At 39.8% G+C, this 72,089-nt stretch overlaps 1 pseudogene; it reads left to right on the top strand.

Annotated features, from left to right (window-relative positions):
- Positions 1–37,293: 37,293 nt before the first annotated feature.
- On the top strand, positions 37,294–50,623 carry LOC129655375 (nicotinamide/nicotinic acid mononucleotide adenylyltransferase 1-like; annotated as a pseudogene).
- Positions 50,624–72,089: the final 21,466 nt, after the last annotated feature.

The following is a 72,089-nucleotide window of genomic DNA, read 5'->3' as shown; positions in this document are numbered from 1 at the left end:
TTTCTTCTTTTCCCCAACACTGTTGGGCATGCTTTGTACTTAGTTTTATCTTTCCGTGCTTTTGCTTCTAAATGTCAGCATAATTTTTCTGCCTTATAATATTGGAGATGTTATAACCATCCATCAGCCCAATAGAAGAGCAGAAAAGATTAGATATCATTTATCTGTATTGGTTGTTCATTGTAATGACCCAGTGGACAACATGAACAGATAATCTGTTGCTTTGATGGAAACTAATTATTCTTAAGCATGACAGCATCGAAATAGCTTTTGTGACACTGTTTTTAAAAATGACGGCTACCTAGTCATTATTAGTGCAGAAGTTTCAGTCGTGTTCTCTGATGATTTCCCTACATAAGCAACAACACAGTTTGGATCTTTTATTACTGCTTTATGGGAAAATTCGACCTAAAATTTAAGAACTTTAAAATTTCCATTGACAGTCAAATACAAGCACCATTGTATAAAATTTTCTTAAAGTGAAGAAAATTCCTTAATGTGAAATAATTTAGTATTTCCTAGAGAAAAGTAAAAGTATGATTAGAAGATAATTTTGCTGGAAAAGGTTAATGTACTTGATTTTTAGTTTGTTGCTAATGATTGGACTAACCACGGAATTGGGGGAGTAAAGTTGTCATCAATTAAAATTCTTCTCTGATGGAATTTCTAAATAAAGAAAGCATAGTTTATGGTTAATTCTTAAAATAACAAAATTTATCTGCACAAATAGGAGAGGAGGTTTTTATGTTTATGTGCAAAGCTTAAAAAATCAGTATACTGATGGATTTATATTTTTATGAAGTCTCTAAAATGCTACAGAAACTTAATAAATATTCTAAGATAGTAGATATATTACTGGCACCACTAATAACCAAATTAAGATTGGTATATTATTACCGACCACCGCAGAGATGTACTTTCACTACAGCATGCCTTGGTTTGAGAACAGAAGCAAATTAAATAACTTCACAGGCCAGATGTTTCTTTTTCTTATAACAGGTTTTGCAAAAAGCTTAGGGGATGCTTTAGATGTTGATAGACCATGGCTAATACACCGAACACATTAAACAAGTTTATATTTATACAAGCTGTGCTGTGCTTAGTTGCCCCAGTCGTGTCTGACTCTTTACGACCCTGTCGACCGTAGCCCGCCAGGCTCCTCTATCCATGGGATTCTCCAGGCAAGAATACTGGAGTGAGTTGCCATTCCCTTCTCCAGGGGACCTTCCCAACCCAGGGATTGAACCCAGGTCTCCTGCATTGTAGGCGGATTCTTTACCGTCTGAGCCACCAGGGAAGCCCATTTATACAAGCTAACTTATTGTAAAAAAATTACTGCCGTAATAACAGTTCAACAATACTCAAGTAGGTAGAATAAAGAGTCCTTCTACCTTCTACTTATTTTACTTTCCTCAATCCCAATTCCTTTCTTCAGAGGATTGCTAATGATTTGGTGCATATCTTTCCAAGCTTTTTTTCTATGCATTTATGTACAAGTATGTACACACACACACCCCCTCAATGGACTGTTATGGATATTCCATAGAATGTTTTGAAACTTATTTTTTCGCTTAAAAATATGTTTTGAGTGTCTTTCCACGCATACATATATATGAATCTTTTTAAAAACCGGACATGCCTATTTGTAACTATTATATCACTCTGTGAAATAGGGTTTGCTCTTTCATACTAGGCTGTATTTCAGGAAGTCTCCTTCCGACACAGTAGATACACTGGAGGAAAACCTCAATTTGAGGCTCAGCTAGTTGAATGTCTGACTTGAGCTGACCCTTCTGACCATCTCCAAAGAGGAAACTCATCCCATGCTCAGAAACAACCTGAGCTCCTGATTCTGCCCAGATCAGGTAGGAATCTGGCTCTTACATAAATGAGCAGGTTGCCTCTCTGGGTGTCAGGTTTTCCATTTGAAAAATGGGAGCTTGGGTGGATTGGGCCTGATTTGGTCCCGTCCCTGTCCAAATTTTATATTCTCTATCTTTGTTTCCTGAGCTAAAAGCTGCATTTTTGACAGGGGGTAATTCTTCTGGGATTAGTTATAATTGTGTGCTAGTGACAGACATTCAAAATGTTAAGTATGAACATTCAGGTCTATTTTTACCCATAGTGGGCATATGCTTCTGTCCTTGAATACACTGCTTGGGATGACCTTTGTCAGCACCAAGGTGGGATAATGCTAACCAACAGGGAGAGAAATAGACAGCCTGCTCCTTTTGTAGCCAGCTAGGAAAGCTACATTGGAAGTCTTGTTATTACAACATGTTATTGAAATCCTGTAAAGATGATTCTAGTTAGACTCTTAACTATCATTTGAAAACCGTAGTTAATTTTAGAATCTACAATGTAGAGATGATGCTTATCAACAGATGTTGTTTTATCACATTTACTTTTAGAATGATGGGTTCAAATATCATAAAAATAATAATATAAGCAGCTAACATTAATGACCTCCCAACATATGTCAGGCACTGTTCTAAGCTCTTTAAGATTGGGAAACTGAGACCCAGAAAGGATAAGTAATTTGTTCAAAGGCACAGAGCTGCAACTATGTTATGCAAAGGGAATGTAAACTCCTATTCAGGGGAAGAAAGTGAGGAGTTAACTGAATAGTTACATAGTTATAAAATGACTTGCAGGCGGTGATGGATGTGGCCATTAGCAGATGGCAAATGCTGGTGCTGCTCCCTTCTTATTAAGCTGTGAGGAGTCTTGACATGAAAGTGGACCCCAAGTTTCTCAGGTACACTCATGGTGCTGCCTATTGCAGTCAGTCCTTTAAAAATATATAAAACAAAGCAATTCCTTATGTCCTTTCTGCAGCTACAGATCATTCAGGCTGACTTTGCAAAGCTCCTTCCTTGGTAGACAAGCCCTGGTGTTGGAATCTGCAAAGTTGATGATTAGTCGAAACCGTCTGGACTGCGGCCACAGGACATCTTGTAGCACAATCAAACATCACTTCATCATGCCTGGTGACAGGAGTTTTCCCACTAAGTTTCCACCAGGAGTGAGGAGCCAGGGCCCAGCTCAGCAGCTAATTAGACAAGGCAAGGTACAAGGCTAGTACATGCCAACTTCAATAGACTGGAGTGGTGGATCTGTCAAACGAATCTGTCTTGCCTTCTGTGCTTTATACCCATTACTGTACCTGGTTGAACATTAACACTCGGAAATCTGCTGATTTTCTCCAATATCCTGGCCCATGCAGAGAAGAAGCTGAAAAGGAACTGTATGTCTTTAAGGTAGTTCCATGCTTCATTATCTTGAAAAGCATCAATCTTCAACTAATTGTTAAAGAAGCACCACAAGATGTAGAAATGTTGAAAGGATGGGTGGAAATGCAGTGTATGGACTTTTTAGTGTCTCTGCTACAATTTCCTCTCTTTCCTGTGATGTTAGTTTTGAAAAAAAAAAAAATCAAAGATTCTTAAAAAATGAAAAAGGTTTCCCTCTTGAGACAAAAGTCAACAAATTGCAAGTGTTTCCTTCCCTCTTGCTTCTGTGTCTCCTAAAAGATTAAGGCTTAAACAAAAATCTTAATTTTGTGTGTGTGTTTAACAAATTGCCAAATTATGAAGGCAAAAAGTCTAGAAAGTTTATAAACACATATCTGGAATATAAAGATTATATAAAAAATATCTAAATATGCAGCAGTAGAAGCAGAAACACAACAAAAAGTCAAACATTTATATCAGGTTGGGCTATATACTTGACCACTGAAGCAAATAATACTATACAATATGTCAGCCCTAAAAGTGCCAATTATACGTGTGTTGTGTGTATGTGTTTCCATTAGAAAACCTCAAATAAGTCTCCACTTGCTGTGGTAAAAGCAGCATACGTTGAAACTTGGAGACTTGTGGAATCATCTTGTTCAATCCTGCCACTTTAAGGACAAGAAAACGGAATTCCAGAGTGGACAAACCTACTGCCAGTACTCGTTACTGCTGGGCCACTGCTTTTTCTACAATACTATGCTTTCATGCTACAGGAATCTTGGGGTAGAACCTCTTTTCATAAGCTGAGATACTTGGGGCCACATCTACCCTGGAATCTCAAGGGCTAGAAACAATGACTTCAAGCGACCACTCCAACCTTCCACTTACAGTCTGCCTGTAGAAAATATTTAATTGTGTATTTATGAAAGTGAGGTACTGTCGTCTTCTGATTGAGTAATTTCAGGGAAAAAAACATATTCCAAGCTGAGTCATAATGTGCTGAGTTCATTTGTACACTGCTCTTCGGTGTCAGAGAAGGCGATGGCACCCCACTCCAGTACTCTTGCCTGGAAACTCCCATGGATGGAGGAGCCTGGTGGGCTGCAGTCCACGGGGTCGCTAAAAGTCGGACGCGACTGAGCAACTTCCCTTTCACTTTTCACTTTCATGCAATGGAGAAGGAAATGGCAACCCGCTCCAGGGTTCTTGCCTGGAGAATCCCAGGGACGGGGAAGCCTGGTGGGCTGCCGTCTATGGGGTCGCACCGAGTTGGACACGACTGAAGCAACAGCAGCAGCAGCAGCTCTTCTGTGTAGCACAGTGGACCCTGCTAATCACAGAAAGAGTAGCAAAGTGGTTGAATAGGAAACCTTGATTTACTGCTAACTGAAAAGAAATTAAAAATAAAATAATATGATCATTTCCCACCTCTGGAGCTAAAGAGTGATGTGACATGCATCCAAAAGCAGATCCCCAAATCTCTGAGTGTGACTGACAAAGGCATGCTACTTTTTTGCTCATTTTCAACTTGGTGAATAAAATTTCCAGTCACATATAGTATTGTTAGAATTGCTAATAGATAGTAACAAAAAAAACATTGAATATGGAAACTGGAGACTTGGGTCCTAGATCCAGTTTCTTGACCAGGTAGCTAGGTTTCTGGCCACCCTTAAATATTGAGTCTCTCTGGGTCTCAGTTCTTTCTGGTGTAAAATGAATGGATTGAAGTGAGCTTATGGTTAGGGCTATTTCCACATTTGAATCATCCTCTGATTTTAAGAACTTCAGTATTACTGCTATGACATATTTTTTGCTCTCATTGTTTAATTAACTTGTTCCTGGGTATCTGGGGTTCAATTCAATGTGGGCCAATTGGCACTGTTACATTTCATGTCCATGGATGTGACTCCTCACAAAAACAGATTTTCTTTTAAAAAGTGCTACTCACAGCAGAGATTGCACATAGATAAAGGCACACCAGTTGCTATAACTGAAAGAAAAATCTCAAAATGTACGTCCTATTCACCGTTAACCTCATTTAGGAAGCAGAAGTCAGCAAATGCCATCTTTGCTGATCCCAAAATTGTGTACTGAATTTAGATTTAGTCAAAAGCGAGGGCTGTGCGCGAAGGGTGAGGGCTGAGTGGGTGACATGGAGAGAGATGGGTAGTAAAAGCGATGGAGCCAACCTCACTGTGATCCCAGGACCTGAACGCGCAGGGTGTACACAGGTTTATTTGTTTTGTTATTTGTTTGGGTTTTTTTTGGACCACACGGTATTACCTGGAACAGGGCTTTTTAAGAAAAGTAAAACAAACAACAACAACAGCAGCAACAAAAAAATCCAGACTAAGTTGCCAACTTGGGAAAAGTCCAGATATCTGGTTTCTCCTGAAACCTCAGCTTGGCAACCCTGGGTCCTGAAATGCAGCACGTCAGCAGGTTGCTGGAGGTGTGTGATGTCTGCCACTTTCATATGGGCTTATTGTGTTCCTATTTTCCCCATGATTCTCTATCGCCAACCCTGAGGCCTAACATCAGTTGCCATTTACCATGTTTCTTGGAATGTTATTTTCAGATAGTAAAGTTAAAAAATAAAATCTATTCCTATATCCATGTTTTCATTTAAAGAATACAGGACTTCCCTGGTGGTCCAGTGGTTAAGAATCTGCCTGCCAATGCAGGTGACATGGACTGGGAAGATCCCACTTGCCCCGGGCCAACTAACCTGTGCACCACAACTATTGAACCTGTCTTCTAGAGCCCGAGAGCTGCAACTCTGAAGCCCACATGCTCTAGACCCTGTGCTCCACAACAAGAGAAGCTACCACAGTGAGAAGCCTGCACACCGCAACTTGAAAGCAGCCCCTGCTGGCCACTAGAGAAAGCCCGTGTGCAGCAACAAAGACCCAGCACAGTAAAAAATAATACTAAATCTAGGCTAAGTGGGATGTGTGCTTCTTATACCCTCTCTGCTTTACATCTTATGTTATATGCCTCTCTCCTGCAAATAACTCAATTTTCAAGCCTTGTTCTAACTTAAGCTCTGTCTTTGACATAAGCAGCAAAGGAGGGGGGGAAAAAAAAGTCCAGCTGAATTAGAGAAGCACAGAGTGTAGAATATTAGCTGAAATCCTCTTCCCCATTGAAATATATGTTTTATTGGATTGTGATTCCTTAACCAGTTTGAAGCAGTCAGGGCTAGATTTTTGGAGATCTTCCCTATTTTGTAGGTGAGAGCTGGGGAAGAAAGTACAGGGAGGAGGCAAGCAAGGCACTGATATGGGAGTGGAGACTCTTCCTCTGGCCTCTTGCCTGGGAGCCAGCTCAATAAGGATGCCAAGGAATGCCCTTGTGGTAAATTTGCCAGAGCAGCTACTGTCCACAATTCAGCTTGCTCTAATTATTTGTGGTTCGCACTTTAACCTGGAAATCTCTCCAGAGACATACTTTGGGGTTTGAGGTTTGCTGTCTCAAATTCTGAAGGCCTTGGGAAAACTTGGAAAGACTGCTGCAAGGAACTTTTACTAGTTACTTCTTAGACTAGATCCACAGTAGCTGATCACTCCAGAAGGAACAGCTTAATAGTGAATCTAATTAAATATCCAAGTCTTGAGTTATGCTCTTGTGACCTTATTTCTCTCACCTTTTATGTTCCCCAGTTCTTTAATTAATGAAATTATGAAAATTTCAAAGGAACTACACACGTGTGGCACCCTTAAAATGCTAGTATAGGCATGAAATTAAATTATTAAATTGGGAATAAAGACAAGTCATAGCATTTAAATTTAACTTACAGTGAAGTTTTTATCGATTTTATTTTCAGTTGCTCTCTTATTCCCTCCAGAGAAAACAAAACCTGGAGATATCAGGGATGAAATTGTTAAATGACTGTGGAAATTGGCTTGTTTTCTGGGACTCTTTTAGAGACATGAAAACACAGTTTTTGTGTGAGCACATCCTGGTGGGAATTTGATGGAATATTTAGGTAGGAAAAAGTCAAGCTCAAGACGCAGATAAACATGCCGACACTACAATATTCACCCAGTGCTTAGCCCTCTTTGGTTGGGAAACGACATGAGAGCAGTCTTTGTTTTTATATTCCAGTTCATTACTGGTGGGACCTTAGCCAACAAGAAAATGCTGTCCGAACAGCTTCAGAATTCAGACAAAGAATCACGTCAGTTCTTATTTTAGATGAACTGGTTCTGCCGTTCCTCTTTCAGAAAAGTACAGTGGGTTTCCCCTGGTGAGCCTAATTGAAAGGACTTGCTTCCACTTGAAAGATGCAGTAAACATCTGGCAAGTGAGGAGAGGTTGGAACTGTGTAGAAATCTTGGAAGAAACCAGGAGCCAGAGGCATAACTAACTAGATTCAGGGCCAGGGTCACTGGTTTCATCATGACTCCTCCATTCATTTGACTTTGACCTTGGCTGTGACTTGATTATGTGTTTCCCTCTGTTCAATGGGAATGATGAGATGGTGAGTCACTTTTACCATTGAGACTATTAATTGTGAATAACTAAAAATCCCTTTGCAAGCAAGGGCTTCTGCGGGAGCCCAATTTTGCTAAAACAGTTGGAAAAAAATTGGTAGTGTACACATTTCAAGGCAGTAATAATAAACTGTAGATTTTGCTGTACAAGGAAATACATTCTTCAAGCTTCAATACATCATTCCAGGATAACTGTGAGCTTTTATTTATTTACTTTGCCACTCCACTCAGAATGTAGGATCTTAGTTCCCGGACCAGGGACTGAACCTGGGCCCACTGCAGTAGAAGCACAGAGTCCCAACCACTGGACTGCCAGCGAACTCCCTGTAAGTTTTTATTATTAAATGCACCCCATGGTAGAACAAGGAGTGCAGAAGCAGCAGGTAAGACCAAAAATAGTAAAAGAGATTTTCTTTTATTCATTCACTCAACAAATATTTATTGAACTCTTTCTATGATCTCTGCACTGGGTTGGAAATAGTAAGTAAACACATATAGTCTTTGTCCTTATGAAGCTCATTGCCTAGTGAGGATAGAGAAAATGGCAGTAATAAATTCTAATCCCAGTAGTATGGGCAAGGAAACTCTTGTGTCTTTTTACATCTGAATATGAATTTTTACATCAGAAAACTGGGATTGTACATAACCCTAGAATTCATTCTAGGATTAAATGGAGTATTTCATACAAAGTACTTAGCACGATATCTGAGAACAATGAGATATTTCTGGAAATAGAGAATATCTTTTTTCGCAAGCTTATTTGTAAAAAATCTAGATCACTGGAGGAACTATTATTAACTATTGGAAGACTTCCATTGATAGAGGTGTGAAAAAAAAATACAGAATTAGGCAGTTTAGCCTTGCACACAATTATAGCTTGACACACGATGTCAAAGAGGCATCCTGGTAGGCTTAAAAAAAAAGAAGAAAGGAGAGCTAGAGTCTAGTCTTGGCTGTGTTACAATGTAACTGTGAAATCTGGGAAAACTCACTTATGGGTTTCAGTATTTTCAGCTATTAAATGGATTGGTACTTGAATTTGTATCCTATTTCAGTTCTAAATTTGATGATCATCTATAACAAATACTATTAAAGTGTTATGTGTACATGACTCAGTCATGTCCGACTCTTTGCAACCCCATGGACTGTAGCCCCCCATGCTCCTCTGTCCATGGAATTCTCCAGGCAAGAATACTGGAATGGGTAGCCATTCCCTTCTCCAGGGGATCTTCCTGACCCAGAGATTGAACCCAAGGCTCCTGCATTGTAGGCAGATTCTTTACTCCCTGAGCCACTTGGGAAGCCCCAAAATATTATTACAAGTAGTAGTCAAAATACTGCGCTAGTCCTAATTTCTTTTAGGTGAGGATGAAGACATGGGCCACTGATAATGAACATCATTTATATGGATAGGAGAAGATAATAACAGAAAAGAAAAAAAAATTCCAGGCTAAATTTTTGACAGAAAGATTACTATAAGTGTGTGTATACACATATTTAATAGTATTTCAGATTACCACTGATGGTGTTACTTAAGAAAACTGATAAGCAAATCAACTTAAAAAAATTATTTTTTAGCGGTCCCATGCAGCATGTGAGAACTTAGTTCCCTGACCAGGAATCGAACCCTGCATTGGAAGCCTGGAGTCTTAACCACTGGGCCACCAGGGAAATCCTTGATAAGCAAATCAGACCACTGATTAGGAATGTGCTCAAGCATAGTGGAAAGTATGCATGGAATACTTAAGTAGCTAAAAACCAATCTTTTTAGAGAAGGCAGTCCTTGAATAAGAGAGATCAGTGGTCCTCAAAGCACAGTTCTTGGGCCAGCAGCATTAGCATCACCTGGGAACTTGTTAGAAATGTAAGTTATCAGGCTATATCTGTCCTGTTTAAAAAAAAACAACTGAGCATGGGGCCCAGCCAATTTGTTTAACAAAACCCCCAAGTGATTCTGATGCATGCTTACATTTGACACCCACTAACAGAGTCGGACACGACTGAAGCGACTTAGCAGCAGCAGCAGCAGCAGCAGCAAAGAGACTCTTGTCCAGATAAGTACTAAAAACTGAATAAAGACTAGCAAGAGAAAAATGAGTTTGGGATTAATTAATTCCCTCACATATTTATTCAGAATCTACTATAGGACTTGCCTGGTAGTCCAGTGGTTAAGAATCAGCCTGCCAATGCAGGAGACATGGGTTTGATCCCTGGTCTGGGAAGATCCCACAAGCTGTGGAGCAGCTAAGTCTGTGTGCACAACTACTGAGTCTGTGCCCTAGAGCCCAGGAACCGCAACTAGTGAGCCTATGTGCTGCTACTACAAAAGCCCGTGTGCCCTAGAGCCAGTGCCCTGCAACAAAAGAAGCCACTTCGATGAGAACCCGAGCATCACAACTTGAGAGTAGCCCCTGCTTGCCAAACTAGAGAAAGACCTCATGCAGGAATGAAGACCCAGCCCAAAATTAATCAATCAATAAAAATGAATATAAAAATCACTTTGCTTGATTGTGTAGGGAGGTAACAAGATATATACTCTGAAAGAAAATGAAATGTCATGATTGACAACACAGGAGCCTAGTGAAAAAAGGATCATCAAAAGTTAAAATCAGAAAGAGATCACCCCTCTGCTTCCTCTAACCAGTGATGAAACCCTGAATATACCATCTTCAGTCTCTGGATCATGGTTTCTTTGGCTGAACCAGAATAAGAGACTCATCCAGGAATTAGGAGGTGGTGGGCATATCAAAATCATCTAGAAGTTTTATTCAAAACAGGGAAAGGTCTCCCCCTCCTTGTCTTTAGAAAAGTACTGTATCCTTTCCATGAGCTGGGATTGAGAGAACAACAGAGAGAGGGAAAGCGGGGTGTGGGAAAGAGAAAGAAAAGACAGTTGGACTTGAAGTCTGTCAACTGACTTTGGCCAGGACCAGGTATGGTCTGAGAAGACGATGGCAACCCACTCCAGTACTCTTGCCTGGAAAAGCCCATGGATGGAGGAGCCTGGTGCGCTGTAGTCCATGGGGTCACTAAGAGTCAGACACGACTGAGCGACTTCACTTTCACTTTTCACTTTCATGCATTGGAGAAGGAAATGGCACCCCACTCCAGTGTTCTTGCCTGGAGAATCCCAGGGATGGGGGAGCCTGGTGGGCTGCTGTCTATGGGGTCGCACAGACTCGGACATGACTGAAGTGACTTAGCAACAGCAGGTATGGTTTAGGAAACCAAATTGGGTGGAGAATTGTGAATGAAGAGTTTTAAAGATTAGGTGGAATGATCTGGGGAATGGGGCCATTTGTAGTCTGAAAATTAGCCCTATAGACTCATTGCTGGAGAAGTAGCCTCCCAGGGACCAAGTGCTTTGGCTGGATGGTTAATAGAAACAAGATCTGAATAAACACAGTACCTTTCTTCCAAGGATCCGATCTCCATTGTCTCTTTCACTCTCTTGGCTTCTCGGTGAGATAGGCGTGGGTGGGTGCTATTTCTCCATCTCATCGTAGAACAAGAACACCAGGAAAGCCACTGCCTTTGATTGGAGCAAGCTCCATCAGTAAACAAATGTTTATTAAGTATCTGACATTGTTTTTTTTAAAGGCATGTGTAGGGATGGTTCCTTTATTTAGTCCAAGGAAAACTCAACAAGTTAAAGGAAAATTAAGATTCTACTGCTTGTCTCATTTCACTGGGAGGGGTAGTAGGGATATGGGCTCAGTACTTTTTTTTCTACTAAGCACAATTCTCATCAGGACACATTCCTGCCCTTCCAGGCAGTTCTTGCAGCCTGTCTGTGACCAGCTATGAGGACAGGTTGTGGTAATGGGAGACCTCAATTAACCAGGAAAATTGGTTAGATTAAGTTTTGTTATTAAACAAAGTCCAATCAGGAAAAAAAAAGGTTTTGACTCTGCTGTTTAAAAAAAAAAAAAAAAAAATGAAATAAGAATAATGTAGTGCTGTGCTCAGTTGTGTCTGACTCTTTGTGACCCCATGGACTGTAGCTCACCAAGCTTCTCTGTCCATGGAATTCTCCAGGCAAGAATACTGGAGTGAGTTGCCATTTCCTTCTCCAGGGGATCTTCCCACCCAGGGATGGAACCTGGACCTCCTGTGTCTCCTGCATTGGCAGGTAAATTCTTTACCACTGCATCACCTGAGAAGCCTGAAACAAGAATAATAAAAGGAGTGTAAGCATTTTATTTATTTTTTAATTAGAAGAAAATTGCTTTACAATGTTGTGTTGGTTTCTACCATACAACAACTCAAATCTGCCATAATTATACATATACGCCCTCCCTTTGCAAAGAGTTTTAAAACTGGGGATAGGAGATCATTGTTCTAGCCTTGCCTCTGCCATCCAGTGAATACTATGATGTTTGACAAATAAGTTAGGCTCTTTCTGTCTCAACTATCTCCCCTGTAAAATGAAGAGGTAGTTCTAAATAATTTTTATAATTCCTTTGAGTGCTCTTTTATAGTTCTATGCTTTTTTTCTGATGGCCAGGGACATCATCATTCCAATATGAGCTCATATCCAGGACTGCAGCATCAGACAGAGGAAGTGAAAGAGAATGGGTCCAAGTATGCTCCAGGAATAAGAAAGAAACTTAGTGTTAACTTTTGGGGGAAAAAACTTTGGTATCTGCTTGTTTTACTATATTTTCAATGTTTAATATATTTCACTATATTTGGTATAGGTTCATTACGATATATTTGCAAATCCAGTTATCTCAGAGTAGTAAGATAGCAGATGATTTTAATCTGCTCCTCAGGTGGTGACAGGGGTAAAGAGCCTACCTGCCAGTGCAGGAGACTCAAGAGATGCAGGTTCAATCCCTGGGTCGGGAAGATCCCCTAGAAGAAGGCATGGCAATCCACTCCAGTATTCTTGCCAGGAGAATCCCATGGACAAAGGAGCCTGGTAGGCTAGTTCATAGAGTTGCAAAGATTTGGGCATGACTGAAGCAACTTAGCATACTTATTTGTTATAACTACAGAGTGGACATATACTGCTTGAGTAATAAGAGAAATAGTTACTAAAAAATGAACATGGGTAAAACAGAATCATTGAGGTTAAAAGCTGAAAAAGTTTATATGTCTAGTTCAATCCACTCACTTTCAGATTGGAAAACTGAGGCCCACAGAGATAAGTGACATGCTCAAACTCTGAACTTACAGAAGCGGCCTTGGGACTATTGACCAAGTTTCTAGTCTCTTAGCCCAAGAGTACTTCTTTTACTATAGTATACTTTCATCATGTTTTTCTATTTTCTCCTTGAAAAACAAAAAAGGAGACAAACAACAATAATCATTGGTCATTCTTGTAATTTAGATTCTGCTTAACCAAGCTCACATAAACCCCCTGGCCAATCCAGCAGTGATGTCCTGTTCTCCGGGGGGCAGGGGTAGGGGGGCAATCTATCAGAATCCAGGCTTCACCAATAGGCTGTGGCCAAAATTCATCTGCAGCAGTAAGGTGGGGTGGCCACCGTTTTGGTGTTCGTGTGTCTCTGCTTGCCAGTGAACATTATGTCATAACAGAGATCATTATTAACTTGTTCAAGAGACTAAACAGGACAGAGGAGCAAGGCAGAAAGGATACATGTGAGCCAAGGAGAAGAAGAGTAACGCCCTCGGCTTGTTTATCCAGAGACAGAAGCACACAGGATGCTAGTTAGCGGGGCCTGCGTGTGAAAACTCAACAGTCTCTTTATATCGGTTTCACTAATTATCCCACCCTTAATTCGAGCGATTTCATAAAAGAGTAATTTCTGTCAACTTGGAGTTAACTGATTTTTATAAATAATCGAATTGCATTGGTACTCCAAACAAGAGTTTCTTCTAGATAAAGAGTGACAAGCAAATGCCCTACAGAATGACAAATGTTTGCAGGTGGATCTGATAGGGACCATCTTTACAAGGAGACCAAGTTAGCTGAATACTTTCGGCTTATACTGTGAACAAGGATCCTCAGAAACAAGTCCATTTTTCTGATCCTCATATGTAATCTTTATAAATAAATATTTCTTATGCTTTACATCTGTGTGGAAAATTTGCCTCCTACACAAGCCCCACCTTCCAGCCAGGTCCAAATCTCTCACTACCAATGTTATCATTATCCTTGGGAGTCCAGCTGCTTTGGGTTATGAGGATTTTTCGCAAATATGAACCGAAGGGAGCAAAACATAAAGCACTTCCATTTTTTTCCTTCCCATTTCCCCAAGTTAAATAACAGTTTATTCTGCAGGCTTTCAAATCACTCCCACAAAATTGGCAATCCAAGACAATCGACACATTCATGCTAATCCACCCAGAAGTAAATACACTGTGGTAAAACTGTGACATTTGCAAAGACCGTAGCTCCCCAATTACTGAAGAATTAACTAGGGATATAATGAGGGAGGGCCAAGTGTGATTCAGCCCAGAGGGAAGTAGTCTTGCCATCCTGTTTCTATCCTCAAGTGAAAACTTTCTATACATTTGAGTATTTAGAAGTGTGGCTCACTTTGACATCTGCTTTAAATAAAATTGTTACACCATATTTTTCTTGGTTTCAACCTAACAGCTGCCATAACACTCCTAAGAGGTTACTGGCATCAAAATATTTCTCAATTTAGCCACTATTGGAAGCTGCTCCAACCCTTGCAGGGACATTTGTATCGTGAAATCATAGTCCATTGGGTCTAATTTTTGTTGGATGTTCATTGAAAGAAAAGGGGGTTTAGTCCATGTGGATTATGCTGGATCCTGGAATAAGAATGAGCAACCTGGGTTTGAGTCTGAGACTTGCCCTGTTGCTAAATAATGGCACTAGGAAGAACCAATTTGTTCAGCACTGTACAAATTACTTGAATTTTTAATATGCGTTTTTGCCTTACACTGACCCTGTGAGGTAAGGAAGTCACTAGCTAGTCATTCCTGTCTTATAGATGAAGAAGCCCAGGCTCAGAAAGACTGTTAGTTCCGTGCTATCTCATAGCAGCCATTCCCATCATGTATCAAACAAACTCAGGTAGAGGTCCAGAGAAGGCAGGTGTTTCACCTGGCACCACACAGCAAGTCTGATGCAGGACGAGGTATAATTAGTCTGGAATTTCCAGCCCATTGCTCAGGTCACTGGACCATGTTGTCTCGGTGTGTCCAGCCTCGCCTGGGAGATGAGCGACCTCACATTTCATCCCCTAGGCCAGGAAACTGTTTCTGGGCCCTGATTGGGTCAAAGTGAGCATAACAACCATAGCCAGGTAGTTGGGAGAGGAAATAAAACACTAATGATGTTCTTTGCAGTTATAAGAGCATCTCCCGTCCCTATAAATGGACGGCTTGGGTAGACTACTCTGTAGAAATAATAAATAAAGACTTGAACCACTTTAATCTCTGATCCCAGTCCACCCACAGGCTTCAGGAAAATGCCTGACCAAGCAGACAAGTTCATAGATTTCAGCCTGTGTCCGATCAGGAAGGGAAGAACATTCCGGAGGCGTGGGCCCTCAGGGAGAAGGCCTAGTCCACTCCCAGACTACTCCTAGATTGCATGCAGGCAGCCTGGAGTTACGGCTCTGCTTTGTCTGGAGCATTGGACAGTAAAATGCAATAGTAAGAAGTCAAGAGGAATATTCTTCTCTCTTCCACTGGACACTCAAGAATGAAATAAATTCTATTGACATACTATGTGCAGGACCAAATTCAAATATCTAACAGGTGGTGCAAAACTTTACATGACAAACCTTCTTCTCCCAAGATATGAACCTTAAATAAAATAATAAATAATAGTGTGGGGAGAAAATCTATTTTCTTGAAGACAAGGAGAGAAGAGAAAGAAAGAGTTGAGAATTGTAGAATATAGTTACTGATGTTACAGTTGCTAAAAGCACCATTTATAAATCTGAACTTACTTGGTTTAGGAACAAAAGATGCATTTTGTGCAATTTGGTTTTGTTTATAGAGTGGTCATGTTTTGTGTGCTCCTGGAGATTAAATCCGAAGTGAAAAATCTAGAAAGATATGGGACAAAGAGATTCTCCCAGGGAAGTCTTTAGAAAGAAGTATCTTTTTCTGACCTATTTTGCTATTTTACTCTAATAACTTATAATTATACTTAATTCCTTTTTGTAGTTATTCATTAACTGTAACAGATTGCTGTGGATAAAAAATATGATTGTTGGGGAAAAAATAACAAAAACATACATACACACAAAAAACAAACCAAAAAATCCCTGAGAATTTCTTAAATCTATCCAATTAAACCTACCTTGTCTTATTCTTTTATTTTCCTTCATTTCATATTTAGTTTTCTTCTACTTATTATTTGTCTAATGAATTAGTAATTTCTGTGGCATTTTCCCCTAATATTTGACCTAAGTACCTATTCCCTTTAGTTGCCTTCAGGGGGACCTCTGTGTCCTTTTTTATTTTAAGCCTCTCATCTCCCCAGTAGAGGGGAGATAGTGGGGAGAGTCTTGTGCTTCCTGGCCTTCAGCAAATTCATACTTGTCATGTATATAGGAGCTCCCTGGCTCCCTGCTCCCTGGTGTCACTTTGGAGCTGTGGGAGGAGTAGAGAAGAAAAATTGGAACTCCACACTAGGATAAAAATTTAAACATTTGGTTTCTGGTGCTCATTAATGAATAGTATCTAATATTTAACTTGTCTATTGAGTAGATATGAGAAATAGGGGATTAAAAAATAAAGATAAAATGATTTAAATATAAAAGATAAGATGAGAAAAACAAAGCCGTCATATCTTATTAAATTAAAAACTTTGAATCTTGTGTGTATGTATTTTATCCCTCTTTGTGTCTGCTCACTTTTCATTCAATATTGAATAAAATTTACTATAATATGTCAGGCTCAAGGCTTTATACTGAGGATCCAGAAATGAATGACACAGTCTTTGCAGTATTTGGGCCAGGCATTTCCAAACACTGTTTCATTTAATTTTTTTCAATAATGCACTAAGGTAAATATCTTTATCCCTATTTCAGAGATGTAAGAATGGTCTTTGAAAATTTAAGCAACTTGCCTGAGATCAAGTAGTGAGTAAATGGAGGACTTGGAATGGCTCGATGACCCCAAATTCCATACTCTCTCATGCTGGCGGTACTGGCGATAGCCTCCCAAAGAATCTAAGGCAAGACTGTAATATTTTAGAAGTGGTCCAGAGAAGGGTAGTGAAGAAGAATGAGAAAGTGGAAAGTGTGAATAGTAGAGGAAAGAAAGAGCATGCCTGTTGAAGCGGGGAGGCAAAGGCAGGACTGAACTTGGTGAGTCATGTGTGAGTGTGTGTGTGTGTGTGTGTGGTGTGACAGGTAAGTATGGAGGTGGTGGGGGAACTTAGCTAAGCAGGCACTTCTGTGAGCTTCGGTAAAGACTTGAAAACCAGACCGAAGAGTTTGAATTTGAAGTCAAATTTTGAATATGAGATTAAACTCTCCAGCCATTGGAGGATGGTAGGATTGGATTTTGATGGGAAAAATAAATTCTCAATGCAGCCATATTATAAGTAGTGAGAAATGGGGTTTGTTCACTGACTATTTCAAAGTCCATCTATAATCATCTATTCCTAGATTCCTCTGCTGTTTCAGTGAGACTGGTTTACTCAGGTCTGAATGAAACCTACATGCTTGAGAACTCCCCTTGGAAAGGATTTCAAAGATCTCACATAAAGGGTATCATATTAGTTGAATCTGGAAAAAAGAATCAGAAGATAGTCACTTAACAGATATTTGCTGAGCTTCTACAATGTGTGAAGTTTTGTTCTAGACATGGTTGAGAACAAGACATATGCAGAAAAAAGTGTGACTAGACATACAGGGAAATCTTGATACATGATATCACAGCCACACAACAAGATACTTTCTGATGCTATGAATTAATATGGAAAGCGGTCTATGAGACAGGGCAGAATTGGTAAGTGTCAAAGAGTGTCATGTAGGTGGAATAGGGCACTGAACAGGGGTACCTCTTTAAGTTAGAACCAACGGAAAGATGTAAATGACACTGTTTTGTGAACTTAAATTCTCTGTATTTTACAGAAAGAAAAACTGATAAAGATGAAGATAATCCTGATGAAATAGATGATGATATTGAGGATGCCTGGGAAATAATGAGTCTGGCCAGTAACTGTTCTTTTCTTTTGAGCACAGACAGCCTGAAAACTGACAGTATCTGAAGGACATTAAGCTGGTTGCAAACCAATATTTCATTTACTACAAATATTTTTCATGTTAATAAACTTTGGCTAGTAGGATTCCTTGGGGCAGGGAGTATATATCCTGAAAAGAATATTGAAAAATTAGAGAAACATTCTTATTGCTAATGACTTGGTCAACTGAGAGTGGGTAATAGACTTCATTTCTGTTTATTATTAGGCATAACATGTTTTATTCCTTAGAGTAGAAAATATGAGCTTTTGATATCACTGCTTCGTATAACTTAGTATAATTGACTCTTCTGAGCCCTGTTTGAACTTAGTGATTCATCATTTTTCAAATTAGTAGGGACATGGTTAGGGTAATCTGAGTCTGTAATCAGTAAAACCTTCTGAATGCCTTCCACAATAATGGATTAGGCTGTCATTTGTAGCATCTCTTATTTCTGTTATCATCTGAGCTTAGGATGTCAATTTAAGCTCATTAGTTTAATTTTTAAGGTGTTCCTCCTTGCCTCCGACAGTCATAGGAAGCTTGTCCACTTGATGCCTGCTGCCTTACTTGTTGAATTTGGCAGAAGTGACCCCCTTGTAAAAGACAAGATACTCAAGTGTCAAGCGCTTACAGGGTCATCCATCTTCTTCGGCCCTTCCACCCACTGGGGCTGGACCACATGCACCCACCGTTCAGGCCCCGGCTCTGCTTTCTCTTTGTCATTATGCTGTTGTCAATTCCGCCGTTTATTCAGTGATTAATCATCATTTGGAAGGTTCTGCTGGGAGTCAACAGAAAGGGGAGTATTCCTGCAGGTGGTTTCTCTCTGATTAGTCAGAAGTGATAATGACTTGCTGCTGGGGTTTTGTCATAAGGAAGGGAAGACAGTGAATTCTTTTTCCTTTGCAGAAATGCAATTGAATTTTATAAACCTGGGAAATAAACTTAATTGCACAAAGAACATTTGGATGGGTCTTTTAAAAGTGTCCCTCTGAGACGCTGTTTTCAGCTAAAACACCTTTAGAATCACAACTTGCTTACAGTCTTACCATTATTATTATTTTAAATTTAAGGCATTAAGATGCACGTTCATGCCAACTTAAATGCCTAAAAATAACTCTGTGGAAGATGAGCTACCTAATGGTGTATCAGCAATCACTTCTCACTGAAGTAATATATTTAATATTTTTGACAGCCACAAGATGGATAATGGTGGTATTTAACTTGGTGCAGTATTACATTTTTATGTTATTTATTTAGGAAAAAAATATCTCTGACAACAAAGATTTCAGTTGTATGGTTTAAAGATGACTGCTTCCATTAAAAAAAAAAAAAAGTGTTGAAAAGGATGGACATGCTAGAAAATTTTCCAAAGAGACTTGGGCTCAGTAGAAAGCAGGGGTGTCTTTTTTGTGGTAGCAAAATGCAAGCAGTGAGGAAGTCAGCACACTTTTGACTGGTGGAGGGACGTAAGAGACCCAGGGAGGCTGGGGAGGAAGGTGGAGTGTCCTTCAGCCTGCTTCCAGCCCGGCCAACCTCCCCACCAATTATTATGCATGTGATTTCTCAGGGAGCAGGCAGGGTTTCCAGAACCAGAGGAGTAAGTCCTTCAATGGAGAGTGAAAAAGAGTCTGACTATGTGTGAACCTTTTTTTTTTTTCACTTCTCAGCTGATCAGTGTGAGAAGAAGGATAAGTGGACTCAGAGAGAATTACTCATTTCATTCTTACTCCCGTGGGCAAATTATTCAGAGATTCCAGATTCTGCTCTGTGGATTTATTCCTCGTTTTCATCCTCTCCTAAAGTGGAGTTTCTCTCAACTGACATGTCTGGATAGAGGAGACTAAACATGTTGAGATTCTAGAACCAAATACTTACTTACTTTGAGTAACAAATGATCTTTTTCGCACCCTCCCTCCCCTTTGCCATATTTTGCTGGTGACTGAAATTTTCCCTTCGATCTATGCTCTCTTGGTCTGAGGCTGAGCTTGGTTTTTGGAGCCCAGGAGCAATATCTGAAGGATTTCTGTGTAAGTGGAGTAAACAGTGGCCTGCTGGTGCACATGCTGTGTGTGTGTGTGTGAAGTGGGGAAGGGGTTTCTTTGTATGTGTGTATAAAATGGTGACGGGGTCCCTCCTCCAGGATATAGCTGCCTCTTGGGCATGGAACTTGGGCCGGTACTGGGGCAATTTGCAATTCACAGCCTCAGCCACTCACTTCTTTTTTTTTTTTTTTTAGCCACTCACTTCTTGACAGGCTGGTTCTGAGAACTGGAAGCAGATGTTGCCTGACAGGGAACTAGACAAGAGTGGCAGCCATGCTGAGCTGCCAGTCTGGGAGGTGGTAGCTGACAGTCCTGTGGTGGAGGATGGGTTCTTGAAGAAAATGGGTCAAGAGTAGCCAGGTGTGTGAGGGGCAGGGGTAAGTTCAAGAAGCAGCCCAGATTCCTCTTCTGGGAAAACAGCAAAGTACTGAACACAAGCCTCTGTGTTCCTTCCTGACCTTCTAATCCCTCCTCCCCCATCTACCCCCTCTTGGAGACTTTCTCCACCCTTGTATGTATGCGGCTGATGACAGCTGGAGTGTGATCTGTCTCAGGTGGAGATTGCTTTTGACTGAACATCATGAACTGGAGTGGTGATTCCCAAAGTGCGGTCCCTTGACCAGCAGCATTGGCATCTCTTGGGAATCATTAGAAATGCAGTTTTAGAGCCCTAACACAGACCTACTGAAGTAGAAACTGAGAGATGGGACCTGGCAATCTATTATAACAAGCCCTCCAGGTATTTCTGATGTATGATACAGTTCAAGAATCACTGACCTTAAGAGACCAAGCTATGATCCACTAGTATTTGGGTGCATTTGTCAATGAGTTGAGGCGAAAGGGTACTAAGAAGCCCAGAACTTTAATTAGCCAGAGTATTTCAACTTCAGAAAAGCAAACTGTTGAAAACTTGAGCAGATGTGGTTTCCCTTTGTTTTTTCTAGTGCTCAGACTAGAATTTCTAATTGTTCTTCTGGAGCTGAACCATTGTCCTTTGTGAGCAATTATCCAATGTGTGAATTAGGGAGAAAGGGGACTTGTATTGATTAAGACCTGGTAAGCAAATGGTGCTAATATAAAGTATTAGGATATAGGCAATTTACCATGGTTACCAAGCTGTTTTCACTCCAGACCCCTGCTTCAGGACTGACACCAGGATCATTTGATGAAAGAGAGTGGGACCTTCAGAAAATCAGGTGTGTGTCCAAAGTAGCAGTTAGTACATAGCAGTAGATCCTTAGTAGATTCTTATGGAACTGAAACCTCCTTCACTTCAAGAGTTTCTTTGTAACTCTTCATTTATGCATTTATCTCAACCTTCTTGAACCTAATTTTATGGTTTATATAGGCTCTTGTAGTAACAAGTTGCAGATGAGGCAATACATTTACTACCCACAGTGTAAAGGAATGTGTCCCTTTATTTATCCTAGAATGACCTCTTCCAAGTTTCAAGGGTGCTTATCTGAAATCTTAACTCTTGGGTTTGGGTGTTGATGCTTCCGACTTTGTCTGAGATAGTCTCTCTGTGATTGTGTAAAGATGAGTCAGTAGCATTGATCAGCACTGCCACGCCTCACCAGGGAGGAAAACCTCCAAGGAAAGGAATGCCATCTGACTTCACACTGGGGCTGTTACTAGTCTACTAGGCTTGGTGGACTTCTCCATCATGTGGTCACAAAGACCCCACTACATTCCTCCTGAATCAGTGCCTCAAATTCCACTGTGGACACTTATTATATTTTGGCTAAAACATGTCCTATGCAAGTATTTTCTCCTGCTGGATCTAACTTTTCTGAAAGCAAGGAGCATACATCCATCATTTTTTGTTAGCCCCTACTCCCTGTTGTAGAGCCTGACCTATGACTCTTTATGCTTACTTGTGTACATGTTTTCAGAGAAGGCTAGCAAATTATTCATTTGTACCTGAGTATGAATAGGATGTGAGGGGGGATGTGGCTCTATATTTGGAGGCAAATGACTGAAGCATGCTCCTTTCCGTCATGAAAGTTAAATCTAGCAGGAGAACAAACTTGTAAAGGAATTGCTTGACAGAGAGACATCAGTCTTCCGTGGTAGAAGTCTAAGCATTTCTGATCTGCCCAATTGATCTGGCCAAACAGGGGTGACTTTCCTCCTCCACTTCTCTATGTAATGTCTGAGAGGAATCTCATCTTAGAAAAAACTTTTGTTCAGTCACTGAAAACCAGGAAGAGCAGGACAGCATGGGTGCTCTGGTGACTGGGAATAAAAGATGAGGATATGTTGAAATGAAGCTAACATTTATTGAGCATTTACTATGTACCAGGAACTCTTTAGTGTGCTTAATATTTACTAGCTTCTCTGATTCTCATTGTAACCTTATGAAGTTTTTCTTTCTATCCCCATTTCGTAGATGAGAAAACCAAAGTGCAGAACCATTAAATAACTTGCCAAAGGAGACCTAGTTAGTGAGTGGAAAGGCTAGAATTCAAGCTTAGACAATTTGGGGCTTCCCTGGTGGTCAGGAATCTGTCTGCCGACGCAGGGGACATATGTTTGGTTTGATGCCTGGTCCCGGAAGATCCTGCATGCCAAAGGGCAACAAGCCCGTGCACTGCAGCTACTGAACGAATGCACGTGCTGCAGCTACTGAAGCCCACTTGCCCTGGAGCCTGTGCTCTGCAGCGAGAAGCCCACATAGCCAGAGAGCAGCCCCCGCTCACCACAACCAGGGAAAGCTTGAGTGCAGCAATGAAAAGCCTGTACACCAAGGAAGACTCAGCGCAGACAAAAATAAATGAATAGGTTAAAAAATCTTGGGGCTGGTGCACTGGGACGACCCAGAGGGATGGTACGGGGAGGGAGGAGGGATGGGAGTTCGGGATGGGGAACACGTGTGTACCTGTGGCAGATTCATGTTGATGTATGGCAAAACCAATACAATATTGTAAACTAATTAGCCTCCAATTAAAATAAATTTAAAAAAATAAATAAAATTAAAAAAAAAAATCAAAACCAAACAGACAATTCAATTTCAAAGCCTGGCTCTGAAACGCTATGCTTTACTGCATCCCTGTAAGAGGAAAAGGGGCACAGAGGGGCAGGATAGGGTTGAAAATGAACTATTTCTGTTTTGTCATTTTTGCCAGAGATGAGCCCAACACATCAGGTAGCAGTTTTGCAGGGGCTCAAGATTGGACATTTCTGGGATTCTGAGAGGGAATGTATGAAGCACATTCTCTATGAGAACTCACTTTGTCAGGTAGGTCACAGAAAAAGGGTTCTTTAGAGGGAGATCAGAAGCTTCTTTTCAACTCCTGCAGTGGTCCTCGCCTCTCCTGTTCACCTCTTCTTAATAATTTGATCAGTCCTCTGTGGAAAGCACTTAGTTGCTATGGCAATGAGTACTCTATAAATATTAATAGAATAAAGCCAAACACAATATCACCCTGTTAATGCAGAGGCTCACAGAATTAGCCTTGAACATTGTGGTCTAATGATGTGCCGCTCCATCATTTTGTTTTAAATCCCGAGAACACGTGTGCTAGCCTTGGACCTTGTAGTGATAAGGAACAAAGATCTGGAGTAAAGGCTGTCACACTGTTCTGGAAGCCCTGATCCACCTCTTTCCAAGTGTTGTGTGCATCATATACATTCACTGTTCCAAAGGTGTTAGTGAAACTTAGGAGAAACTAAGGTTATTCTGGTTCCTTGATATTATCTTTGGAAACTTAACTCATGGGATTTTATCACTGAAGGCATACAGATTCATCTAATTTAGAGGGAAAAGGTATCTCAGTGATGGGTTTAACTAGGAGTCTTAAACTCAAATGTTTACAGAGTTGAGGTCAATAAAGTAAATGAGAAAGGCAGACTTGCATAAAACATTTGTGAGTGGCAGGCACCGTGGCATGTCCAGAGCTTGGAATCTTATTCTAGATGCAGTGTGTATAGAAATATTCCAGTGATGGAAATACACACCACATATATGTATGTATATACATGGGGTTTCCCAGGTGCCACAGTGGTAAAGAATCCACCTGCCAATGAAGGAGATGAGAGAGACACAGGTTCAATCCCAGGGTCGGGAAGATCCCTGGAGTGGGAAGTGGCAACCCACTCCAATATTCTTGCCTGGAAAGCTCCATGGACAGAGGAGCCTGGTGGGCTACAGTCCATGTGGTCACAAAGACTAGAACACGACCAAGCGACTGAGCACTCATGCTCATATGTACATGTGCACATGTACATATAAGCTAAAAACCTGTAATATCTCTACATAAAGATTAAATTGTGAGGAATTTGCTAGATAGATTCAAATTTATATTCTATTATTTGCCAAAAAGAAACAAGAAAATATAGTTATTGAGACTTAACATTCAGGACTTCTGGTTTATCAAAATCTTGACTCTGAGAAGAAATACTATATAGAAGTATTGTAGAAGAAATACTACCTTGATTTTCTAAGTGCATATGACTCACTTATTTTCTTCATTACCTAACAGGATTTTCCCTAGTCAGTATTACTTTTTAAAATCAATTAGCCTTCTCAGGATGGTACAAGGTCTTTTCAAAGCTGCTCTTCTTCTCACAGACAAATCAAAATATTGTGAATAAATCTTTAAATAGTAGCTGTCTAATTCCATGGTTTAAGTTCCATCTTTAGCACAATTTAAGCATCCAGTGCGGGCTCAGTAGTGAGATCATATCTCTCGAATTTTCTAAGACGATCTTGGTTTCACTAGTTCCTTGTTTTCATAAAAACCAACTATATTTTCTACTTTGGGGTTCAGAAAACCTGGTGACTATACTTTTTTTTCCTCCAGCATCTTTTGAAGAAGATTTTTCTGTATGAGTAATCCACCCTGTTCATCTCTTAGTAGCTAAGTACCTAAAAAGGTAGTATTATTAAGGATTTGACATGTTAAGAATTACCGTTGGTACAATATGCAAGTTGTTTTCGGTTTGCCTTCAGGCTCCAAGTGGAACTGAGTCACCATACATTACAGTGATTTTGTTTATAGGAACTGTTTCATCAAGGAAAAATATTTGTCACCCCTTCTTTAATTTTTATAGTTCAAATAAATGTGGAGTTTGCGTTTCTCCCAGGATGGAATCAATTATTGTTTTAGTTATCTTTTGCTCTGTATTAAATTATCCCAAAACTTAGTGGCTGAAAATAACAACAAACATGTATTATCTCACTGTTTCTGTGGGTCAGAAATTTTGGAAGTGGCTTGTTGAGATGGTTCTGGCTCAGGATTTCTCATAAGGTTAGAGTTAGATGTTGCCTAGGGTACCAGTCATGCGAAGCCTTGACTGGGGTTGGAGGATTCAATTCCAAGATGGTTCAAAATGGTTAGTAAGTGCTAGCTGTAGGCAAGAGACTTAACTTCTTACCATAGGGGCCTCTCTACAAGGCTACTAAAGTGTTCATATGATGCTGTTACTGCTTCTCCCAGATACAGTGATCTAAGAGACAGTAAGACAGGAACTCAAACATCTTTTATGGATCTAGCTTCAGTAGTTATAAACCTTCAGTTACCCAGAAAACTAGAAGTAGAACTACCATATGATTCAGCAATACCACTCCTGGGCATATACTCAGACAAAACTGTAATTTAGAAGGATACATGCACCCTTATGTTCATAGCAGCACTATTCACAACAGCCAAGACATGGAAACAACCTAACTGTCCACTGACTGATGAACAGATAAAGAAGAGAAGATGTGGTACATATATACAATGGAATACTACTCAACTATTAAGAATACTACTTGGCCATTAAAAAGGATAACATAATGCTATTTGCAGCAGAATGAATGCAACTAGAGACAATCATATTTTTTTTTAGACAATCATATTAAGTGAAGTAGTCAGAATGAAGAAGACAAATACTATACGATATCACTTATATGTAGAATCTAAAATATGGCACAAAAGAACCTATCTACAAAATAGAGACAGACTCACAGCATAGAGATCAGACTAGTGTTAGCCAAGAGGAAGGGGTGGAGGGAGAGAGAGGGACTAGAAATTTAGGGTTGGTGCAAAGTATTTAGAATGAATAAACAAAGTACAGAGAAGTATATCTCATCTCCTGGAATAAACCATAATGGAAAGAATATAAAAAAAGAATATCTATGTGTGTAGCTGAGTCACTTTGCTGTACAGCAGACACTGGCACAACATTATAAATAAACTGCACTTCAATTCAAACCAGTCATAATGTTTCATTTACACAGTATCCTACTTTACATACAAGTTAGCCCTGTTCAGGGTGGGAGAGGACTATACAAGGACATGAACACCAAGAGGTGAGAATTGGTGGCATCTTGGAGACTGACTTCCACAGATATTCATTTAACAATTCCTAACTGAATATTGTCAGTGTGACAGATAGGAAGAAATACCAAGTGTGGTTCTGCCTTCATAGGGCCACAGAGACTAGGAAAAGACACAGCTGTCAAAGACAATGCATGTTAAATAAATGGTGGTCATTTCAGGCAACAGTATCTACTGAGAGTGAGCCTACATGGAAATGGTCAGTGAAGGTTTCAAGGGCAAGTGTGATGCTGCTGAAGTTGGAAGGATGGATGAGTGATTAGAAAAAAGAAGGCTCTTGTTCTTCCTACTTCCCTCTCTGAGCCACTGCCGCCGCTGCTGCTAAGTCGCTTCAGTCGTGTCCGACTCTGAGCTACCCCATAGACGGCAGCCCACCAGGCTCCCCTGTCCCTGGGATTCTCCAGGGAAGAACACTGGAGTGGGTTGCCATTTCCTTCTCCAATGCATGAGAGTGAAAAGTGAAAGGGAAGTCGCTCAGTCGTGTCCGACTCTTCGTGACCCCATGGACTGCAGCCCACCAGGCTCCTCCGTCCATGGGATTTTCCAGGCAAGAGTATTGGAGTGGGGTGCCATCGCCTTCTCCGCTCTGAGCCACTAACCATTCCTAAAACAAAATACCAAATTATATCACCTGGGGTTTGTTGGTTCAAGCAAAGATGACATTTACTCTCTTTCAGGGACCGTTTTAAGAGTTCTACCTATACTGTTTCATTTACTCCCCACAACTTTGAGAGATGGGTTCTTTTTTTATCCCTGTTTCTCAAGTGAGAAAACTAAGGCACAGAGATGTTAAGTGATTTTGTAAGGTTACTCATGATGTAAGTGGTGAAGTTTTGACTCAAAAAGTCTAAAGAAAAAGAAAGCGAGTTATCTGGAGAATGCCGGAGTTCGTCCTAGGAGCCAGACAGATGAATAACAAGGGCTATGGAAAACAAGCGTCACAGTAGCCCTGGGAATCACGTTCGCAGGACTGCATAGACAAGTTCTTCAGGGTGAGACATCAAATGAACTTGCTTCATTGACCTCGCTCTGAGTTCCCAAAAGAATCTGATTGGTTCAGCTTGTGTCATGTGACCACTCCAGTGGTGGAGACAAGAGAATCCTTAATTATCAGTCTCCCAGAATCTGAAAAAATGGAGAAGGGCTGACTCCAAGAAAGGTAGCCCAGAAAGATATCTCATTTTAAACCCAAATAATTCTCTATTTTTAAAATTTTGTGTTTTAAAGAACATGAGAATCTGAGTCTCAAACCCTATCCTATTTATTTTTAATTTCTTTATGTTGACAGTTGGAGATGATGATACCACATTTCAGAGGGGAAATAGCACCACGATTGCCTTAGGCACTGAAATTGTTTTCTCAGAAAGGTACCCAATTTATCTTTGAGTTTCTGATGTGTTTGGGTTTCTAATTAGTTTGCCTGAGATTTTCCAGAATGCTGTCCTCTGGAAATGATCATTATCTCTTCCTGCTCAGAAACAATAGGTATCTAGAATTTCCCAATAATTTTTTTCATAATATTTCCCAATTTTTTTCCATAGTATATACCCATTTATAATTATTATTTATTATTATCTATAATAATCTGTTTTGAAATTGAAATAGCTCCATCACTAAACCAAAATCTTTACTAGCACTTATAAAACAAAATTTCTCAACCTCAGCACTACTGAAATTTTAGAAGGGATAATTCTTTCTTATTTGGGTTTCTTCAAGTGCATTCCTGTGCATTTTAGTATGTTTAGCAGTACCCCTGTTCTCATCTCACTGCTGCTGCTGCTGCTGCTGCTAAGTCGCTTCAGTCATGTCCGACTCTGTGAGACCCCGTAGATGGCAGCCCACCAGGCTCCCTCGTCCCTGGGATTCTCCAGGCAAGAACACTGGAGTGGGTTGCCATTTCCTTCTCCAATGCATGAATGTGAAAAGTGAAAGTGAAGTCGCTCAGCTCTGTCTGACTTTTAGCGACCCCATGGACTGCAGCCTACCAGGCTCCTCCATCCATGGGATTTTCCAGGCAAGAGTACTGGAGTGGGGTGCCATTGCCTTCTCCTCTCATCTCACTAGATGCTAGCTATTGCTGTTCAGTCACTCAGTTGTTTCTGACTCTTTGCAACCCCATGGACTGCAACATGCCAGGCTTCCCTGTCCTTCACTATCCACTGGAATTTGCTCAAACTCATGTCCATTGAGTCAGTGATGCCATCCAACCATCTCATCTTCTGTCAGCCCCTTCTCCTCCTGCCTTCAATCTTGCCCAGCATCAGGGTCTTTCCAACAAGTCAGTTCTTCGCATCAGGTGGCCAAAGTATTGGAGCTTCAGTTTCAACACCAGTCTTTCCAATAAATATTCAGGATTGATTTCCTTTAGGATTGACTGGTTTGATCTCCGTGCAGTCCAAGGGACTCTCAAGAGTCTTCTCCAACACCACAGTTCAAAAGCATCAATTCTTTGGCTCTCAGCCTTCTTCATGGTCCAACTCTCACATCCATACATGACTACTGGAAAAACCACAGATTTGACTATACAGACATTTGTCAGTAAAGTGATGTCTCTGCTTTTAAATATGCTGTCTAGGTTGGTCATAGATTTTCTTCCAAGAAGTGTGCATCTTTTGATTTCATGGCTGCAATCACCATCTGCAGTGATTTTGGAGCCCAAGAATATAAAGTCTGTCACTGAATTCAATTTTTCCCCATCTATTTGCCATGAATCACACTGCCTAGGTGTTTTATAAATCTTATAAATACGTCTGGGCTTCCTAAATAAATGTTCTGAAGAAGTTAATTAAGTGGAAAAGTCCTTAGATGTAAATGTGGTTCTAATCTTACTTTTGCCATCAGTCTAGCTTTGTGACCTTGGGCAGGTTGCCTAATTGCTGAGGCTCACTTAATGTATGAAATGGAAATGATTTTACCTGCTCCACAACTACCTTACAAGGATATTGAGGGTGTTAAGTGAAATAATGGATATAACTATATTTGACAATTTTATAAGCACTATACAAATGTAATATGCTGGCATTGTCAACATTAAAAATAATACAATAATATATAATAAATACATACTTCTTGGGGCTGTATTTTTACATATCTTTTTATCTGTAGAAACTACCACATGGCTAAATATCTGTAAGGAGCTTCACAAGTGGTAGCTGGTGATGCTGATATGAAGTATGAATCTCATTCATTATATAAACTTAACTCGGATTATACACTAGTCAATGAATAGTTGTAGAATCAAATTGAATTTCAGATAATCACCCAAGAAGTCTGTATTATTACTTACGCACATGAATGCTGACACCTTCGGAAGCTATGAGATGTAAATATTCTATATGAAACATATTGGGGTTTCATACAGAATACTTATGGTGTCATGGATTTTTATTGACAACATTAAAGAATATTTTATTTTATACAGCAACACATTAAATAAGATGGAAATTCTGGTAAGATTTCACTCTGAAGTATATTAAGTAAAAAATAATGTGCACTTGGGCACATTCATTTTCTTTTTTGTTTTTACTATAAAAGAAAGAGACAAATTCTCCAGAATACAGGAAGAGATTAATCTGAAAGACTCGTCTTTCCCAGGTATTCCTTGAGTTTTAAAAATTGTTTTAACCAAGGTATAAACGCAGCTGACTAAAATTTGTTCTTGCAAAACTCACAGTTGGTTTTGCCCTCCTGATATTGGCCTATTTCACAGTAATGCTAAAATTCAACACCATGGTAACAAATTTGTTTTACTAAAAATATTGAGATAACACAAATAAGACATTAAGCAAACTCATGCATTAGGTGAGTTGACCTTTCTTGAAAAATAAATATTAAGGAAATATTTAAGGGAGTCCCTTTCCCTTCCTCACCTTAGGGTTCACTTCCAGTCAAATATTGCTTTTGGTTGAAAAGAATTAGGTTAATACCTGTTAAATGTGGCAGTAAATTTTTACTACATATAATTAAGTTGTAAAACTAAATGGACTTTATGGGTATAATTTCCAATACAAGCTTTTATATTTTTTAATGAAAAATAATTGACTAGCTCATTGTACTAAATACTATACTAGTAACAGAGCTTTGAAACTATTCAGTTTGTTTTTCAAAAACGAGAAATTTAGAATAAGATTCAAGTCCACTTAAAAAAAGTGATGTACACAATATTTAATTAACAGCAATGAAATTTCTCTCTACATAAATTCAGATTCAGAGTACATTTACTGACCATCTTCTGTGTTAGCTTCTTTAGATGTACTCACTTAATCTTCTAACAACTGACTGCTTGTATCTTCATTAGAAAGAATAATCTGAAGCTCTTCAAGGTAAAGAAACTTGCCTAGAGTTACTAAGTTTTAACAGTGCTAAAATTAGGTCACCGGATTTCCTTATTGTGAAGGCGATACTCTTGTAAGTACACATGATCAGGGTGCTGGGAATTTGGGTACCATTATGGTAGTACCAACTTTCCTGAGTCTAATGTGCTAAGATCTGTGGACCTCATGCTGGACCAGCTAGACATGCCTATGAACTCTAAACTTCTATAAAGTTTCCCTGAACTTGACAAAAATAACTATTACTCTTGGCATGCCTATTTGAAAATGGCTAATTTTTTATTTCAAGGTGGTGGGCTGAACTCATAATTTTATTGGTTAAAATTGGTTAGTTTCTTCTTGTATTATCTTGCAGAGGACAACTATGAAATGCTCAGTGGTTGAGTTGAAGCTAAAACCTCACTTCAGTCATTCATTCATCTGCGTGCTTCTAGTTACAAATACAAATCCATCTGGTTCTGTCAAAAGGTCCATTTGAAAAGAGGTACTAGACCTACACTATGATCAGAAATGGGTAGAAAATAATTTTTTAAAGTAACCAAGAATTCTTGTTTTATTTTGGTTAAAACTGGCTTAACCTGTAGTATAAACATACTAGGAGCTCTTAGACAGGGTTAAGGAGGAGGGTAAGGGTAGATAGGATGTGATGATTTGGCGAGCTCTAAGGTGACACCATCACTTCAAATTTAAGAGAAATCTGGTCTAGGCAAAATCTAGTTCAATACAGCAGGAATTAGACACAGGGGTCAGGGCTGTGACAGAGTTTCTTATCCATGTCTCAGCATCTAGAAGACATCCCAGTGGAGTTAGGGAAGTTATATTATTTGGTATTATTATATTATTTGGTATTATATTATAAGGTATTATTATTTGCTTATCCAATATCCTTTATGCCTTTCTTACTTGTAGATGGTGATAGAAATGGATAATTATCTCTAATATGCATTTCTTCATCTTCAAGAATTAGAATTCCCCCCAAATTAGCTGGAAATGGCCACCTAGAATGTATTTCTCAGTCTCCTTTTCAGCAAAGTGTGCCCATGTGACTAAGATCTAGTTAATGGTATGTAAGCAGAGAGATACATGGAACTGTCAGAAAGTGTCTTTAAGGTCTCCAGCTTCTCTTTCTTCTAGCTAGTTGCACTAAAGATATGAATGCTGCAAAAGGGGCATCCATAGTGTGTTATGGACTGGATGTTTGTATCCCCTAAAATTCATATGTTGAAGCCCTAACTCCACTGTGATGGGATTAGAAGAGCTGACTGGGAAGTTTTAGATAAGGTCATGAGGGTGGAGCCCCCATTCTGGGATTAGTGTTCTTATAATAAGAGGAAGAGAGATCAGAGCTCTCTCTTTCTGTATACACACAGAAGATCATGTGAGTGCACTGCAAGATGGTGACCACCTGCAAGTCAGGAAGAGGGCAGTCACCAAGAACCAAATCTGCTAGCACACTGATCTTGCTTCCCAGCCTCCAGAACTTTGAGACATAAATGTCAGTTGGTTAAGCACCAAGTCCATGGTATTCTGTTATAGCAGCCCAAACTGATTAAGACAACACAGAAATCCCATGTTAAAGATGGTAGAACCAAAAGGTAAAAGAAACCTGAGGTCCTGGTAATTGTGCAGCCAGGAAACCAACCTTGGACCGCTTACATTAATGTAAACTTAATACACTAATATATTAACAAACCCCCTATATTACTGGTTGTGGCAATGCATTCAGTAATAAAGCTGTGTTTTCTAGCCTCCCTTGAAGCTGTATATGGCAATATGTCTAAGTTCTAGCCATTGAAATACAGTCAAGATTATGAAAGAATTCTGAACTTTCACTGAAAGAAACACAGACAGCTGGAGAAAGGCCCTTGAGTATCCCTTCCTTTTTACTTCCTGCTGTTTGAAATGTAAAAGTGATGGACAGAGCTGCAGGGGCTCTTCCAGATCATGAGAGTCTCTGAGGAGCAGAAAGATGAGTGTTTCTCTGTCTTTTCCAAGGTTCCCTGATGACTTTGTGAGGCCAATTAACCAGTACTGGACCACTTATGTTTGGACTTCTTTTACCCAAAGAAACAAATTTTCTGGGTTTAAGTCACTTTATTCTGGTTCCCATTTGGCACTAATGGTAAAGAACTTGCCTGTCAACGTAGGATACATAAGAGACTCAAGTCTGATCTCTGGGTTGGTACGATTCCCCGGAGGAGGAGATGGTAACCCACTCCAGTATTCTTGCCTGGGAAACCCCATGGACAGAGGAGCCTGGTGGCCGACAGTGCATAGGGTTGTAAAGAGTTGGAGGCAACTTAGAGACTTAGCATGCACGCTTTCTGGGTCTTCTATTAGGTGCAGCCAAATCTAATCCCATCTGATAGAGCAGTTCATTAGAGTTATTGAGAAGGTACAGGAAAAATGGGTCAAACCCAGAGACCTGGGACATGGGGCTTGTGTCTCATCTGGCTGAGAAACTGTAGCGGAAGTATTAGCTTCCTGGCCAGCACCTGGCTGACCAGTCAGGGTCACTAATGGAGTTAGTTCCAGGTCAATGTATGAACCCTGATCACTGGTGGGGAGGAGCAGCTAGCATGCTTCCAGAGCAGGTACTCATGGCTTTGGCACAGCTGGGTCTGCAAGGGTCAGGCCTTTAGTGTCTGACATAGGCTGGACACAGGCAAAGCAGGCAGAGTCAACCTAACCCATGCCTCTTTAAGACACAATTAAGGCAGAACGATATGCAGAACGTCTCTCTTCTCTAGGGTTGAAAACAGCTGGATGACTGTCTAATATCCACACTTGTGAGACCCAGCTTTGCTTCTCTCTCTCTGTCATGTGTGGGCCAGCTGCATCCTTACTGGTCCTCATTTTCCCTGCACTGAGCTCATTTACTCCCATGGGATCAATCTGACTGTGAATACTCTGGACTCCAAAGTGTGGGAAAACTGGAGACACAAACAAGTGAAGCCTCAGTGCTCAGGGGCAGAGAGTAGTGTCTTGCCCTCGCTTAGTATCATATAAGACCTGGAATGTGGTCTTGTTGTAGTGATTTCATAGTCAGAGTCACTTCTAGACAGTGACTCTGGGAGGGAGCCTGCTGCTGAGTAAGGAGGAGGAAGGTCTACATGCTGGAGTTCAGGGGATCCTGGGCTCATATGAGAACTATCAGCTTTGAGCTTTTATTATCAAAGAGGTATGGTGGGTGGAAGCATGCTGTGAAATACAAAGTGCCTTACAGATTGTTGTATTAATGGAGAGAAAAGCAACAAAATCACTGTATTCACCACCGTTACTGAGATGATGAGGTACTGACCCCCTTCAACCTGCCCAGAGACTGCAAGTTGCCCTTTTAATTTCTTTCCATCTAGGCTGCTCTTGGGGTTTATTTTAACCAAAGTTCATGTAGGGTAACAAAAATGGGGGGACTGAAACATTTAGAATGACTTGCCTCAGAACCTATTCCTTTCCAGGGGTGACCTGTTCAGAGTCCTATTGCAAACATAAATGACAGATCAGTGTATCTTCAAAATTAACTCTGCTAATGATGTGCACTCAGTTGCTCTTGAAGTGTTCTCAGTTGTGTCCTATTCTTTGTGACCCCAAAGACTGTAGTCCACCTGGCTCCTCTGTCCATGGGATTTTCCAGGCAAGAATACTGTTTTGGGTACCATTTCCTGCTACAGGGGATCTCTCTGACCAGGGATTGAACCCACATCTCTTGCGCCCCCTGCATTGGCAGGCATGTTCTTTACCATTAGCGCCACCTGGGAAGCCCCTAGGTGAGGCTAATGATGAGATACCCTAATTATGTATGACACATATTAATTACATACCCCAAATAACATGCTATTTACTACAATTTACCTCCATCTCCAAAAGTGTGTTCTACTATTAATAGGTGCTATGTGAAGAAATGGTATAGAATAATTTGGGAAAATGCTGGGTTAAGCAAAGTTGAGCTAGACAATTATTACTAGATATGTCAGTCTGGAAGAGGGTACTGTCTATATGTAAATCCTGGAGTGAGGGCCTTTATTATCCGCTGCAAGGAATTTGACAGGATAGATAATAATTTTCTCTGCCTCTGGCTTGTCTGTCTAGATGCTTCCTCTTAAGACGGTTCATCTGGGGAATGACACAAAGTCAAAGGAATAAATGAGATGATTCATGGCAGCCATGGCAGTGCCTGAGACAGATTTTTCAAGTGTTTTTCTGTATTTGACATCCTTAGTTTTCCAGCCTTACATATATTCTGGAGGCTACTTCATATCTTCTCTCTGACTCCCTTTTCTACTTATGATAGGCAGAGTCCATCCTACTTCCTGCAGCCCAGGTCATTGAGTAATGCAAAACTTATGTGAGTTTCTTTACTGCTGGACTCTCAGAACCTTAAAATTCTGGTTTGCATTGTGATTCTCCAAAAGGCACTCAAGCGTGTGGCACTTTCCAAAAGTGTTTGCTCCAGAAGATCCATCTCCACATCCCTTTCCATTTCCCTGCCAACATCTTTTAGGGTTGGTGTTCCATGGAACACATGGGTGGAAATGTTGATGTAGCTAAATGAGAAGACATCTTGGTGGTCTTGGTACAAAAGAGTTAATTTCACTGAAAAAAGGGAACAGTTTCCTTCCTGCTCCATGATAAAACCAGGTTATCATAACAGATTATGTCTTATCATGAATTCATAGTGAATTTTCTCTAGAGGACCATCACTGACCTCACATACACAGTCTCCTGTAACTATCCTCCAAGCTGGCAACAAGATCTGGGGACTATAGTAGATGCTTGTGGAGCACTTTAAAGTGCTTATAAAAGCCAAATATGTCTTACTTTTATGCTATCCATTACATTTGCTAATGATTTAGGTCAACTGGGTAAGCAACGTGGTCATTGATAATTAATTTTGCTTTTCCTTATAGCCAATGACTTTAACCACTGGATCATTTGTATTATTATACAATATGCAGTCTTCCAGGAACACACAAAAGCTTAATGGGTTTTATTATGTGCAATCCCTGATCCATGATTAACATGCGGTTTAATGAGTATAATTTCAAGAAAGCTTGAAACTTGAGGCCCCCTGTTGCTTCTACAAAGCCAGGCACTGGAATGAAAAGTTTGCCACACTAATGGGTTTTGAATGTTTTAAATGGAAGGTTATTCTCACATAAATGAGAGTTTCCTTGAGAGCTTGTTAAAAATGCTGATTTCTTTTCCAGTCCTAAATATTCTGATTCAGTAGGTCCATGGTGGGTGAGGCACGAGCTTTTCCAACAAATGTACCAAGAAAATTTTTAAAATTAATTTTTTTAATTGGAGGATAATTACTTTACAATATTGTAATAGTTTACACTGGGGCACACTTCTCAAAATAGTAGACTACAATTCTTTTTTTTTTTTTTTTTTGAGGTTTATTGAGGGTTCAGGGAACTGGCTGCCTCAGCTGGGGAAGCTGGAAGCCAAGAGATTGTTTAGGGCACTTAAGCATGGTGTTTGTTTCTGGTTTCTTTAACTGTTTTCTCTTTCTGGAGAAATGCATGGCCTCGCTAAAGCTGAATTTGAAAGGGAGGGAGGGATGAATTGGGAGATTAGGATTGACATATATAACTACCATGTGTAAAATTGATAACTAGTGGGAACCTGCTGTATAGCACAGGGAGCTCAGCTTGGGGCTCTGTGATGACCTAGTGTGGTGGGGTTGGGGGAAGTCAGAGGGAGGTACAAGAGGGAGGGGATACATGTACACATATAGCTGATTCACTGCATTATACAGCAGAAACTAACACAACAGTGTAAAGCAACTATACTCCAACTAAAAAAAAAGAACCAGAGGTACTCGATATTTGTCAACATTTCCTGAACATATGCACACAGCTTGCAGGCACAGTTTGTCTGGAATTCTAAGTATGGAAGGCTATAGTGTAGCAAAAACTGGGCTTTCCAGGTTATATTAGATCTTACTTTCTGTAGATGCTCTTTCACCAACACCCGGCTGGGATCTTGTTGGCCATTCTAAGAACCATAAGAAGATACACTGGAGCTATGCTTGACCTGCCCCTGACCGGCCACAGAGACAATGTCTTCCAACAATGTCTGCCTGTGTTCCAACAATTGTCTGCATCCTTGCCTAAGTACATCACAGACTTCATTCAATCTGATAGACGGGTGGATGGATGCGTGTGTTCCTGAAATGCTATGGAGTGAAACGATGGGCTGCTTTTATCGTACTCCAGTTTTCAACTGCTCCCATTGAAGTGTTGGGGAAAGGTGATACTCAGTGATAAGATCATTTACTCAATCCTCTAACAGTTTCTGAGTACTTGACTTTGCTTCTTTACTGGTGACTCTGGGTAGTTATTTAACCTTTTTAATTTTCTAGGTTGAAAAATAACATAATAATAATATTCCCCTTTCAGGGCTGTTAGGATTAAATGAGATAAGGCGAAGTATTTAACATGATTCCAGGCAGATGGGGCTCAAAAAGTGTTAACTGTCTCTCTTCTTCCTTCTCCTCTCTCTCTTTATCTCCCTATCTTCCTCCCTCTTTCTTACTCCTTTCTCCTAAGTGACAGGCAGCTCAACTTCTATTTAGGAAGGATGCTTAGGTTATGCAATCAGGTTGGAAGAGGAAGAGGAGTGGGCTAGAGAAATTGTCTTAATATATTTGTTCAGTGCAACTTCCCTTGAATAATGTGTTTATTTGAGATGGCTGAGAATGGGACAATGAACGTCCACAAGCTGCCCCTTGGTTCCACCAAGTACTATACCAAGGACCTTGGGAGATACAATGATGATGGAGACACTTTTTTTCCCTCAAGGTATACAATTAAGGGAGACATTTGTGGTTTGATGAGCTACTCATATATAATGCAACTTAAATTACTCAGGCTTCCCTGGTGGCTCAGACAGTAAAGAATCTGCCTACAATGCAGGAACCCTGGGTTTCATCCCTGGGTTGGGAAGATCCCCTGAAGGAGGGCGTGGCAACCCACTCCAGTACTCTTGCCTGGAAAATGCCATGAACAGAGGAGCCTGGAGGGCTATAGTCCATGGGGTTGCAAAGAGTCAGACATGATTGGGTGACTCACACACACAGGTTACATTAGTTATGTTAGAAAAGAAATATCCTTGGCTATGGCAGCACAGAGGAGGGAGCAACTGATTCTTAGATAATGTGTTATCTCTAATTCAGAATCAGAAAAAAGGATCTGCCTGTCTGCTAAAAATAACAATACTGTCATGTGTATATTGCATCAAGTAGATTATTAGGGAGAATATCAACAAAGACAATATTGTATCCATCAAAGCATATCTACAGGCTCAGGAAGAAAGTGGTAGTGGGAAGGATCTGAGGAGCTTCTTCCCTACAGCAGAGTTCTGATTTCACCCACAAACCTTGTTAAAGGAGTTCTGCTCTTATGCAGAAATAGTGATGGTGAAGTTGAGAGATACCAGGAGAAACCAGTGTTTGCCTTTGGTTGTAGGCAATAAATTGTATGGGAAATGCCAATTTCAAAATTCCTTCTTCCTACATGATTCAATGTGAGTAAGACAGAATCATTGTTGTTGACTATAAAATCCATCTCAAAGACTCAAAAATCATTAATGTCCAATAATACTGATTTGTTTTCTGTTAAATCTGAGTCTTGCAGGTTCTATAAGTCTTTCCTTTGGCAGAAAATTCAATAATTTGTTATCACTGAAGGTAAAAGTAGTCTCAAAAATGTTTAGTTTTGTTTTGGTGTTATACACCTTTAGTCCAAAAATGCTAGCCGTGTCTCCATAATTCTCTCCTGGAGAATTAATTAAGTTTCTTGTTTCTGAACTTTACTACTTGACTATGTTTTTGTTGGAGGTCTGGTGGGAATTCTCATTTATTTTTGGTCTTATGGGAAAATTTTCTATGTTAAAAATTGCAGAGTGGAGAGCCATAGACTGATAATACTATTATATGGCAACAAGTTTTCTATCTTATTTTTAAAATGAAAACAATATTGGTAACCTCAAAACCTGACAGCATTTTTTTAAAAAATGCTTCCTCCAAGTCTTCATCTGAAAAAAACAGTGCTGATTTTCAGACACCAAGCTCATGCTAAAGTATTCTTTGTTGAACAACAAACACTATGCCATTCAGTAGTCAAAACCCCACGACAGAACGATATCCACTGGGGAAAGCTCATGGAACACATATGCATTAAAATATATGTATTTTTATGTATACATATACATTTCATTTTTAATGAAAGTATGTGTTAGTCACTCAGTTTTGTCTCACGCTTTGCAATCCCATGGACTGTAGCTCACCAGGCTCGTCTGTCCATGGAATTCTCCAGGCAAGAATACTGGAGTGGATAACCATTCCCTTCGCCAGGGGATCTTACTGACACAAGGATAGAACCCAGGTCTCCTGAATTGCAGGTGGCTTCTTTACCGTCTGAGCCACCACAGAAGACCATTTTTAATGGACTCAGATACAAAAATAGAATGCAATCTTTTAGCACAAGAGAGTGTTCCAATTTGGATATGAAATTGAGTCTATTTAAATTTAGGGGATTTTTAAAGAGGGTTGACACAAGAGGCTTCTTTGAGACAAACCCTGCTGGCTTTCATTTTGACTGATCAGACACACTCAGGCTAACCCAGGTGGGTTCCAGGTTGCTGATTTCCTTCTGTTTGTACACTTTGAAATTAAGGACACTTTTCAAGAGACAAGCATATTTGAAAAACAGAAGAGGTAAAAATCAGAGGGAGCCAATGGCATATTTTAATGTGTTACAAGTAATAATAAATGTCCCTAAAGGTCAGTCCTTATCTCTCAGTCATTCCTCTTCCATATTATTTCTTTCCTCCAGATTCCCTAGGTGGTTCATTTTTGTACAACATGCCTCCTTCTTCCATACTGGACACCTGACAGATGAGAAATCCCAGCCCACAACTGGGCTGAGTCAAGCAGATTTTCTCTCTTAAGATGAGAACAGAGGGACCTGGGAAAGAGAGTTGCAGATGCTTAACTGAAAGGTTTCTCAGCATTTGGGACTGTGGGAAGAGATATGTGTCTATATAAAGTTGTGGAGTCATAAGGGAGCTGAGAAGCCTTGAGGAAACAAAGAAGCTGCCCTGGCTTGAAAAGTCAACTCTTCTGTCTCTGCGAGGATGCAAGAAGTGGGTAGGGGAGTCAATTTCTACTTCACAGTTCTGGTTCTGCAGGCGGGGGAGAGCGGGTCCAGATGTCACTTCACCTGCTTCCCTGAATCCTTACAAACACCTTGCTATGTGCTTGCCTGGTGTGACTACACTTCTGTTATTTGTAACTACAAAAACCTGATCAGGATGGAAATCAGGTTAAAAGTGCTATGGTTCTCCTTTTAGAAAATTTTATACATGGTCATGACTTTTAGAGCAGTGATTGCAGCATTAAATATGAAAGAGGGATTGGCCTTTTAAAACAGACAGAAAATTCCTTTCTATTGGAATTAAGGAGAAGTCAACTCATCCACTGACCTTTGAGTGTTGTTTGCTAAAAGCAAAACATGATATTTGCCAATATCAAGAAGTGTTAAGGGCCAACCCATTGCCTCACTGAGCCTGCAGCTAGGTTGAGGGAGACAAATATAACACCTGAAACAACCAGAGAATAATTCAAGACAGGTAATGATTGCTAGCTAAATCATGGGGTGCTGACTAGATGGGCATTTGAACTGAGAAGAAGAGGTAGGAACACACTGGAACCTCAGAAATGAGAGAGGCAAGAGGTGAGCTTCAAGAAAGGAGGGCTCAGTCTCTGGAATGGGTGAAGGAGGGTTTCAGCAAGGGCAGGGAGGTAGGAAGGAGCCAAGAATGAGGATGCATGTGTGAGTGCTCACTGTCTCTGTAGATGGGGCCCCACATGACCCCAAGCCTCTGGTCCACTGGGCAGACGAGACACACAGAGATGAAAATGCTTCCGAGATAGATGCAAGGCAAGACATGGCCAGAAGTCAAAGAAATGTCTTAAGAGTTATTTATGACTTGGAGGGAGTTTGGAAGAGAATGAATGTACTGAGAAATGATGGGCAGGAGAATGGTTTCAAAACGAGGCTGGTACAGCTAGTGGGTCAGATGATGAAAAGTGTGAACCCAGGCTTGCAGTTGGAGAAGGCGATCGCACCCCACTCCAGTACTCTTGCCTGGAAAATCCCATGGATGGGGGAGCCTGGTGGACTGCAGTCCATGGGGTTGCTAAGAATCGGACATGACTGAGCGACTTCACTTTCACTTTTCACTTTCATGGATTGGAGAAAGAAATGGCAACCCACTCCAGTGTTCTTGCCTGGAGAATCCCAGGGACAGAGGAGCCTGGTGGGCTGCCATCAATGGGGTCGCACAGAGTCGGACATGACTGAAGTGACTTAGCAGCAGCAGCAGGCTTGCAGTGATATACAACCATTGTTCTTAACATAGGCAAAACACTCTCTAACATACATCACAGCAGGATCCTCTATGACCCACCTCCCAGAATATTGGAAATAAAAGCAAAAATAAACAAATGGGACCTAATTAAACGTAAAAGCTTCTGCACAACAAAGGAAACTATTAGCAAGGTGAAAAGGCAGCCTTCAGAATGGGAGAAAATAATAGCAAATGAAGCAACTGACAAACAACTAATCTCAAAAATATAAAGTTATTTTGGTAATGAAAGCATTTTCCTTCCTTCTTTCTTTTAAACATTAGAACATTCAGTTTAGTTCAGTTCAGTCGCTCATTCAGTTCAGTTAAGTCACTCAGTCATGTCCAACTCTTTGTGACCCCATGGACTGCAGCATGCCAGGCCTCCCTGTCCATCACCAACTCCTGGAGTTCACCCAAACTCATGTCCATTGAGTTGGTGATGCCATCCAACCATCTCATCCTTCTTGTCCCCTTCTCCTCCGCCTTCAATCTTTCCCAGCATCAGGGCTTTTTCAAATAAGTCAGTTCTTCGCATCAGGTGGCCAAAGTACTGGAGTTTCAGCTTTAACATCAGTCCTTCCAATGAACACTTAGGACTGATCTTTAGGATAGACTAATACAATTAGGTAAAGCTTAAAAATAAAATTAAAAAAAAATAAAAAATAAAAACCAGATTCAACATCTAAAAAAAAAAAAAAAAAACGGGATAGACTGGTTGGATCTCCTTGCAGTCCAAGGGACTCTCAAGAGTCTTCTCCAACACACAGTTCAAAAGCATCAATTCTTCAGTCTCAGCTTTCTTTATAGTCCAACTCTCACATCCATACATGACTACTGAAAAAACCATAGACTAGACAGACCTTTGTTGGCAAAGTAATGTCTCTGCTTTTGAATATGCTAAGTTGGTCAAACTTTCCTTCCAAGGAGTAAGCGTCTTTTAATTTCATGGCTGCAGTCACCATCTGCAGTGATTTTGGAGCCCATTAGAACACTAGGTTTTTTTTTTTTTTTTTTTTTAACTATTTTAAATTTATTTTAATTAATTAGGCTGCACCAGGTCTTAGTTGCGTATGGGATCTAGTTCCCTAACCAGGGATTGAACCAGGGCCCCCTGCATTGGGAGCACGGTCTTAACTGCTGGACCACCAGGAAAGTTCCAATTTTTATTTTATTTGTTTTACTTCCTTACTTTTGGCTGCACCACATGGCTTGCAGGATCTTACTTTCCTGACCAGGGATCAAACCAGTGCCCTTGGCAGTGAAAGCACAGAATGAAACCATTTTCTTATTAAGAAATCTTAAGTGGAAGCTCAGTGAACAAAATAGATGAAAATTATTAGTTCTGGCTGAAGTAGACGAGTGGGTCTGGGACCCACCTGTTAAATGCCATGCCCCTTTCCCTACCCTTGAGGCTTGTCCACAGTACTTAGGTTTCCCTTTAGTTAGCTGCTTGAAAACCTGGAGCATTGCAAAGTAGAGGGCTGTCACAGTCAGGGATGGTGAGAAAGCAGCGATTGTGAAAGAATTCAGGTGTGAGGTGGTGCGTCTCAGCCTGGGATGGAGGGGGAAGTAGAGGGAAGAGAGGAAACAGTCACTGTCCTTCCCATGTGTGTATCAGAACTGATCATTATACCTTCTTCTGCTCCTTGATTTTCATTTCTACCAGCGGTGCTCACAATCTCCTTTGGAATACTGAGTGAGGAGTTTTCAACAGATCCCTAAGCTGCAGTCCTTGTGCTGGGAATAAAGAAAAGTTAATAGATGAGCAGTGCCAACTGCCTAATTTTCAGGGTTCATCTCATAGGTGTTTCTTCTAAAAGTGTACCTGTCTTTCCTCTTCCAGATATAAGCTGCCTTTTATGTATTTCTGACATTTTACGGTTTTCTGCTTAGGAAGAAAGTGGGCTTCCCAGGGGGTTATATTAAATTGAGTAGATTGTCAGGTAGCACTCACTGAAGAGTTACAACAACAAAAAAGAGGACCACATTCATCTCTAGCTTTTTATCTTCATGTAGAATTCTTTTTTTCCTGCTTCCAAATTAAGTCTCTATTGGTTTTGGCCAGTTAACTTGGCTTTGCATCCTAAAATGTGGATCTACTTGAGCTGATGTCAATGAGAGGTGAGGTTATAATGACACAGCCTCTAGAGGGGACACTGATGGACTCACTTATCCATCAGCATTCATAGTCTTTCTTAACCAAGCGGAGCTGATTGAAATATCTTGGCAACCAATCCACATTTGCTGTATTGAAGTAATTTGGTGAATGGGAAAATAACATTGGTCTATAATGAAAGACTAATATGTGATGTTCAGACAGTGAGTTCTTAAATTTACACTGTTGTTAAGAACTTACCTAAGGAAATCTACATACTAAAAAGCAGAAAAGGACCAAAAAAAAAAGCCCAACCTTTCAAGATGGCCATTATTTGCTCTCTAACAATCAGAATTGCCTTATGAAATTAAAAAGGGGGAAAACATCAACTGGACCAAATATTTCTAAGTAAACATTCTAAAGTACAGTTCTGAGTATGCTGTTCCTCTGCTCAAAATCTGTCCATAGGATAAATTCAGACCTCTCTAAGGCTTGGCTCAGAACTGCCTCACCAGCTGTGTCTCCACCTGTTGCCTCCATGTACACCACAGACACCATTTCTCAGGCAGAGCTCCTAGGTCCCATCTCTGTGCCTATGCTCTTGCTGTTGTGAGCTGCTGAGACATTTCGATACCATCCTGCCAGAATCTTAAGGAAACTCCACTGTCTGGTTTATATGCTGCCATTCCCTTTTGTGAAGATGTTCATTCATTCAGTATCCCTGAAGGGTTGCTCTCTTTCCTTTGAATTACTTTAGATGTTTGAAATGAGCTTATAGGACATTCCTGCCTCCTCCCTAACCACTTTTTTAAAGATATTTGTGTGCATGACTTGTAAATCTCTAAAGTAGAGGCCAGTATATTGATAAATAGTGGGGGAAATGTGGGCTTTGGGATCAGCTTGATCTGAGCTCAGATTTTAGCTTCACCAGCTAGTATCTGGCTTGGGCAAAATCTGTATCTGCTCTGTTCCTCTATGTCATCTGTTAGATGAGGATCAAATTAATGACCCCCAGAGGGGTGATTATCAGTGGGGTTTCCCTGATAGCTCAGCTGGTAAAGAATCTGCCTGCAATGCAGGAGACCTTGGTTCGATTCCTGGGTTGGGGAGATCTTCTGGAGAAGGGATAGGCTACCCACTCCAGTATTCTTGGGCTCTCCTGGTGGCTCAGTCGATAAAGAATCCGCCTGCAATGCTGGAGACCTGTGTTCAATCCCTGTGTCAGGAAGATCCCCTGGAGAAGGGAAAGGCTACCTGGTCCAGTATTCTGGCCTAGAGAATTCCAAGGACTGTATAGTCCATGGGGTTGCAAAGAATTGGTCACGACTGAGCAACTTGACATTCACTTGATTTTCCCTTTCAGTGTGATTGGGAATATACAAAGAGATCAAGAATATGAAGTCCAAATTTGGCCCCTAACTTCAAGGTAGGTGCTCATTGAATGGGATTTTGCCTTTTGTATTCTCTGCGTCATTTAGTATGGGTCCCTGAGCTGTTAAGGTGCTCAATAACATTTTCCAAACTGAATTAAAATGAACAAGAGGTTAGATCTGGGGAATTTTCCTGGTGGGTCCAGTGGCTAAGACTGGACCCAATGCAGGGGGCCCTGGTTCAATCCCTGGGTGGGGAACTAGATCCCACATGCCACAACTGAGAGTTTGCATGCTGTGACTAAGACCCAACACAGCCAAATAAATAAATAAAAATAAAATTTAAAAAAGGGACTAGATTTGGGACTTTACTGGAAATGTTAACTCTTGTCAGATCTCTTAGTACTACCTTGTACATCAAAACACTAATTTACAAAACTGGCTAGAAAACAAAACACTATGTTTTACACATTTTTTTTTTTTTTTTGGTAAGGTGGAGGCCCACTTACTGGGATGCAGCAACCAAACAGGAAGTGTGATGAGGCCATTTTCTCTTGCATCCTCCTGCCTTAGTCCTAGAGGCCAGGCTCTTTTTTGGAGGGAGGCTTCTAGCTATGAGCTTCTACAGTGGAGAAACCATATATGGTATGCTGGACCCCACAGTGACTAGGAGAGCAGCATCTGGTTGGTGTCCAGGCTCTGAGGTGATGGAAGCCTTCTGCCTCTGTAACCCCAGCTTCCTAACACGGTTCAGATGATTAGGCAGTGCACTTCAGAAAGCCCTAATCGAGCTTCTATTAATGTGCCTAAGTCCAGACAGTGTAAAGTGCCTGACCTACCGCTAGAGAACAGCTTTCTTCAGAAGGGTGTGCCATTTTATCGTGTGCTGCTTCCAACTGAATTTTTTAAAATCATAAACGCATACTTGCCTCCACTAGGTTTTTCAATTTTAAACAAGTACTATTTGTTCATTGTAGACAATTTGAAAAGTATATAAAAGCACAATGGCATACCTAAATGTTAACATAGCTTTTATTTTAAAAATGATTACATCCTATAAATGCTGTTTTGAAAACTACATTTGTATCTCAATTTACTGTGTTCATTTTCCTATGTCAATAAATTCCTTTGATAACAGCAAATTGAAAGATGCCTAGTCATCTGTCAGAGAGGTTCCATGCTTTACTTATCCAATTCCATAAAGCTGAAAATTTTTAATAATGCTAAAATAAATATCCTTTCATATATGTCATTTCACATATTATTTTTGGGTAAATTCATAGAAAAATGATTTCTAGATAGAAGGCATCTATAAATGTTGCCAAATTATAACATTTGTACAAATTTTCACTTTTCTATTCTCTGACAGTTATTTCAGTTTTGTTGCTATCATAACTTATACTATAAAAAGATCCTTGAACTTGATTTTTTCATACCTATTGTTTTTATAGGGTAAATACAATTGCAGTATCAAAAATATAAGCATGTTTGAAGATTTCACCCATATTGTCAAATTTCTTTCTAGAAAAGTTATTCACTCTCACCTCTAGTGATCAGAATTCCACTTATTTCTCAGGATGCTTGCCAGTAACTTATCATTAAATATTTTTTTGCTAATAAGACTGTCCAAGAACAGTGCTTCAGTATTTTGATTTGTATTTCTCTGATTGTTAATGAGGTTGAACATAATTTCATGTGTTTGTTTTCAGTCTTAAGATTTATTAATATAGTAACTCAGCTTTACAAGTAGTTTTTTTAGTATTAGAATTAGATCACAACACTCCTGTTTTGGCTGAATTAATTAGCATGGATACTGTTAATCAACAACTATTTATTGAGCCCTGACTGCCTGCAGAATTGTGACAGCCACAGAGAGGATGCAGCAGAGGAGAAAAAGTGAATTCCTATCTCTAAGAAAATGACCAGCTGGAGAGAAGATTCAGATACATACAAACAGACCATTTAAAATTGGAAACCTTGTTTGTTTTGTTTAATATTTATAATATGTAAAAGAATATTAATAATACAAAAAGATCTCAGACTCCTAACAACAAATTGCACCGGTCCAAAAACAGCTAAGACAGAGATTGAAGAATGGAATTTACTTTGAGCTTAAACTAAAAATATCGAGATTACTAATTATGATACATATGACTTAATTCTGAGCTTTTTGGCAGCCAGAATGAAATGTGAAGTGCCATGTAGCTGTCATTAACTAATGAAAGGATGTGTGCGAGTATGTTACAAAGGAGCAAATCTTTCCAGTATTATCCTAGCAGAAGAATTCTCACACGTATGTTTCTCTAAGAAGTCTTGAACCACAGAACAAAGTCTTCAACAGAATTTTCTTGAAAATCCTGTCTTTGCATTATGATTTCTTTTTCTTTTTATTTTCAATTGAAGCACAGTTGATACACAATGTTGCATTAGTTTCTGGTATACAGCAAACTGATTCCGTTATACATATTCTTTTCCATATTATTTTCAATTATGGTTTATTATAGGATATTAAATATAGCTCCCTGAGCTATTCAGTAGGACTTTGCTGTTTATTTTATATATAGTAGTTTTTACCTGAACAAAAACGTCTTAATGACCCAGATAATCATGATGGTGTGATCACTCACCTAGAGCCAGACATTCTGGAGTCAAAAGTCAAGTGGAAACATTACTAGGAACAAAACTAGTGGAAGTGATGGAATTCCAGCTGAGCTTTTTCAAATCCTAAAAGATGATGCTGTTAAAGTGCTGCACTCAATATGACAGCAAATTTGGAAAACTCAACAGTGGCCACAGGACTGGAAAAGGTCAGTTTTTATTCCAATCCCAAAGAAAGGTAATGTCAAAGAATGTTCAAGCTGCCATACAATTGCACTCATTTCACATGCTAACAAGATTATGCTTAAAATCCTTCAAGCTAGGCTTCAGTGGTATGTGCACCAAGAACTTCCAGATGTTCAAGCTGGATTTAGAAAAGGCAGGGGAATGAGAGATCAAATCATCAATATCCACCGGATCATGGAGAAAGCAAGGAAATTCCAGAAAAACATCTACTTCTGCTTCACTGACTACACTAAAGTCTTTGACTGTGTGGATCACAACAAACTGGAAAGTTCTTAAAGAGATGGGTATATCAGACCACCTTACTTGCTTCCTGAGAAACCTTTATGCAGGACAAGAAGCAACAGTTAGAACTGGACATGAAACAACCAACTGGTTCAAAATTGAGAAAGGAGTATGTCAAGGCTATATATTGTCATCCTACTTATTTAACTTATATACAGGGTACATCATGAGAAACGCTGGGCTGGATGAAGCACAAGCTGGAATAAAGATTGCTGGGAGAAATAACAACAACCTCAGATAGGCAGATGATACCACTTTAATGGCAGAAAGTGAAGAGGAACTAAAGAGCCTCTTGATGAAGCTGAAAAAGGAGAGTGAAAAAGTTGGCTTAAAACTCAACATCAAAAAAGCAAAGATCATGGCATTCAGTCCCATCACTTCATGGCAAATAGATGATGAAAAAATGGAAACAGTGACAGACTTTATTTTCTTGGTCTCCAAAATCACTGCAGATAGTGGCTGAAACCATGAAATTAAAAGATGCTTGCTCCTTGGAAGAAAAGCTATGACAAACCTAGATAGCATATTAAAAAGCAGAGGCATCACTTTGCCAACAAAGGTTCATATAGTCAAAGCTATGGTTTTTTCCAGTAGTCATGTATGGATGTGAGAGTTGGACTATAAAGAAGGCTGAGTGCTGAATAATTGAGGCTTTTGAACTGCGGTGTTGGAGAAGACTCTTGAGAGTCCTTTGGACAGCAAGGAGATCAAACCAGTCAATCTTAAAGGAAATCAACCCTGAATATTCGTTGGAAGGATTGATGCTGAAGCTCCAAGACTTCGGCCACCTGATGCAAAGAACTGACTCATTAGAAAAGACCCTGATGTTGAGGAAGATTGAAGTCAAGAGGAGAAGGGGGTGATAGAGGATGAGATGGTTGGATGGCATCACCGACTCAAGGGATATAAGTTTGAGCAAACTCCGGGAGATAGTGAGGGACAGAGAAGCCTGGCATGCTGCAGTCCATGAGGTCACAAAGAGTTGGACACAACTTAGTAACTGAACAACAACAACAGTTTTTATCAGCATGATCATTTCTTACTGTAACAACAACAAAGATGAAGGCATAGTATTACATTGTAGTCCTTAGTATTAATATTTCTGAAGAAGTTAGATACATGCCTTTCTGATGATCTGATTTAGTAAAGAAGTAGAGCCTTCAGAATCTAGAGTCAGAATTACTCCCAAATCTTTCACCAATTCATTTAAAAAATTTTTATTGAAATATAATTGATTTTCAATGTTGTGTTAGTTTCAGTTGTATGGCAAAATGGTTCAGTTAAACGCACACACACACATACATACATACATATACACAAGATACTGAGTATAGTTTCCTGTGCTATGCAGTAGGTCCTTGTTATCTATTTTATACATAGTAGTGTATACATTTTAATCCCAATCTTCCAATTTATAATTCTCTCCTTACTTTCCCCACCCTGTGGCAACCATAAACTTATTTTCTGTATCTGTACATCTATTTCTGCTTTGTAGATAAGTTCATTTGTATCATATTTTTAGATTCCACACATAAGTGGTATCATATCACATTTGTCTTTCTCTGTCTAACTTACTTCACTTAGTATTATAATCTCTAAATCCATCCATGTTGCTGTAAATGGCATTATTTCATTATTTTTCTTGGCTGAGTAAATATTCCATTGTGTATATATACCACATCTTCCTTATCCATCATCTGTTGACAGACACTTAGGTTTCTTCCATGTCTTGGCTTTTGTAAATAGTGCTGTTGTGAACACTGGAGTGCTGGCCAACCCATTTCAAAATCAGTTGTTTCGATTGGTATTTTGACAGGCACTGTACCAATGACTGAAGGAGATTAAAGATGAGAAATATACGAGACTGCTAATGCCCAGGAACCCAAAGTTTAGGTATAGTTTTCAATGTTTCATTTATTTATGCATTCAACACATGTGTAATAGGGCTTCCCAGGTGGCTCAGTGGTAAAGAATCCACCTGCCAAGCAGGAGACATGGGTTCAATCCCTGTGTTGGGACGATCCCCTGGAGAAGGAAATGGCAACCCATTCCAGTATTCTTGCCTGGGAAATCCCATGGACAGAGGAGCCTGGCAGGCTGCAGTCCATGCAGTGGCAAAGAATCAGACACAACTTAGTGATTAAACAGCAGCACATTTGCATGTTTAATAAGTCTGAGATACTGAGTTAGGGACTGTTTTACAAGGATCAACAATTTTTTCAGGAGAAGAGAAATAGCTAAAACATAATGTGGTAAAACTATTACAACAGTGATAAACGCAAAGTGCAAGGGAGCACAGAAGAAAAAGTAAATCTGTGTGCCTCTGGATTTGATGTCAGAAAAGGCTTCTGAGAGAAAGTGACATTTTACCTAGGTTGCAAAGCTGAATAAGAGTTCATCAGATCACTTGCTACTAAGAATTTAAAGTGAGTGGAAGTGCATACACAGAAAAGTCTTCAGAAGGAGTGACTAGAGACTGCTAAGGTGCTCAGACTCCATCAAGAAAAACTGGAGGCTAGTAGCTATGATCACCAGTAAGGTTCATCTATGCTAGAAAGACCTGGATGGAAGAGGAAGTGAGCTTAACAAAGTCAAGATTTTAGTCAAAAGAAATCCCTGGGGCCAAAAACAAAAGGTGTTCCAAAGGTAATGTTGCTGTGTGGGGCAGATATATCAGAGTCCTTTGGTGTTCTTAATCTGTGGAAGAATGAGGATTTCACCCAAATTGTGGGAAACTATGAGCTCCTATATATTACTAGGGCTAGAAATAATGCTAGAAATTCAACTATGAACCTGATGTGCTGTGGAAACACTGAAACAACATTCAGCTGGTGAATGAGTGGATCACCAGTGACATCTCACCCACAAGACCCAGCAAGCCCTCAGAAGGGGTCAGAGCATTCACTACTTGGTACCAGATCTTGTCCAAGAATATAGTGAAATATATAATTTGTATGGCTCTATGAATGAAGAGAGGCATTCTGGGGATTATCCTGGCTCCTTTGCAGAAAACACTATAGAAGCTAACTCCTAAGAAACTCTACAGCATGATATTTTGGACTTCCATTTTTGGAATTTGAAATAATCAGGGTATTAGTAATGGAGGAAAGTAATTATGATCCTGTCTCATAAACTAAAACTTAAAAGTCTGGTAAAAATCATTAGCAAATTAACATCAGATTTGTCAAAAAAAAAAAAAAAAAGTTCATCAGATTGAGAAGGTAAGAAAGACCTGGTAGGCAAAGGGCACAACATACACAAAAACACAGATGTATAAAAGTACAAAATAAGCAGACTATTGGGGTAGGGTATAGGGGATGGGGAATATAGGTTTTCCAAGCCAGGTTGGGCGAACTCTGTCCTCTAGAGCTCTGCTGTCCAATTTGGTAGCCACAAGTTTTGGAGGTTACTTATGTTTAAACTAATCAAAATTAAACTATTAAAAATTCATTTCCTCCGTTCTGTGAGCCACATTTCAAGTACTCAGCAGCCACATGCGTCTAGTGGCAACCATACTGGAGAGCACAGATTAACATCACTGCAGAAAATTATATTGCATAGCCCTGTTACAGACAGTGGAGTGCCTTGAAAGACTGTTAACAGTGGAGTAATGTGACCTTGGACTGCGAGGAGATCAAACCAGTCAATCTTAAAGGAAATCAACTCTGAATATTCATTGGAGGGATTGATGCTAAAGCTGATGCTCCAATACTTTGGCCACCTGATGTAAAGACCTGACTCATTGGAAAAGGCCCTGATACTGAGAAAGATTGAAGGCAGGAGGAAAAGGGGGTGACAGAGAATGAGATGATTGGATGGCATCACTAACTCAATGGACAGGAGTTTGAGCAAACTTCAGGAGATAGTGAAGGATAGGGAAGCCTGGAGTGCTGCAGTTTATGGAGTTGCAAAGAGTTAGACATGACTTAGCGACTAAAAAACAACAACAACAATGTGACCAGACTACTGACCTGAAGTAGATTGAGTTAGAAAAGGAAGGGAGATGATGAGTGACAGTGGAGAAATGGGTCCAATCTATGGCATTTGGAAGACAGAAGTGACATGACCAATTAGATGGATGAAAGCAAGTAGTGAAGAGTAAAACTGATATTTCATGACTGGGTGGAGAGTGATAACTGATGCCATTCATGCAAATAAGGAAAAGAAGAGGGGGCCAATTGGGACAAACTCAGTGTTGGACATGTTGCAGTTGAGGTATCTATGGAATCTCCATGAGAACAGGTCATTTAATGCTCATGAAAGATGACAGATCTCACAGAAAATCATAGGAGTCTTCACTATATAGGTAAGGTGACCACATGAAATAACAACAGCTAAGAGGACTTCAAGTGCTAGGCATGTTCCAAATACTTTGCATATAGTTTAGCTTCTGTAATCTTCCCTATAACTACACGAGGTAGGATTTCCTATTATTAACCCCATTTTACAGGACAAGGAAGCCGGAGAGTCACAGAGAGGTTACATAATTCATTGTCCAAATTCATACTAGTAAGTGGTAGAGTTGAGATTTGAACTCAGATAAATTACCTAACCAAAAATTCATACACCAGTGATAATGTGACAGGTTATGCAGACAGGGGGATCTGAATATTTATGGGAGAAATTCCATGAAATTCTAAAACTCAAATCCCATTTAACTGTATAATGAGAGAAATTTTTACAATAGAAGTAAAGTGGATTAATTTTGTGCTATTTAGAAAATCTACAACTCACGATCACTGGTTTTTTAGTAGTGGTTGAAGCTGAAGGAATCACTGTGTTTTCCAAGGAAGAATGTGAGGGTGGGGAGAAAAGATAGCCCAAAACAGAACCTGGAGAACACTGATGCTCAAGAGGTGACTGAAAGTAGAAGGTCAGTAGATAAGACCAAAAACCAGAAGAGAGGGACATGCCAGAAGCCAAAGGAAGAAAACATCAGAGAGGAATTGCTCAGTGGGAAGAGTTCATATACAATAAAACCTGAAAAAGTTTCCAGTGACTTTCCCAAGCACTGCTGGCCCTTGTCAGAACAGTTTTCATGGTACAGAGGGTGAGAGAGCCAGAAGGTATGGAGTGAGAAACGTACAGCAAGAGTGTAGACAAGTCTCCCAGAAATTTGGTGGTGAGGAGAAAGTTGGAGTTCTGGGCATAGTAGTCTTAAATATTAACACATAGATAGAAAAAAGCCACTCTATCTCTTTGAGGAAATGGGTCACTGGGATTCCTGCAGACTAGTCTACAGCTTTTCTCTAAAACTAGCAGGCTGCTGCTGCTACTGCTGCTAAGTCGCTTCAGTTGTGTCCGACTCTGTGTGACCCCATAGACGGCAGGACAGCAGCTCAAATGCTTGAACAAGGACTTCACTGAATCCATGACATTTTAAATCTCAAAGAATCCAGGCACTATATAATTACTATACATTCAACATTCATGATTTACCTTGTGAGAAATGACAAGGAGGATCATGACATCAATTCGGCACTTTGCTGAGGTAGGAATTTCAACTTTGTGCCTGGTGCTGCCAAGAGGGGGTCCATCTCTTAGCTGGTTTGTGAACCCAGCAGACAGACCAGAATCCTCTCCCACCCCCTGTCACATGAAGTCTTTAAAGGTGTTTTGTTGTTTTTTTTTTGGTGAAGATATGGCCATCAAATGAGAGACAAAACTCAAAAAGGAAGTTTTCTTAGTGTACAGGTGATGCCCAGACAGGTATGTGTCTAAATGCAAATAGGATTTAGGAGACAACTCTTGTGGCTCAGTGGGTAAAGAACCCACCTGGGTTCGGTCTCCGGATTGTGAAGATCCCCTGGAGAAGGAAATGGCAATCCATTTCAGTATTCTTGCCTGGGAAATCCCATGGTTAGAGGGGCCTGGTAGGCTACAGTCCATGGGTCACAAAGAGTCAGACATAACTGGGAAGGAACTTTCCAGGAGAAATCTGAACCCATTTTCATGATTTTGACCTCTTGACAGTTACGGGAATATTTCCCTTATGGATGTCAGAGGTTTGTGGACCAAATAAGTAGGGTGACCACACACCTGGGTTGTCTGGGTTACTCCTGATTGACTTCTGTTGAGCTAGCATAATATTTAATAGTCCTAGTTTGTATGATAAATTAAAAGGTCATGATACAGACAACACCATGATGAACTCAACTAGATATAGGGAAGGGAAGAGGGGTAGACAGAGGGTATCAGGGAAGATTCTGAAGGTGTAGGCTTGAAGAAGACAGGTTTTCAACAGGGGAGAGAAGGCATCCTGATTGGGACATGATAAAAGCACAGAACTGCTGGCCTCACAGAAACCAAATACCTTGAATTCTCCCTCAAACCATGCTCCTGTAAAAACCAATCAAACCCAAAGAAGATAAAATGAAAGGCAGAATGCAATTAACATCTCCTAAGAGACCCAATGCCTTCATTTCAGCTATCTAGTTCTAACCATTTGAAAGTTATTTGTTAATACTTGTATATTTTTTATTAAGTTTTGTTTTTTTTTTTCTGTAGAGAATACTACTGAGCACTTATATTGCATCAGGATGTCATTCAAAAAACCTTCTTCAACCCATTCTTAGATTCCAGTCTTTTAGAATTTGTAGGAATTATAGTTCTCTTATCTAGCTAAAGAGGGATTTGGATGAAGGAGATAAACTTAATTTAAACCATAGAGTGTTTGAAGTTTTCTTCCCCCATTGCCATTATAAGAATTATATTTAATATTTATATAACAAGATACCACATCTTGTTGGGAAAACAACTCCCTCCACATAAATGGAAAAAAATGCTGCAGATATTTCATTATGTCTGTTGTTTATTCTTTCTAAAACCCCAACAGTATCATCTTCCTCAAAATTAATCCTGATTATCACTAAATGTTCTTCACTTACTTGAGTCCTGACTGCTTAATACTACTTTTTTTTTTTGTCTTTGTGTGTGTGTGAAGATTTAAACACATTGATAAATTTTAAGCCTTTTTGGACGAGGATATCTGCAAGGCACATCAGAAATTCTCTTAGTACAGAATATCTGGTGATATCTCAATGCACAGAGACATTATAACATATATGATCATATGTAAGACATTGGTTATACACCTTTAGCACAGTGAAAACCAACATTTTTTCTTATGCTTAAGTAACACCAGAATAAAAATAGACTCAACGCTATTATTTCTATACAGTCTGACCTTCTTTTAATTTCCATGATATATTACTATTGCTTACTCATATTTGAGAACATTAGAGATACCGTTGATAGAGGGGGAGAGGGGAGAGGGGAGAGATGAGTTCTCCAGAGATTCATGTTGCTGCTGCTGCTAAGTCGCTTCAGTCGTGTCCGACTCTGTGCGACCCCAGAGACGGCAGCCCACCAGGCTCCCCCGTCCCTGGGATTCTCCAGGCAAGAACACTGGAGTGGGTTGCCATTTCCTTCTCCAATGCATGAAAGTGAAAAGTGAAAGTGAAGTCACTCAGTGGTGTCCGACTCTTCGCGACCCCATGGACTGCAGCCTACCAGGCTCCTCCATCCATGGGATTTTCCAGGCAAGAGTACTGGAGTGGGTTGCCATTGCCTTCTCTGGAGATTCATGTTAGGAGGTTGAAAATGGGGAGGGAAGGGAAGGGGAGGGAGAGAGGAGGGGGGAGAGGAGAGAGAGAGAGGGGAGAGGGGGAGGGGAAACTTAGGACTTGGATTCTACTTGGGATAGCAATATGCCTTGCCTAGAAACACATTTCCCATCCATGCTCAGTCACTCAGTCTTGTCTGCCAGGCTCCTCTGTCCAGAGGATTCTCAAGGCAAGAATACTGAGTGGGTTGCCATTTCCTATTCCAGGTTATCTTCCCAACCCAGGGATCAAACCCATGTCTCCAACACTGGCAGCAAATTCTTTACCTCTGTGTCAAACCACATTTCCCAACTTCTCTTATAAGCAAAAGGAATAGTGATGTGGCCTCATTCTGGCCAATGAGATAAGTGAAAGTCATCTGGTGAGGCATCTAGGGAAAGCTATTGTTCTTGTGCTAAAGGAAACACGCTCAGCTAGCAAACACTTTTTGCTTCTTGCCTTTCCCTTTCTTCCTACCAGACTGCAGATGGAAGACCAGAGATAGTGCTGCCATCTTGGACCATGAAGCAAAGGGCATGATGATGTACAAAAGATGCTTAAAGGAAAGATAAGAGTCTGATAGCACTGTAGATTTTCTTTGCCAACTTTGAAATACCTTCCAGTTGTATTTTTTTTTTTTTTTTTTGCCAAAGAAAAATAAGCCTTTACTTATCCAATCTGCTATTGTAATGGACTTTTGTTGTACTGTGTTATGGACTGATAAATTCCTTATTGATAAATCAGATAATCATCCAATTTTAGTAACACTGTCTTTCCTTCTTTGAGACACATTCTTAGTGCCTGAGAGGAGTTGTGAAGATTAAATGAGTTAGTATAAGTGAGATGTCTGGCATAGAGACTAGTATTTAGTAATTGTTGGCTACCATTAGAGTAAGTGAGTAAAAGTTCCAAGGAAAATCTCAGTATTTTAATCTAGGAAAAATTAGGTGACAGCTTATTTAACTTATATGGAGTACATCATGAGAAACGCTGGGCTGGAAAAAGTACAAACTAGAATCAAGATTGCCGGGAGAAATATAAATAACCTCAGATATGCAGATGACACCACCCTTATGGCAGAAAGTGAAGAGGAACTAAAAAGCCTCTTGATGAAAGTGAAAGAGGAGAGTGAAAAAGTTGGCTTAAAGCTCAACATTCACAAAACTAAGATCATGGCATCTGGTCCCATCACTTCATGGGAAATAGATGGGGAAACAGTGGAAACAGTGTCAGACTTTGTTTTTTGGGCTCCCAGACTGCTGCAGATGGTGATTGCAGCCATGAAATTAAAAGACGCTTACTCCTTGGAAGAAAAGTTATGACCAACCTAGACAGCATATTGAAAAGCAGAGACATTACTTTGCCAACAAAGGTCTGTCTAGTCAAGGCTATGGTTTTTCCAGTGGTCATGTATGGATGTGAGAGTTGGACTGTGAAGAAAGCTGAGCACCAAAGAATTGATGCTTTTGAACTGTGGTGTTGGAGAAGACTCTTGAGAGTCCCTTGGACTGCAAGGAGATCCAATCAGTCCATTCTGAAGGAGATCAGCCCTGGGATTTCTTTGGAGGGAATGATGCTGAAGCTGAAACTCCAGTACTTTGGCCACCTCATGCAAAGAGTTGACTCATTGGAGAATACTCTGATGCTAGGAGGGATTGGGGCAGGAGGAGAAGGGGATGACAGAGGATGAGATGGCTGGATGGAATCACTGACTTGATGGACGTGAGTCTGAGTGAACTCTGGGAGTTGGTGATGGACAGGGAGGCCTGGTGTGCCGTGATTCACAGGGTTGCAAAGAGTTGGACACGACTGAGTGACTGAACTAACTAATTATAATTAGTCTTTTTAGAATTAGGCAATTTTTATCAGACTTACTAGAATGTTTCTGTTGGTAGTAGCAAATAACTCATTTTTAATAATAAAAATTATTTTATGCTCTGTTCAACAGTTGATTTAAGGTGGCCTGTAGCTGAAAAACATGCAATAAAATTATCAAAGATAAAAACATATGTCAGGGGGAATTAATATTAAAATAGGAAGTAAGGACAATGAGAAAAATAGAGAACTGAACACCATTCAACCTAGTAACACAGTAGTGGTAAGCTATACATTTAGCCCAGAGTTTCCTGGTGACCACATGAAAAAGAAATATCATTCAATATCATTAATTCAGTAGCAGCTTTTTACGTGTCTATTAGGTATCAACCACTGTACTAAGTTGTAAGGATATAATGAGCAGATACATTCTCTACATCATGAAACTGATAGTCAAGAGGGAGGAAAAACATAAACAATCACACATGTGTTTTTCAGTTTGGACAAGAAAATGTATACTCCTTAAGGAAAGCAAAGTTTTTTTCTGAACTTCATTCCAGATAGATTTTTTTAATGTGGAGTATTTCCAACCCAGTTTTGGTGGCCAGGTGTGACCATGAGACTGTGACTCTCCATTTCTAACCTGGTTCCAGTGTAGCCACTTTCTCCTCTACTGACAGGTTCTGTTTTTGGTTGGAAGGAGGGATATAATATACAGCCATCAGCTTTCTGTAACTGAAGGTCTGTTCCGATTACTTCACAAACTGCTAAGATACTAGACATTTCTATTCGTTATATGAAAGCTCAGGAGAGGATGCCACTATCAAACAAAATTTTTATTGCAGGTTCTGTTGACAACGAGTAAAACAAATCCCTTTGGTTTTACTCAAATTTATTTCTTATAACCCTGTAGGTAAAGTTTCTGAGAACTATACTCAGCCATTAAAAAGAATACATTTGGATCAGTTCTAATGAGGTGGATGAACCTGGAACCTATTATACAGAGTGAAGTAAGCCAGAAAGAAAAACACCAATACAGTATACTAATGCATATATATGGAATTTAGAAAGATAGTAACGATAGCCCTGTATGCGAGACAGCAAGAGAGACACAGATGTATAGAACAGTCTTTTGGACTGTGTGGGAGAGGGCGAGGTGGGATGATTTGGGAGAATGGCATTGAAACATGTGTATTATCATATGTGTAATGAATCGCCAGTCCAGGTTCGATGCATGATACAGGATGCTTGGGGCTGGTGCACTGGGATGACCTAGACGGAGGGTATGGGGAGGGAGGTGGGAGGGGGTTTCAGGATGGGGAACACATGTACACCCATGGCCAATTCATGTTGATGTGTGGCAAAACCAATACCATATTGTAAAGTAATTCAGTTCAGTTCAGTCGCTCAGTCGTGTCCGACTCTTTGCAACCCCATGAATTGCAGCAGGCCAGGCCTCCCTGTCCATCACCATCTCCTGGAGTTCACTCAGATTCACATCAGTCGAGTCGGTGATGCCATCCAGCCATCTCATCCTCTGTCATCCCCTTTTCCTCCTGCCCCAATCCCTTCCAGCATCAGAGTCTTTTCCAATGAGTCAACTCTTCCCATGAGGTGGCCAAAGTTTCAGCTTTAGCATCATTCCTTCCAAAGAACACCCAGGGCTGATCTCCTTTAGGATGGACTGGTTGGATCTCCTTGCAGTCCAAGGGACTCTCAAGAGTCTTCTCCAACACCACAGTTCAAAAGCACCAATTCTTCGGTGCTCAGCTTTCTTCACAGTCCAGCTCTCACATTAGCCTCCAATTAAAATTAATAAATTTATATTAAAAAAAGAAAGAAAGTCTTTTCCAGGCCATAGAAGTTTGCCATTGGCATTGCCACTGAATTAAGGTCAAATGGAACTTAACCTACCTGTTTATCTGACATCACAAAGGGTGAAATATTACACGTATTTGTAGACAATACATGTGCACTCTAGCAAGTACCAGGACTTCACATTTGAGAAATATGCCTAGAATGCCTTTTGAATGATATGGAAGTCATAATTACAAACATCTGCTTTGATACTAACTAAACTGTGGTGTTGGAGAAGACTCTTGAGAGTCCCTTGGACTGCAAGGAGATCCAACCAGTCCATTCTGAAGGAGATCAGCCCTGGGATTTCTTTGGAGGGAATGATGCTAAAGCTGAAACTCCAGTACTTTGGCCACCTCATGCGAAGAGTTGACTCATTGGAAAAGACTGTGATGCTGGGAGGGATTGGGGGCAGGAGGAGAAGGGGACGACAGAGGATGAGATGGCTGGATGGCATCACTGACTCGATGGACGTGAGTCTCAGTGAACTCCGGGAGTTGGTAATGGACAGGGAGGCCTGGCATGCTGCAATTCATGGGGTTGCAAAGAGTCGGACACGACTGAGCGACTGATCTGATCTGAAACGCAATTCTGATTTTCACTTTTTGGTTTTTCTTTGTTTTCTTTGTTATTCTTTCTGTAAGGTCAAGCATCTTTCTTTCTCCTGCTGCTCTTGTGTCTACCTCTATTAACACCTCTTTTTAGTTTGTCACTACTTTTAACTTACTTAAGACTATGAAATAACCATGTCTCCTATAACTGTGTGCCAAAGGAGATCCAGTGAGCTCTGAGTGAGGGCCCACACTTTGGGACAAGCTCTGCAGGTTCTAAGACGCTACCTGTTTGTTCCTAAATTTAAGATTATCTTCCAGAAGGATGAGGTTTCCACAAGCCTTATCTCCAGTTGCTAGAGTTATACGGCATCTTGAGGACTATGAGAGTCAGTGTAAAGGGCTGGTCTCACTTCACAGGATGTGTGTGACTTTTTGCCTCATTGTGTGCAACACTGACAAGTAAAACTTGGTTTGCTACAATATGCAAAGGTGTTGGCAAGAGCTGGATATAGACAAAATCACGGACAACAAACGAAATGGGGATGTTTATGTATTTATGTAGCATCAGTTGTGTGTACAGCTTGGTTTTGGTCCTGTGATCTGGGGTGACTTTTGTCATCAAGAAGGACAAGGTTTTATGGGGTTTTGAATAAAAAAGAAACAGCCACCAAGACTCAAAGCAGCATGAAAGCATTTACTTTGGAAGCATGTGTATCCCAGCTGAAAAGACAAGAAGCAGCTCAACGTAGTCCTTGCCCAAAGGGACGTGCAAATTCATGAAACAGGTCATATTTTTAAACTAAGCAAATTTAAAAAATGAAGTAATTATTAACTCCAGGAGAGATAAAAAAATTACATCAGGAACATAATCATAGTGTATACTGTGTGGCTTATCAGTAAGCAGTATTTGCTTAATCATAATAGCTAAAATACTCAAAATGCATTAATACCCAAACATTATCATGTAACTAATGGACAGGATGAGGGAGGAGAAGGATATGAAAGAGAGCTAAGCCTTCCTGTACTATAACAAGAAGCCAATAGACAATGTCCATAATTGAAGAATTAAGTAACAGTATATTTATGTTATGTAACAATTTGGGGGTCAATCAGAGGGGAAAAAATCACTAAAAGATACAACTGCATGTGGGTGAAGTGGGAAAGGCAAGGAACTGCTCTTTCTAGTGACATAACATTTTAGAGTCTTTGACTTTTGATAAGTGTTTAAGCTAAAAGATTAATTAAAAACTACATTTTGAACCAAACAAAAAAAGGGATTGTAGAGTGAAAGATCAAGAGAGAATAATTCCTTGGGAGAGGCAGTTGACAAAGCAAATTACAGAATATACCCAATGAGAATCAGATGAAACACGGGAGATAAAAGGCTTGGGACCAAGAGGTCCCAGCTAGGCATTCAGAGGAGAAAGGCTGCAACCAGGAAGTCCACACACTCACAGCTGCTTCCAGGCCCCGGTGCTCACCCAACAACAAAGCCGCTTTTGTTTGGGAAAACCACAGCAAGGCCAGGCAGGGAGCAGAGCATCTTTAATTGGGGTGGCGAATGAGTGGCCCTGTGAACTCCAAAGTCCTCTAGCAAGCTGGGACACACTTTTCAGTTCTTCCCTTCCTTGCCCACCAGTTGATGGCCTTGCCTTGTAGCACTGTAGGTCTTTTGGCTTCTCCCTCAGCTCGGAGTCCTGAGCTGTCTTTCCATCCTGAGCACCGTGCAGACCAGTGTTCCATTGTCTCACCTCACTCTCCTGTCAAAATGCTTCCCTTTGGGTCCCATTCCCTCAGAACCAGCTGACTGGTCAACTAATCTAATAATCCAATTATATCATTGGCGGTAACAAAACAACTTAACACGTTAACCTTGTCTATTAACATTTCTAATTAAATAGCACCCTTCAGCACTTCAACTCAGAGGAATTATTTATCTGGGAAAGTTGGGCAGACAGTATGCTCACTAAGTGAAATAAGTCAGAAATAGACAAATATTGTATTCTGTATGTAGAATCTAAAAAATACAGCAAGGACTTCCTGGTGGTCCAGTGGCTAAGACTGTGCTCCCAACGCAGGTAGCCTGGGTTTGATCATTGCTCAGGTAACTAGATCCTATATGCAGTAACTAAGAGTTAGCATGCAGCAACTAAAGAGTTCAAATGCCCTAACTAAAAGATTCCACATGCTGCAAAAAAAAAAAAAAAGGATCTGCATGCACCAATGAAGATCATAGATCCTATGTACTGCAGCTAAGATCTAGTGCAGTAAATAAATAAACACATATTTAAAAATAAAGTTAAAAATACAACAAACTAGTGAATATAACAAACAAGGAAGCAGACTCACAGAAATAGAGAGCAAAGTAGTGGTTACTAGTGCAGGGGAATGGCAGTAGAGGAGTGGGGAAGTAAGGGGGTATAAACTATTGGGTATAAGACAGGCTACAAGGATGGATTGTACAACATAGGAAATATTGCCAATATTTTGTAATAACTATAAATGGAACATAATCTTGAAAAATTGTATTAAAAAAAAAAGTATCCAGAAGAGAGGAACATGGAGTAAACATCTGTTTCCCTGAAATTGTTCTATGGAAAAAACATCTGTACATAAGGCCAGCTTCAATGTCCCCAGCTAAAGGTTTTTGGTATTGAGCATTTACCACCTTTATCTTGTCTCCCTTGGCATTTTGAATATTTAGTCCATTCTACACCCTACTTTGTGCTTGTTGATACATAAGTTTTCTTAAGACAGGTCACAAGTGTGTCCTTTGTCTTTCTTAATTGGTCTGTGACCTCCTTGAGGGCTGGCATCCTGTTGTCAAATGATGTAATATCTTTATTGTCGTTTATTATCTACTCATGTCCTCATTAATTTCTGAGGCCTTGATTAAAGTGGTATAGCAGGGTCCTTTGGCTGAGAAACTTCTTTCAGTCATGAGATGAATCTCATAAAGGAGAAGAAGATACCAGTCTATTCTGTATGAAGAGACCTGAGAGAAAAGTAGAGAACCTCTCCTGGAATAGAGAGAAGGAGGCAGACCACAGAGGCCAAGAACTGAGGTCCTCGACAAGAGTTGATCAACAGCAGAAAGGATTTTCTTCAATGTGGATATCACATTGGGCTTCTGGGAGGTTAGGAACCCACATGGAACTCTGGGGACTTGGTCATTTTAAAAGATTCTTCTTTGCTTTGACTGTCCAGTCTGGACTCATAAGAAGCATCAAGTATTGGGAAATGACATATTATACTTGTAATTCTCAGTATCTCATTATGTACAAGGAACAGAGATGTTAAGATACTATGGAAAAATCCACCTAAATATTTTTTGACTTGTGTCTATTCTGATGATTTCAAAATTCCAGAAATGGTGAAGGCTTGACTCCTTAAAGGGACCTAGGTATAAAAATGGTTAAATTATTTACTTGCAAGGAAGGACTATGAATGAATTAGAAATAGGTAGGAATGGAAATTATAGAAAAATAAAAAGGTTTTTACTAATTTAACAAAAAAGTGTCTTTACATTAAAAAAATGTTTTTCGATTTTTATCCCCACAGGTTTTAAAGAAAATATAACGAATTCTGAATGTTCTTAAAAATTGAAAGTACAGATGAGAATGTAAAATGCTGTGAAAGCCTGAATGCCATGTCTATTGTCTCATTACTTCCTAATCCTCAACAAACAACGGTTTCTAGAGAAGCAAGCAAGTCTATCCTGTATGGAGAGACCTGAGAGAAAAGTAGAGAAAAGAGTTTAGGAAGGAGTAGGAAAATAGTTTAGGACCTCTAAAATGTAACCTGAAATTTGAAATAACAAAGATAAACAAAAACAACAAACAGGGTAAATTCACAAACTGGATACAATCCACAAAGTTCCACAATTATGCTGTCCATTATGGTAACCACTAGTCACATGTGGCTCAGAGAACGCAATGGCACCCCACTGTAGTACTCTTGCCTGGAAAATCCCATGGGCGGAGGAGCCTGGTAGGCTGCAGTCCATGCAGCCTTTCACTTTCCACTTTCACGCATTGGAGAAGGAAATGGCAACCCGCTCCAGTGTTCTTGCCTGGAGAATCCCAGGGACGGGGGAGCCTGGCGGGCTGCCGTCTATGGGGTCGCACAGAGTCGGACACGACTGAAGCGACTTAGCAGTAGCAGCAGCAGCAATCACATGTGGCTAGGATGACTTAGGAAGTGAATGTTTAAGTGATTGTTTCGTTTTAATTAGCTTTAATTTTAAAAATGAAGCAGTGTAAGATACTTTTGTTTAGGTAGGACTATATCCTACTTTCTCGTATCATGTATTACACTGTGTTATAGTGGATGTGTTGAGCACATGTGTCCTTCCTAGTGTTATACATAAATGCATAATCAAAGGATTGATTAAAATTATTTTTTCTATGCATCAATGTAACACAATAACACATTTCTTTGATTATTGTATTCAGATTGCACATTACAGGGATACAAACTGAAATGCTTACTATTTCAATTGTAATATAACTGAATTAATTTTCTAGGTGAAAATATCAACTTCAGATATGCAGGTGACACCACACTTATGGCAGAAAGTGAAGAGGAATTGAAGAGCCTCTTGATGAAGGTGAAAGAGGAGAGTGAAAAAACTGGCTTACAAGTCAACTTGAAAAAATGAAGATCATGGCACCTGGTTCCATCACTTCATGGCAAATAGATCAAACAGACGGGAAAACAATGGTAATAGTCACAGACTTTATTTTCCTGGGCTCCAAAGTCACTGTGGATGGTGACTGCAGCCATGAAATCAAAAGATGTTTGCTCCTTGGAAGAAAAGCTATAATAAACCTAGACAGCATGTTAAAAAGCAGAGATATTACTTTGCCAACAAAGATCCATCTACTCAAAGGTATGGTTTTTCCAGTAGTCATGCATGGATGTGAGAGTTGGACTATAAAGAAGGCTGAATGCCAAAGAATTGATGCTTTTGAACTATGGTGCTGGAGAAGACTCTTGAGAGTCCCTTGGACAGCAAGGAGATCAAACCAGTCAATCCTAAAGGAAATCAACCTCAAGTATTCATTGGAAGGACTGATGCTGAAGCTGAAGCTCCAATACTTTGGCCATCTGATGAGAACAGCTGACTGACTGGAAAAGACCCTGATGCTGGGAAATACAGAGGGCTGGAGGAGAAGGGGGCGACTGAGGATGAGATGGTTGGATAGGATCACTGACTCAATGGACATGAGTTTGAGCAAACTCCAGGAGATGGTGAAGGACAGGTAAACCTGGTGTGCTGCAGTCCACAGGGTTGCAAAGAGTCCGATACGACTGAGCAACTGAACAACAACAATTAATAAATGTGGACAAACTTTAAAATTAAGGCATAGTACTGGGGAACTGAGTGGAGATGCAGGAGCAGTACAACAGTGAAGGAAAAAAAAAAAAGACTGGAAGAAGGTATGTTACATATTTTCATGTGAAACGCATTTGCTATTTCCTGTGGCAAAGCAAAGTGAAAAAGCTGTTGTTAGTGTGAAAAATTACTTTTTAAGATTATAAAATGGACAGTATTCAGAGATATATTTAGCAAACTGTAGTGAAATTGATAAGAAGTTTCCTCTTAACAGTCAAACAGCTTGATGAAATAAGTTGACTGATAAAGTTTTTTTTTAATGATTTTTAAGAGGACCTGAGCTTTAACTTTGGCCAGCTGTAAAACTGCTTAGATTCTTGAACACATTCAAACGCACGTGCATACACACACATACAATAGATCAATAGTAAAAGAAATTATTATTTCAGTTATGGGGATTTTGATAGAAAACTATAAGGAAAAGACTAAAAAAGATATTTTACAAAAGGTGAGAAAGCTTTAATTATGATGCCAAACAGATGCCCAAATGTGAACATTCTAACAATAAGATCATTTGATTGAAACTTTGAAAAACTGCAAATGTTTTTCTTTAACTTAAAATACCATGCTACATGAGAGATACTGCCCAGTTAATTCTGCAGTTACGTTTTTCTTAAGGAAATGTTGTCAGTTTGTGACCTAGAATCAAACTCATGATGTACATCTTTGAGTGTTCTATATCTGTCAAAGAGAAGTTTCAGCTAGATTTAGGGAAAAAAATTACATTTTAATCATAGTGGATGGTGCTCCAATTGCATTAGGTAAAAAATTCAAATTTATTGGAATTTTAAAACAAGTGACTAAAACTTTCCTTACATGACATGTAAGATATCTATTGAAAATTCATGTACTCGGTTTACTGAGGCAGACTCTATGACTGTTATAGATATAGTTGTTAAAATCTTTTAATATATGTGCAAATGCTATGAATCATCAGGTTTATGGAACTGTTGAAAGAAATAGAAGACAATGAGTTTAATGATCTTATGTTCTTTGCCAATGCTCACTGGTTGAGTTGTGGATGAGCTTTCCACATTTACTGTATTAACTATGATTGTCTTGGAAAAAAGGAATGCTTTCCAAGTATTCAATAATCAAAGGAAAAAAATGACCAGTGGGATTTACATTTTCTCCCTGTTATTACAGTGCATATGAATGAGTTAAATTTGAAACTCCAAGAAAAAGGAAAATTCAAGCTAGACAGAACAATTTATGTTGAAATGAAAACTTCATAATACAAATTAATGACAATTTTTAATAACATGAATCAATATGTAGAGTATTTTCATGAAAATTGGCTGCCAAAATTAAAAAAAAAATTTAAACACATAAAAAATTTAAAGTTGTTTTCAACTTATTAAATACTTTTTTGAATGGGATGTTAATAATCCTGAAAGGATACAGGAGGGAGTCAATTTATTTATCTTGGACAGATGTAGCTTTGAAACTGATATGCTTTTGCTTCAAAGTCAAATTAAATCTTCTTAAAAAACAGTTTTGTCAATGTAGATGCAAAATATTAAAGGAAGTGATTTTTAGATAGTTGATTAAGTTGTTGGAAAGCTTTTAAGTACATTTGGAACAGCTTGGGTACAGGAGTTTTTTTTAACTGTAAATATTATGTATACATTGAGATGATGTTCTGTAAATATAAAATCTATACTAGATTTTGAAGATAGTATGAATAGAAGAATATCTCAATAACTTTTATGTTGATTACATGTTAAAATTATAACATTTTGGACAAAATGGGTTAAATAAAATTTATTGTTAATATCAATTCATCTATTTCCTGTAAAAATAGTAAAAACTTTTTTTTTTTTTTACGTGGCAACTAACACATTTTAAATTATGTGTTGCGTGCACTATATTTCTGTTGCCCATCACTTGTCCCAAAGTCCTGGCAATATGCATTTTCCCAAAATGCCACAGGGTATCAGTATCTAGTTATATATGGCAGCACTTGAATCAATGCCAATGGTCATGTAATGAACATCAAGTTGTTTGTAAGTCACTGATCCCCTCAGACCCTCCCCATATTGTAAAGTAGGCCATCTCTTTGTGAGATGCCTGGTGAGAGTTCAAAATCCAGTCTGTGGCCATGAAACAAAATACAGCCTGTTGTAGAGGAATGGCACCAGTGACCCCAGACTGGTTATAATTTGCTTGAACCAACCGAGGTAAATCATGACTGGGAGGATAACCAGAAATCAAACCCTGCAGAGTATGTCAGTCAGTATCTATATGCTCACCTGTACCTGAAAACAAATGGATTTATAGTGCCAAGATCTTAATGAGATAAGATAACAGCTGAAGTCATTGTCTAAGTTCCTGAAAAAGAACAGACGAGCCAGAATCAATACATTCCTGAGCTGATTAAGGAGAGATTGCTATGGAGGGGAAAACAATGTGGACATCTCTCCCTGTGTCCCCTAGCCAACTTTTCCATACTATCTTCATGTCTGGGTTCATGCCAGATTCACTGTGTTCACGGCAATGACATCTTGGAAGATCTGGGTAAGGGGTTCCATCTTGCTGTCTACTGAATAAATGACTTTGGGTAAATCAGTCTCTCAATTTTCCATTCTGGATTAGATTAGGTGATTGTTAAGACACTTGTATTGTTAATACATTATATCTACTACTGCGGGCAGGAATCCCTCAGAAGAAATGGAGTAGCCATCATGGTCAACAAAAGAGTCCGAAATGCAGTACTTGGATGCAATCTCAAAAACGACAGAATGATCTCTGTTCGTTTCCAAGGCAAACCATTCAATATCACAGTAATCCAAGTCTATGCCCCAACCAGTAACGCTGAAGAAGCTGAAGTTAAATGGTTCTATGAAGCCCTACAACACCTTTTAGAACTAACACCCAAAAAAGATGTCCTTTTCATTATAGGGGACTGGAATGCAAAAGTAGGAAGTCAAGAAACACCTGGAGTAACAGGAAAATTTGGCCTTGGAATACGGAATGAAGCAGGGCAAAGACTAATAGAGTTTTGCCAAGAAAATGCACTGGTCATAACAAACATCCTCTTCCAACAACACAAGAGAAGACTCTATACATGGACATCACCAGATGGTCAACACCGAAATCGGATTGCTTATATTCTTTGCAGCCAAAGATGGAGAAGCTCTATACAGTCAGCAAAAACAAGACCAGGAGCTGACTGTGGCTCAGACCATGAACTCCTTATTGCCAAATTCAGACTGAAATTGAAGAAAGTAGGGAAAACCACTAGACCATTCAGGTATGACCTAAATCAAATCCCTTATGATTATACAGTGGAAGTGATAAATAGATTTAAGGGACTAGATCTGATAGACAGAGTGCCTGATGAACTATGGAATGAGGTTCGTGACATTGTACAGGAGACAGGGATCAAGACCATCCCCATGGAAAAGAAATGCAAAAAAGCAAAATGGCTGTCTGGGGAGGCCTTACAAATAGCTGTGAAAAGAAGAGAAGTGAAAAGGAAAGATATAAGCATCTGAATGCAGAGTTCCAAAGAATAGCAAGGAGAAATAAAAAAGCCTTCCTCAGTGATCAATGCAAAGAAATAGAGGAAAACAACTGAATGGGAAAGACTAGAGATCTCTTCAAGAAAATTAGAGATACCAAGGGGAACATTTCATGCAAAGATGGGCTCGATAAAGGACAGAAATGGTATGGACCTAACAGAAGCAGAAGATATTAAGAAGTGGCAAGAATACACAGAAGAACTGTACAAAAAAGATCTTCGTGACCCAGATAATCACCATGGTGTAATCACTCACCTAGAGCCAGACATCCTGGAATGTGAAATCAAGTGGGCCTTAGAAAGCATCACTATGAACAAAGCTAGTGGAGGTGATGGAATTCCAGTTGAGCTATTCCAAATCCTGAAAGATGATGCTGTGAAAGTGCTGCACTCAATATGCCAGCAAATTTGGAAAACTCAGCAGTGGCCACAGGACTGGAAAAGGTCAGTTTTCATTCCAATCCCAAAGAAAGGCAATGCCAAAGAATGCTCAAACTACCACACAATTGCACTCATCTCAGACCCTAGTAAAGTAATGCTCAAAATTCTCCAAGCCAGGCTTTAGCAATATGTGAACTGTGAACTTCCTGATGTTCAAGCTGGTTTTGAAAAGGCAGAGGAACCAGAGATCAAATTGCCAACATCCACTGGATCATGGAAAAAGCAAGAGAGTTCCAGAAAAACATCTATTTCTGCTTTATTGACTATGCCAAAGCCTTTGACTGTGTGGATCACAATAAACTGGAAAATTCTGAAAGAGATGGGAATACCAGACCACCTGATCTGCCTCTTGAGAAATCTGTATGCAGGTCAGGAAGGAACAGTTAGAACTGGACATGGAACAACAGACTGGTTCCAAATAGGAAAAGGAGTACGTCAAGGCTGTATATTGTCACCCTGCTTATTTAACATATATGCAGAGTACATCATGAGAAACGCTGGACTGGAAGAAGCACAAGCTGGAATCAAGATTGCCGGGAGAAATATCAATAACCTCAGATATGCAGATGACACCACCCTGATGGCAGAAAGTGAAGAGGAACTAAAAAGCCTCTTGATAAAAGTAAAGTGGAGAGTGAAAAAGTTGGCTTAAAGCTCAACATTCAGAAAATGAAGATCATGGCATCTGGTCCCATCACTTCATGGGAAATAGATGGGGAAACAGTGGAAACAGTGTCAGACTTTATTTTTCTGGGCTCCAAAATCACTGCAGATGGTGATTGCAGCCATGAAATTAAAAGATGCTTACTCCTTGGAAGGAAAGTTATGACCAACCTAGATAGCATATTCAAAAGCAGAGACATTACTTTGCCAACAAAGGTCTGTCTAGTCAAGGCTATGGTTTTTCCTGTGGTCATGTATGAATGTGAGAGTTGGACTGTGAAGAAGGCTGAGCACCGAAGAATTGATGCTTTTGAACTGTGGTGTTGGAGAAGACTCTTGAGAGTCCCTTGGACTGCAAGGAGATCCAACCAGTCCATTCTGAAGGAGATCAGCCCTGGGATTTCTTTGGAAGGAATGATGCTGAAGCTGAAACTCCAGTACTTTGGCCACCTCATGCAAAGAGTTGACTCATTGGAAAAGAGTCTGATGCTGGGAGGGATTGGGGGCAGGAGGCGAAGGAGACGACAGAGGATGAGATGGCTGGATGGCATCACTGACTCGATGGACATGAGTCTGTGTGAACTCCGGGAGTTGGTGATGGACAGGGAGGCCTGGTGTGCTGCGATTCATGGGGTCACAAGGAGTCGGACACGACTGAGCGACTGAACTGAACTGAACTGAAGACACTTGTAGAACTAAGTTTTGGAGAAGGCAATGGCAACCCACTCCAGTACTCTTGCCTGGAAAATCCCATGGATGGAGGAGCCTGGTGGGCTGTAGTCAATGGGGTCGCTGAGAGTCGGACACAACTGAGCGACTTCATTTTCACTTGCATGCACTGGAGAAGGAAATGGCAACCCACTCCAGTATTCTTGCCTGGAGAATCCCAGGGACAGAGGAGCCTGTTGGGCTGCCGTCTATGGGGTCGCACAGAGTCAGACACGACTGATGCAACTTAGCAGCAGCAGCAGCACCACCATGTTTGCATTTCTAAGTTATTCTGGCAGTAGCTGAGACTTGAAGGCTAAACTACATTAAACTCACTTAAGAATCTCAATTCCATTCTAAGAATTGGAATTGAAAAGCCACCATTTTCTTTCTTAATCAATGGAAGAAGAGTGGAATGATTTCCTTATTTGATTTTTCTATTTATAGAGTCCTTATTATAATTTTATAAGACCTCTAGATATTTTCCCCTTATCAAAAAGAAAGTAGCAAGCAAGAAGATTAAGGTGTTCTGTTACATTTCTAATCTTGCTCTTAATTAGTGTGGAACCCTAAAAATGAAAGGCTGTATTTATAACAGCATTATGAGAAAAATGGCCAAGGAATCATTTCTTTATTTCACTCATTTGATAAAGCTTTCAAATGTTAGTCTGAACCAAATTTTAGTGATATTAAAAGTGGAAACTAGCTCTCCAGGGTAGATAATTTTATGCTAATTTCCTGCACCTCAATGTACACAATTATTATAGGGCACGCGAATGATCCATTCACTCACTGAATGAAGAAAAATTATTCCAAATGATTATTGATGAGTTAATCAAGATCACCATGTCAACTTTCTTTACCCATTAGTGGTAACATCTACAGTATTTCACAATCATAATAATAAAAGAGCCAAATGCTAATGGGCGAGGTAATCAGACCTTAATGAAGAACAGTGAAAAATCTGCTTTTTAAAATAGTTTACAGTCTTCATAATCACTGAAGCGGTCAGTTAGTCCCAGGATTCTTCATATTTCATAATGTGTGCTTGTAAATTTTTTGCTTTGTTTCAAAAATAGTTGGATTTACTAATGTCAGAAAGAGTAGAAATAAATGGAGAGAGACTCCTTTTAAGTGAGTACATATTTTAAAAGCTATTTATGTTGCAATGATGACTTAAAGGGAGGAATCTCTATCCATTCAAAAACTTACAATCATACATCTATGCTTTTCCTCCCATTTTATCCTTTCACTCAAATTTGGTCATGTTATTAGTATAAACTCAGATAAGTTTATACAAACAACTGTACTATAATCATTTTTATATATTCCAGCTTAAATTTGTATTTATTGATTCTGATATTCCAATGTACTATCACAAAAACCTGAGGATCCGCCATGCATAATCCAGCTCTGAAAAAAGCAATTTAATGTGATTCTCTATGAATATGTCGCTGTACTTTATATCACATGACCTCATTACCCTGGCACCATTAACAAAATATTCTAGGGAGTGGCAAATGACTCAAAGATACTCACTTATCTATAATTTACACTTGACCTGTAAACCGTAAGATAACTTGACACAAGAGCTTGCCCCAAAAGACACACCATACTGAATGGTGACTGGGCAACACAATAAGATTCTCTGGGCATATGAATGTGAGAGATACCCAGAGATACAGGAGAAGTGATATAGAGATCAACTATAGTCTAATATAAAATGAAAATTTTTTTAAATAATTGGGAATTAAAAACACAACAACAACCATGTGAGAATAAAAAGAGAATTGTTTTTATTAAAATTTGTTTGAATGTTTGAATTGCCTTAAAGTCAAATGGATAAGCAAAGTGGAAAATTTTAGTTTTTCATAAAATTATAGGTTCTGAAAATTCTGTATTCATTAGACAGCTTTGCAAATGTCTAAATTCCTTAA

The sequence above is a fragment of the Bubalus kerabau genome, chromosome 1 (assembly GCF_029407905.1).
Source record: "Bubalus kerabau isolate K-KA32 ecotype Philippines breed swamp buffalo chromosome 1, PCC_UOA_SB_1v2, whole genome shotgun sequence".
Lineage (NCBI taxonomy): Eukaryota > Metazoa > Chordata > Mammalia > Artiodactyla > Bovidae > Bubalus > Bubalus kerabau.
Note: the sequence above shows the minus strand (reverse complement) of the source record. Positions and strands in the feature narration are given on the sequence as shown.